This window comes from Podarcis melisellensis, assembly GCF_964234715.1.
Source record: "Podarcis melisellensis genome assembly, chromosome: 8".
In the NCBI taxonomy this organism is placed as follows: domain Eukaryota; kingdom Metazoa; phylum Chordata; class Lepidosauria; order Squamata; family Lacertidae; genus Podarcis; species Podarcis melisellensis.
Window position 1 is genome coordinate 16,830,725 of NC_138540.1, and position 60,948 is coordinate 16,891,672.

Consider the following 60,948-nt stretch of genomic DNA (forward strand, 5'->3'; position numbering starts at 1 on the left):
AACCCCGTAGGGTGAAACACAATGAAGAGCATCTGAGCGGAAGAGGTTGGTTTGGACTGGAAGATCCTGGGGGATGGAGCAAAAGGATGATGAGCTTTTTAGATAGTCTCTGTGCTTTGGCAGCTTTCCTTTCTCCTCCAATGAATTATTTAAAAGTCCTTCTTCACTGAGAAATGAGATCCGTACCATTTATGGTCTTGATCATAGTTCGCTAACATCTTGTTTTGAGGGCACATGGGAGAGCAGGGAAAGGTTTTTCAGGCATTACACATAAACTAAGGCCAACCACACACATCAATCCATTCCATGGGCTTCAGCAGAATTGTCCTTTCAAGTGTGATTTGGGCAGTGAGAGGGACACCTAGGCTGGCAACTTCCTGGTCAAGATGGCTTTCTGTTTTGGCTGTTCTGTCTATGCCAAATCCTCCTATTCCTTTAATTTTAGTGGACAAGAATTCAGCAGGTGTAACTTTGCTAACAAAGAAGTACCCATGATGGGAAGTTTCCGACCTGCTGAATTTCTGTCTTTTGCTCAGATATTCAACAAGGTGAATACTGCTCAAGGAAGATGAGAAGGCAATCAATAGAGGACTCGGGAGGAGGTTGTGGGAGGGCAATAAGGATGAGCAGAGACCCGAGAAGCATGTAGTCATATCCAACTGATTTATATTCTGAATAGAGGCACTGGAATTAATGTAAGCCATTTTCTTTCATTTCAATGGGCCTACTTGAACTGGCACTAACATTGTATACAGGTAAACAACACAGTTTAGCCTTGAGGAAGGAAGAGTGAAAGGGAGAGGAGAGCACGCTTTATATGCATGGAGGGCTGTCAGTTGGAAGATGGTAAAGAATCATGCTTTGCTGCCCCAGAGGAGAGGAGTGGATCTTACAGCTTAAGTTATAAGAGGGCAAATTTTGGTAGAACTTTAGGAGGCTATTTCTGATGGTGAAATTTGTGTTGTTTTTGGGAGTGAGAGAGCAAGTCTGCCCCTTCTTTTTAGCCCCTTCCACACATTGGAGATGCTTGTAATGAAAGGGACAAGACTAACTGACTTCCAAAGACCCTCTCAGCTCTCTAATTCTGTGATTCCTGTTTTCTTGAGGGCTGATCTTTCAGAGAAATGAATCACATGCCCTTTACTTTCTACTCACAGATGCAGAGGAGGCTAGAAGAAAACTGATAAACAGATTGCAATCAACCCAGATGCTCAGCAGGTTCACCAAAAGATCTCAAAGGCACACCTTCACTGCTTGATACCTCCACTCCATTCATGTCTTCCATTAGCCCTGAACCCTGATTTCATGGGCAGTCACCCCAGTTGCCTCAAGGAACCTGTCAAAATTCAGCAATTGGAAATAAATTGTGGTCTTCAAGCCAGTCATTTGGTGTCTTGAATGTGAACCTACAAGATGTTAATCCAGAGGTGCACCCACATACTGCACCTTCCAACATACTCTGAAAAGAGGAAAAAGCTCTGCAAAAGAATTGCATATGCTTCATGTCATGTTCAAAGTGGTGTCCCCTTTTTAGGTAAATTGTTGGGCCCAAAAATATACCCGTGTCTTTCCACGCAAGCGAAGCTTTTCTCCAGAATTTAATTTCCTAGGAGAAAAGGGTAACCTGTTGAATTTCTCCCAGACACACACATCAGTTAAAGTCACAAGAAACCTCCTTTTCCCCAGTTCCCAAGAAATCTTATGGCCTCTGACTTTCTGAGCATGCAAAGGGTGCATTTCCCTCACCACTGTACCAGGTGAGATCCCATGGTCAGAAATACTCAGTGTATTTGGAAACAATTGGAACTAGGACATATAAACTGGACATATAGGACTAGGACTAGGACATATAAACTGAAGGCATTTGCAGATGGTTTAGTTTTAACAGTAGAAAATCCTTTAACAGTAGAAAATCAGTAGAGAGACTGAATGATTTTGGCCAAGTGGAAGTTTTTAAGTTAAATAAAGGGAAAATCAAAATGCTGGTTAAAAATATGATAGAACAGGATCTTCCGGGTTGGTGCCTCCGGCAATGGCGGAGCTCCTCCGATCAGGAGGAACTTGCTCCGTGGAAATCAGGGTCTGACCGCCACGGCGAAGGTGGAGACCCACTGAAATCACAGGCGGGAGAAGCTTGTGAACCTGGGATTCGGCTGGCACCTTTTGCGCCTCCCCTACTCGCGGGGAAACCCTGTTTTGGGGAAACGGAGCGACATGGGGTGAGTGGCACGGTGCTTCAAATTGACTGCTTCTTTCACGGAGTGAAGCCGCATCACTGTTGCCGGAGAGCGCTGACTTTTTCCTGTGGACAATTGGACTTTAAACAACTACCCGTGAGTAGAACGGGAAATTGGATTTTTAAATACCTTAATTTGGCACCGAAACGGGAAGGTTTTAAACAGGAAGTCCACCTTCCTCTTTTGTAAATAGATTGAAGCAAAGACATTACAAGCTAAAGTCTCGGAAAGCCTTTGGTAAAGGATTAAATTTCCATCGGTTAAAATTATCAAACCCCCCTTGGGAGCAGGAGAAGAGAGGGAAAATTTTGGACCTAGCGAGCCTGCAGGAGAGAGTGAAAAATTAAATTACTACCGCTCTGAACCAGGAAACGGGCTGCCAGAGAGAGAGATGTTTTGGGAGAGTTCATTGACTGTGAACAGAACGAATTTGACAGCTAGCTAAACAAGAGAAATATACTGTTTCCATTGTCCTCTTCTGCGTTTAAAAAGGAGGAAAAGTAACTGAAAATTGAAACTATCTTTATTGCTTGAGTTGTGCTTGAAAGGATTGATACAAGTGGAGACTGTTTCCCTCTAGAGGGAGCTTTTGAAACTGTTACAGGAGTGGAACTGGGGAATCTCCAGCTGCAAGATAAGAAATTGTGAGAACTAGGGATTGACCTTGGACCATTTAAGAATGTTGACAGGAGAAGCCATAGTGACTGCATTGTGCAAGATAAGTTATTCGCTGGAACAGCTTCACAAGAAGACGGATGATATGACTAATAAAATTGATAACTTGGGACAAAAAGCGATTAATTTGAGACAAAAAGTGAGTACCAACACAGAAATAATTCAGGACTTGGTACTGGAATCTACTTTGGCAGGACAAATTGTGGAGGAGAAGGAGAAAGCTGTTGTTGTTGAACCTAAAGTAATACAAGCGGGATCCTCAGCCTAACAGAAGCAAATTGAGGACTATAAGTTGAGGCCTTTTATGATTGAATCTAGAAAAAGTCAGATTTTGAGGATCGGAGCCCGGCTTGGACTGGAGAAGGAAAGTTGGAAAGATCCCTCTATGCAGGGATTAATTGACTTTTGGAACATGGACTTGGGTCAGGAGGAGATTGAAGTTCTGGCAGCCTTTGGATTTGGAGGAATCTTGAAACATGTCCTGAAACACTTTATGGACCTTAACTTTAACTATGGAAATTTGGCTGACCTGTCGAGAAGGTATAAAAGCATTGATAGGTTGGAGTCTCCTCGAGATCTGCTCTTTAGCATTAAAGAATATGAAGAAGACCTGCAGAAGGGACTTGGAAAAGAGTTAAGAGCCTCAGACATAAGATCTCCAGGTTGATGGACTATATGGAATTGACGGAAAGGACTGGCAGAATCCGAGACCAGGGAGAAGAGATGGTAGAGGAAGATCGGAAAATTTAAAATTTATATATATAAATACTGTAAAATTAATGAGTGATAGAAAACTGATGGAATGAAATTTTATGGCCTTAGTAGAAATTGGGCCAGGAATGATTTTGTTCCCTGCCTTGTGGTGCTTGAACGAGCTGGACATTGTCTCCACTTTGCTGCACACAGGGAAATCCTGCAGAATTGAGAACACATTGTCTTCTTCCTTGTCACCAAGGAAGGGGCAGAGGCCCATGAAGAGAGCTGCTCAAACCTCCTAGCCATTACATGGACTCTCCTTGGTGCCTGCCAATCACAGGTTGAGGGGGGTCTCCTCCAGGTGATGCATTCAACTGAGGCTTCCTCCCATTTTCCTTCCACAAAGCTCACACACAGGATCACACAGAGGGTCAGAGGATATCTGGCATTTATTAAGCATACATACAGGGGGTGCTGTGTGGACAGTGCATGACAATTAGCATGCATCCCACATTCCTTCCTAGGTAAAAATGTACCCTCATTATCTTTACATTTCCAATACTTATTCAACATTTTTTGGTACATTTTTGCAAGTTTGACTGGAACTAAATACCATCTATGCATCACTTTCATATAATTTTCCTTTAATGCACAGCACGCTGTAAACTTTAAACCAACCTTCCATAACTTTTGCCATGCCTCAAATTGTATATTATGCCCCACATCTTTTGCCCAATGTATCATTATTGATTTCACTTCTTCATCTTTTGTCTCCCACTCCAACAGCAATTTAAATACTTTTGATAGAACCTTTTCATTATTCTCCAACAAATCTTTCTTGTATTCTTGAGATTTCTTTCCCAAAGCCTACCTTTTTATTTCTTTTAAATATATCATTTACTTGTTGATATTGGATCACGTCCGTAAACATATGCTTTATATTTTCATATTTCTCAAATTTCAACTGGTTTTCCTCCTCTGTAAACAACTCACTATAAGTCAACCATCTTCTTTCCATATTTAATTTTTTAACTGCTAATACTTCTAGCGGTGATATCCACCACAGGGTCTTGTTTTCCAATAAATTCTTACACTTTTCTCGTGTAAAATATAATGATTTTCTTACTATATGATTCAGAAACCATTTGTGTATTTTCACCTTCTCACACCACAGATAGGCGTGCCACCCAAACCTATTATCAGATCCTTCCAAATCCAATATATCTGGATTTTCCAAACCTATCTATTCTTTAAGCCAACAGATACAGGAAGCTTCATAATATAATTTTAAGTCTGACAGGGAAAGTCTTTCTCTTTCTTTTACATCTGTTAACAATTTATATTTAATCCTAGGTTTCTTGCCCTGCCATACAAATTTTGATATATCCCTTTGCCATTGTTTGAAGTGTCCTTTTCCATGAGCTATCGGAATTGTTTGAAACAAAAATAACATTCTTCGTAGCATGTTCATCTTTATCATTGAGATTATCCCCATCAGAGATAGTTTCATTCTTTGTGGTCTCTCCCACAACCGTGAGATGACTCTGGCTGTTAAGTATTTATATATATATTTTTAAAAAAATACTTATTAAAGTTTCAAAAACATTACAGAAGTGAAAAAGAAAAGAAAAAAACCAAATACAAAATACAGAAAAATAAAAACAATTTAAAACATTTCAATCTTTCCATGTCTTGTCTTTCATTTACTTGTTTCCCTGACCTCCTCACACCTCCCTTTTTTGTATTCTAATTCAATTAGCAATTTCAGAAAACCCTTTCCATTATTTCTTTCCATCTTTTTCAATTTTTACCTTATCTTACCGTAAAATACCTTAAAACTTAAAACTTAATGCTTATTTATACATAAATCCTTATATCATTTCTACTAAAGCCAGACAGTTCCATTCCAACATTTTCCCTAATATTCATTAATTTTACACTAGTTCCCAAAGTAAAAAATTTTCTTTATAAACTCTTCCAATTTTCATCCAACGTCCCTTCTTCCTGGTCTCGGGTTATGTCAGTCCCTACTGTCCATTCCATCTAGTCCATCAACCTGGTAGTCTTATGTCCGAGGCTCTTAAATCTCTTCCATGCCCCTTCTGCAGATCTTCTTCTTCTTGTTTATACCCATTGAGGAGTAGGTCTCTGGGGGATTTCAGCCCATAATTATCTCCATCTCCCCTCATCAGACCAGCCCATTCCCCACAGTCCCACTCCCCACAGTCATCAATATAATCCAAAAAATATTTAACAGCATATTTCAAAGTCCCTCCAAAGTTAAGAGCCTCCTCAGCTCCAGACTCCCTCTGGCCCATTCCAAATGGAATCTTCCAAAACAGCGGCTTATGCTCCTGCAGGGCCTCGGATCTCTCCATTTGTATTGCTTGAGGTACAATCTGTATTGCTTGAGGTACAATCGCAACCTCCTCCATTATCATCTGCCCTTGCATTTGCTCAGTCGAACCAGCTTCCTGAGTTGGTCCCTGTATGATTTCTGTGTCAGTATTCCCTGTTTGTCCACATTCCCTGACTACAACAGTCATCAAATCCAACTTCTCATTCATCAAATCCATCTTCTCATGCAGCTGCTCCAACAAAGCGCTTGTCTTGCAAAAAGCAAGCACCAAGACTTCTTCCAAACACATTTTTATTCAAGGTCGCAGTCTGTTTCCACGATCTTAATCTCGCAGCTGTGAAGTCCCCAAGTAAACTGCAGCAACAATTTGACAAGCTCCCTCTAGAGGAGACAATTTCTATTTGTGTCCTTCTTTTTAAAGCATGTCCAATAAAAGAAAGTTACTTTCAATTTTCAAATATTTTGTTTCTTTAAGATACAAAAGGCAACATTGGAATCAGTTTGTTTCTCTTTTTAAACTATCTGTCAAAATGTTCCATTCACAGTCAATGGACGTCTCCTACAATTTCTGTCTCTGACCCCCGTTCCCAGGTTTGAGACGGTGGAAACTTATTTTCCTTTACTCCCTCTCCTGCAGGCTTAAACAGTCAAATCCCCCCCCCCTTTCTCCTGCTTCTAAGGGGGTTTTAGTGGTTAAAAATGAAGAAAATTTTGACCTTTACAAAACAACTTTCCAGGCTATTAGCTTACAAGGTTTTTGCTTCAGTCTGTTTACAAAAAGCGGAAGGCGGACTTCCTGTTTTGAACCTTCCCGCTTCGGTGCCAAATTAGGATGTTTCTTGATCCAATTTTCCGTTTCTACTCCGAGAAGCAGCTGTTCCAAATGCTAAATCTTACCTGCCTCTTTTTACCTACAGGTCAGGAATAACTTGAAAAACGTTGATGCAGAAAGTCCCAATTTATTCAAGAATAATATAAAACCAATACGTTTCGTGCCAAAAGAGCGAAGAGCGTTGCCAGTGAAGTAAAGAAGTCCTCATGTCTGGACGGGTGTGGACATTCCTCCTTGGCCTCTCGACCTCTCAACCCAAATCACAGACTCCCAAATTGGAGGCCGAGCAGAGATCAACTTCCCCTTCACTGGATTGCCCACTGTCTAAACCATGGTTGCGGCACTCTATACCTCTCTCCTTCTCTCTTGGGATTCTTATGGGCCTTGCTCTTCTCCCTCAGTTTGATTACTTTTGCCTGACAAAATGTTTTCCTTGAATTGTGATCATGCCTCTTGCTCACCCAGTGGGTGGTTGTGGAAAATGTCAGAAATGTAGCAGCAGAGATCATTCAGTGTGTTATTTAAGGGTTAATTCTGTTATGAGTAAAGTCAGCTAACCAAAAAGGTGGTGGTGGAGGTGTTGCATTCCTTAGGCCAGCCTATCTAAACAAATAGATACTGATATGTTTGATTCTCTTTTAATGTTAATCTTAATTGTTTAAAAATGTTTTTAATTCTTTTAAACTGCTTTTTAATGATTATATAAATTTGTAACCCCCTTAAAGGTTTTACTACAATCAAGAGGGATATACATTTTGTTAAACTAAAAATGGAAACAAACCAGATATGATCTCCATGGAGGTAGCACATGGTCTGCTTGGCTGCATAGTTCTAAGGGAGGTTTTACACTGTATGTTTGGTTGCGTGTCTCGCTGCCCTGTGCAAGTCCTGTCTTAAATTATATGCTGCTTTTGTTCTGTTTGCTCAATAAATTAGGAAATGTTATTTCCTGTTTGCAGAGTTTTAATTAATGGTGTGCCAAAACCCACCATCTGATTTCTAGAACCTGTTTCTTCCACTGAGAAAGAGACCTCAGTTTTCCTGCACATGAGAAATTTTTTAGAATTAATTCATAAAGACTTCATTTTTATGAACAACAGCACACCAGGGGTGGGAAGATGTTCACTTTTGGAGAAGCCGCAAGATGCCTTCATAAGAAAACCCCACCTGGGTTTGTTTTAATAGCCAATAGATTGGTATCTGTCCTGAGGGTGGCAGGTAGTGCTGTGGTCTAAATCACTGAGCCTCTTTGGCTTGCTAAACAGAAGTTTGGCTGTTTGAATCTGTGTGACAGGGTGAACACCTGTTGCTCTGTCCCAACTTCTGCGAACCTAGCAGTTTGAAAGCATACCAGCAAGAGTAGATAAATAGGTACAGCTGTGGCAGGAAGGTAAATGACATTTCTGTGTGTTCTGACACTCGTCACGGTGTCCCATTGCACCAGAAGCTGGTTAGTCATGCTGGCCACAAGTGGTGTGTCTGCCCACCTGTCAATCAACTTATATCAGGAGGTCATGAACTGATGGTTGGAATGTCAAAGCCCTGCATTGGAGCTCTTTTACAGCCCCTTTCAAAGATCCCTTCATTGTGTGGGAATTTTGTGGATAGTAGGAGAGTATATATTGATTAAATATTATCCTTCCCAACTCACACTAGTGAGTCTCTCATATGTGTGTGAGTATATAGATAGGTAAAGGTAAAGGTAAAGGTCCAGACGTGGCCGACTCTGGGGTTGCGGCCATCATCTCGCTTTATTGGCCGAGGGAGCTGGCATACAGCTTCCGGGTCATGTGGCCAGCATGACTAAGCTGCTTCTGGCAAACCAGAGCAGCACACGGAAACACTGTTTACCTTCCCGCCGGAGCGGTACCTATTAATCTACTTGCACTTTGATGTGCTTTTGAACTGCTAGGTTGGCAGGAGCTGGGACTGAACAACAGGAGCTCACCCCGTCGCGGGGCTTTGAACCGCTGACCTTCTGATTGGCAAGTCCTAGGCTCTGTGGTTTAACCCACAGTGCCACCTGCGTCCCAGAGGTATAGCTAGATAGATACAGAGATAAATAGATTGATAGATAGACAGGCAGACAGCTAGATATGAGAGAGAGTTTATTCCCGCTTTACACAGCAAGAGTCTAGTTGCATATTCGTTTCAATCTCTTTAGTTAAAGAATCCTATCTGGCAGTTTATTCCTGGTAAGACCGCTTTGATTCCCTCGTAAAAGAATAAAGACACAAGAGTCTTCCGTATAAGTATTAAAGGTTTACTCACATTCAATTCTCAGATCCCTGAAAGCAAGCTTTAGCTTGTAAGGACAGAAACAGTGTGGCTTACATCCTTGTTAGGATGGGCTCATGGGCTGCTGGCAGAGAGCCAGCAGTGCAATACAAGAGGAGAAATGGCATCAAAAATGAGCAGCATCAAAAGAAGCTGACTACATGACTGGACCATTTGTGGGGTCTGCAAGGGTCATGTCCACCTACCTGGTCACATGCAGAGGGAGGATTCTTGAGACCAGGTGTAACAGGAAGTTCAACTAACTGGAGTAGCATCCCCTGCTTGTGTCCACTCTAGGCAAACAGGAAATGTAGTATTTGTCTGCTCCAATGGATTACATCCCACCCATTGCATGTGGAAGCTCAGCACTACCTGACACACCTGGCACCTAATGGGCTACAGGTGATTAATATGTCCCTTGTCTGCACTGGGCACTCCTCCCACTCAATTCCATGTTCATCTCCCTGATCACTCTGCAAGGAGCACAATCACCCCAGCTCCTGCAGGACTTTATACCGAGTTGTCCTCCTTGAAGCAGACATGGAGGATGGGGCGTTCCATGATGCCACCTGTCAATCAACTGACAGGAGGTTTTCAGCATGATGGTTGGAGCGTCAAAGCCCTGCATTTGCATGCTTTTCCAGCCCCTCCAAGGAAGGAGGCTTCATCATCACTTGAAGGAGTCCATTCCACTGTCAAACTGCTCTAACCATCACAACGTACTTCCTAATGTTGAGTCAGAATCTGCTTCCTTGTAACATGTTGCCATCGGTTCTGGACCTACCCTCCAGAGCTGGAGAGAACAAGCTTACACCATCCTCAATGTGACAGCCATTTAGATATTTAAAGATGGGGAAAAGGCAGGACTTCCGGAGGCGGCGCGAAAGGCAATGGCTGCCCTCTTCTAACCGGGAGAGGGTAGCTCCGTTGAGAACGGGTCGTCCGCTGCGGCGAAGCGGAGACCCATCTCGGAAAACCACAGGCGGCAGAAGCCTGTGGTCTTGGGACCCGGCGGGCGCCAGGAGCAGCCCCCGAAACGTTGAAGGAACCCCGTAAGGGGCTCCGGATCGTGGAGGGGGTAGCGGCGCTGTGGGTCGTTGCGCAATCAGCAGAGCGAAGCCGCGTTGCTGCTGCCGGTGAGCGCTGACCTTTCTTCCTGATACCTAAGATTTGGAATGCAACAACCCGTGAGTAAATAAGGACTTTACCAAATTTTGAGATCGAAAAACATTGAATTGGGCTGAAAGCGGAGCGCCGAAAAAAAAAGAAAGTCCGTCTTCCGCTGCCACTGAACTTCAAAGTAAAGAGCTGGAGGAGTGGAGGCAAAGAGTGAACTTTTAACAGAACCAATTGAGCACTCACAGAAATTACTTTTAATCAATTTAAGGACTTTAAGCAACTGATTTTAGGATTTCTATTAGGACTGTGATATTCTTCTTCTATGTGGATTACAATTTAAGCAAGAAACCCAGGTGTCAGAACTGCCTGAGCAGCTGAACACTCAGACTGCAAACTTGGATACTTTGAACTTAAACTTTGAAACAATTTGAGGGAGTTTGGAATTGCTACCTTGTAGCATTATGGAATTCCAGTAAGCACAGCTTGAAATATTGTGGCTTTTTTAAAACTAACTCTGCTAAAACCTATTTCAGTGAAGGTTCTTGGACATTGATTCAGACTTTATTATTTTTATTGGAATTGATCTCTTCCCTAAAGACATTTTATGCTCCCCCTAGAGGATTTGGGATTTACAACAGTGACATTTTCTTACTTTATGTTGCCCGGCCTCCTGTTTGACTGTTACCATCTGGGCCGTTGCTTTCTCATGGGAACAACTCAGCTTGACCTTGACTTTCAGATAACTTTGGAATGAGTGGCGCAAAAAGAAGGGGACCAAGAACCAGACAAACAACTCGGACTTCCGGGTCGGCGCCATCGCCGAATGGCGGGCTCCCTCCGAGCTCCGGAGGGAGCCTGCTCGGCAGGGGCTGGGTCCTACCGCACCGGCGATGCGGGGACCCTTAAAAACCACGGCCACGGAGGCCGTGGACATGGAGACTCGGCTGGCACCGTCAGCGCCCTCTCGATTCGTGAAGGAGCCTTTTTAAAGGCTACGGATCGGGTGCCGGGGAGGAGCGTGGTGCTTTGAGTCCTCTGCTATCCCTGCCGAGCGCAGCCGCATGCCATCCGGCGGAGAGCGCTGACTTCTTCTATTGAAAATTTGGACCCAAAAGAAGAACCCGTGAGTAATTGGAATATGGACTAAAAAGAGGGATAAATTTTTAGAATTTGGAGCGAACGGGGGAGGTGGAAAAAAGGAAGTCAGCCCCCCCCCAAATTGTAGAAGAGCCAAAACAAAGGACTGGATAACTAAGATCGAGAGGAACCTTATCTTGCCGAACTAGCAACTTCGCGAGGGAAATTTATAAGATTGAGCTGGAGGAGAAAAGTGGAATTCGTATTAAAAAGCAACCCCCCCGGAATCCCTGGAGCGATTCGTGAAAATGCCTGGAGAAGAATAACGGAGGTTTTGACAGCTGTCAAAGAGCTGTCAAAACGGAAGAATGAAATTGAGACTTTGTTATGAGGACTTTGCCGGTTACATTTGTTATAAATTGGAGATAAATTGTTTCAAATAAGGATTTATAAGTTATTTGGACTGGCGGATGTGATCTGGAAGGGAACTTTGTTATTGTAATCCACCTAGAGGAGCTGAGGGACATTGCATGTGTTTTCGACGGGAAACTTGAACAGTTGGATAGAACTTTTAATCTCCTGGGAAACTGCAGAAATGGAACATTATTTTGTCTACAGAGGCCTACACTTTACTGGAAACAATGGATTAATCTGTTGAAAAATGAAAGGAACATGATGTAATGTTTTGCTCCTGAATAACAAGCCTCTGTAGAGACACTAGAAGCCTTTGGAAAAAGAACATTTCTGTGAGGGAACAGGGAAGTAAAAAGGAGGAGAGTGATTGACAAGAACAAGGGAACAACAAGAACTGGACAGAACTGGAGTGGGAACATTTGGGATATCCAGATTTGACAAGCTTATGGATATAAAATTGGAGTTTATACTCCTGGATATAAAAATCTGGATAGAAGAAATGGGCCCCCTTTGATAGACTCCTTCTATGATTGGACATCTGTAATTTAAAAAAAAAAGACCGGTAAAGAACCAGAGGGATGTGGGTTTAGTGAAATGTGGGTTCATCAGGAAGACATTAGAAGTGGAGGGATAGGAGGAACGCAACAGGGAAAGAGGGGAGGGAAATTTGGAATCCAAAGGTTGTAAAATTATTGCTTGTTTTTATTTTATTTTCATCTGTACTATATTTGAAAGGGGGGAACTCGTGGAAGGGAATAGGTCGACCTTAGGGGATGGAAATTTGGATAAATTGAGTTATTGATGATGAGTGTATTTTGGGAATAAGAATTTGTTGAATATTATTGCTTTTTTGGAAGATTTGGAACACAAGAGGGGGTGGGGAGGGGAAGTCCTGGATATTGGAAAAAGTTTATGAATTGGATTTTATTTGTTTTAATTTGGAAAACCTTAATAAAAATTATTTAAAAAAAAAAGAACCAGACAAACAACTCTAACAACTTTAACTGCAGCCTCACAGGCACGCAGGTTATCTGTGCCTACTTTGCCTTCTGAGGAAAAAGCTGCCTCTCTGCCACGGGCAGGGGAGGGAGAAACTGAGGAATTACAATTGGAAGATATGGCCTCAGGAGCATCTGGCTCTATTTTAGAGAGAATCCTTGAGAAATTGGAGTCTTTGGACAGGAAAGTTGATCAGCAAACAGCTAAAATTGATCAAAACACAGAAACTTTAAATAAACTAACTGGACAAGTTGCACAGAATACACAAGCAATTGGAGAATTGAAGGAGGATGCAGGGGAAAATCAGAAATTGGCTGAAGATACCAGCCAAAGACTGGGAGAGTTAGAAAAAGAGGTAAGGCCACTCAGTATACAAGTAGGTGAACACCAGACCTATCTCTCCATGATAGAACGTCGGAACAGGGAGACCAATTTAAGGATAAGATCGGTACCAGAAGTGGATGAAGGTAACTTAGCTGAGTTTCTGACTAAAGAATTTTCCAAGTTTTGGAATCTAGAGGAAAAAGACTTTAAAATTGTGTCAGCCTTCAGGCTTGGAAGACTTATAAAGAAAGAGAAGCCCAGAGACTGTTTGATAACATTGAGATCAAAGGAGGAAAGGGACAAGATTTTAGGCCTGCACTACGGAAAGTCACTGGACATTTTGGATAAAAGAATTGAAATTTACAAGGATATTCCTAAACAGCTGTTGGACCTTAGATCTGACTACTTGGAACTAGTAAGACTGTTGAGGAGCAATTCAATCATCTTCAGGTGGGATTTTCCCCAAGGATTATCTTTTACTTTTAGAGGGAAGAAGATCAAAATTAGAACGTTGGAAGACAGAGATAAGTTCTTGACTGCCTACGGAGAGGACCTTCACAAAGGACTTGAACTACCCTCAGGGCCCGAACCACCAGGGGTACCTGCACCCTCGGATCCTGAAGACCCGCAGAACAAAGCACCACCCCAAGGAAAATAATAAGATTTATCCAGGATGTCTCTGCAACTCTTGAGTTGGAATATAAATGGCTGTAACATTCCGGAAAAAGGAGGAAAATTTTCCACATATTAAAAAAGGAACAATTAGACATTATTTGTTTACAAGAAACACATGTGACTAGGCTCCATAGAAAAGTATTAATAAACAAAAGGCTTGGCCAGGAATTTATATCTTCGGACATAGTTAAGAAGAGAGGAGTGGTGATATATGCAAGAGAGAGCCTCTCACCTAAATTTTTATTCAAAGATGAACATGGAAGAATTTTGGCAATTGAAATACAACATCAAGGAGAGAAAATTTTGATATTAGGAATTTATGCCCCAAACGAAGGGAAATCAGAATTTTATAAGAAGTTGCATGAGATCATGCTGGACTATCTGGACTATAACAACATCATCATGATGGGAGATATGAATGGGGTCGCATCAACTAACATGGATACGTCACAAAGCCAAAACGTCACAAAAGATGGAAGACTACCAAAGACCTTTTTTGAAATTATAACAGCAAAAAATCTGAGTCTATTTAAGGATAATTATGAAAAATGCTGGTCTGAAATTAAGAGAGACTTGGATTGCTGGACAAGACTGAAACTTTCTTTGTTAGGCCGAATTGCTGCTATTAAGATGAATGTATTGCCAAAGATGTTGTTTTTATTTCAAACATTACAGATTGTGGACAAAACGGAGTGCTTCCGGAAGTGGCAGAGAGATATCTCTAAATTTGTCTGGCAGGGCAAAAAGCCCAGAATTAAGTTTAAGATATTAACAGATGCGAAAGAAAGAGGGGGCTTTGCCCTGCCGGACTTAAAGTTGTACTATGAAGCCGCAGCTTTCTGCTGGCTAAAAGAATGGCTACTTCTCGAAGACACTGACGTACTGGACTTGGAAGGTTTTAACAATGCTTTTGGCTGGCATGCATACTTATGGTATGACAAGGTTAAGATCAATAAGGCCTTTAAGAACCATATTGTCAGAAAAGCAGTATTTAATGTCTGGACAAAATACAAAGACTTATTGGAAAACAAAACTCCGAGGTGGCTTTCACCTCTGGAAGCTAAGGCCCGAAAAAGACCCAATATGGAGGCCAAATGGCAAAATATTGGGAAATATTAGAAAAAGATGGTGACAATTGGAAATTGCAGAGTTTGGAGAAAATGAAGGATAAAGTGCGAGACTGGTTACACTATGCTCAGATTAAAGAAGTTTTCAAAAATGACAGAAAGTTAGGGTTCCAGGTGGAGAAATCGAAGTTGGAAACAGAACTGTTATAATCTAAGACTAAGGTACTTTCAAGAATGTATAACTTGCTGTTGAAATGGAACACACAAGACGAAATGGTTAAATCGGCTATGATAAAATGGGCACAGGACATCGGGCATAACATTATGTTTGAGGACTGGGAAAGGTTGTGGACCACCGGGCTGAACTTCACTGCATGTAATGCTCTGAAGGAAAATGTAATGAAAATGATATATAGATGGTACATGACCCCAGTTAAACTTGCCAAAATATACCATTCGTCTGATAATAAATGTTGGAAATGTAAAGAAAATGAAGGAACATTCTTTCACCTCTGGTGGACTTGCCCTAAAGTTTAAGTATACCTTCACTAAGAAACCAGAGGCCTTCCTTCTGGGTATTGTCGGCCAGAAGGTGCTAAAGAAGGACCGAACATTTTTTATGTATGCAACAACGGCAGCAAGGATACTCATTGCTAAGAACTGGAAAACTCAAGATCTACCCACACTGGAAGAGTGGCAGATGCAGCTGATGGACTACATGGAACTGGCCGAGATGACTGGCAGAATCCGAGACCTGGGGGAAGAGAGGGTTGAAGAAGACTGGAAGAAATTTAAGATTTATTTACAAAAACATTGTAATCTGGTTGAATGTTAAGAAGGATGCTTGATCATAAATAACTGCCTACCACTGAATTAGATTTGAACTTGATGATAAGTGAGACTAATGAAAATATGAATTTTCTGGAGAACTGCTAGATTCTATTTAAATGAGCGGATATAAGGTTGTAAACAAGATGATAATTTGCTTGAAAAATTTTATAACGATGTAAGTGGGAGCGGGAGACGTGAGGGAGTTCAAAGAAGTGATGAAACTATGTCAGGATATAATGTTGTTTATTATTTATGCATTGTATTCAAAAAATCTCAATAAATATTTATTAAAAAAAATAGATATTTAAAGATGGCTAGCATATCTCCTGTCATTCTCTTATCAAGGCTAAACATACCCAACTCCCTCAACAGTTCCTCATAAGGCCTGGTTTCCAGACCCTTGATTATTTTGGTCACCCTCCTCTGCACACATTCCAGCTCATCAATATTCTTCTTAAACTGTGGCACCCATAACAAGACACAATACTTCAGGTGTGGTCTGACCGAGGCGAAATAAAATGGTACTACTACTTCCCTTAAACTGCACACTATACTTCTGTTGATGCAGCCTAGAATAGCATTAGCTTTTTTTGCCATTACATCACACTCTTGGCTCATGTTTAGCTTGTTGTCTACCAAGACCCCTGGATCCTTTTCACATGTAGTACTGGCAAGCAAAGTCCTGCCCCCACCAAATTTTACGTATGTGCAACTGCTTGTCCCATTAAACTTTAATTAGTTTAATGTAAATGCCCAGTGCACTTCCTTCTTTAAAAGTCTCACCACGGCAGAGGATTTCGCGCAGCAGCTAAGAAGGGCAGGAGAGGCAGCATCTTCCCAAAAAGGAGTCCTGGAGCATGCGGTTTGTAAATCAAAAATAAGGTTTATTTACAAAACACCAAAAACAACCCTGGCGACGAACCACACATCTCAGCAAAACACACACCCAAAAAGGGAGAAGGGGGAAGAACAAACAAACAGGGGGACTATTTATACAGACTCATGTTCCTGGAAGCCTAATGACCTCCAGCTGCTCAGTGATTAGAGCGTTTCTGCTACTCTTTTAACCCTTTGATAGCAACACCCCCTCTCGCTCGTAACACTGAGCTGTACCAACCTTAATACAAATTTAAACCTGAACAGAAACATTTATGAGATTGCGGACTCAAAGCTTTTGTAAAACCGTCTGCGAGATTTTCTTGGCTTGGACAATACTTTAGTTCAATTAAACCTTGTTTTACACTTTGGCATACATTTTGATAACGGATATCCAAGTGTTTTGTGTGCGCCTTGAATTGACCTGATTTAGCTAGTTTAATACAAGGTTGATTGTCTTCCCACACTCTGATAGGTAGGGAACATTCTCCAAACAATTCTTGTACCAGTTGCTTATAAAATTCCAGTTCTCTACATATATCTGATAACGCATTGAACTCAGATTCAGTTGAACTTAAAGCTATAAGTGATTGTTTTCTTGATCTCCAACCAATTAGTGCATTTCCAAATTTTATCGCCATTCCTGACACTGATTTTCTATCTGGTCCAGCATCTGCCCAACTGCTGTCGGCCCAACATTCAAGTTGTGTGCTGCCCTCTGCTGATAGTTTTAAGCGAAAGCTTTTGGTAGTTTGGAGATACCTTAAAACTCTTTTTACTCCTTGCCAAGCATGCATTGATGGTTTTTCAGCTTGTCTACACAGCATGTTGACAGCATATGTTATATCGGGCCGAGTCCACTGTGCAATGTGGAGTAGACTGCCTATCGCTGACTGGTAAACCCCGGGATTACAGAACTCTGCCTTTTGCTCAGTTTGAGCATCCTTTGTGTAACTTAACTCCATTGGGGTTTTAACACCAGCACAGTTGTTCATTTTAAACCTTTCCAGCAACTGCTGGATTTTAGCTTCTTGGCTAAGCCAATAGTTACCATTTTCATCTTGCTGAATTTTAACTCCTAGATAAACAGATACATTGCCTAGTGATTTTATCTGAAACCTTTCTCCAAGCTTTGTGGCAAATTGTTGTGCAAGTTTATCATCCTTTCCACTGTATAATAAATCGTCAACAAATATCAAAACTGCTTCTTGTTCACATCCCGAGCCTTTTAGATAAAGACACGCATCTGCTGCGCTCTTTCTGAACCCCATGCTCTCTAGAGCATCGTTTAAGCAGGAATTCCAATTACGGGCGGACTGTTTCAACCCATAAATGGATTTGTGTAGGCGCCAGACCTGGTTTGGCTTGTCTCCTTCAAAACCTGGTGGTGGTGTCATATAGACTTCCTCCTGTAAGTCTGCATTTAAATAAGCCACATTGACATCAAAATGAAACAGCTTATTTCCCTTCTTAGCTGAAGAGGCTAGAAGCATTCTTAATGACTCCGATCTTGAAGTAGGGGCATAGATTTGAGAATAGTGAACACCTTTGCGCTGCGAAAACCCTTTTGCAACTAGTCGGGCTTTATATTGCAACTCTTCAGTAGTTGTGGGCTTTAAACGATATACCCATCGACAACCTACAGCTTGTTGCCCTTTCGGAAGCTCTGTACTTGTAAACACACCGAGAGACTTCATTGAAGCCATCTCTTTTTCCATTGCTTCCTGCCACTTTACGGCTTCTGAGCTTGGAAGCTGTTGTACTTCCATATAGCTTTCTGGCTCACACTGTGCCATATTTACGTATACACTTGTCACCTTAAACCGCTCTGGCGGCTTGCCCTTCGTGGCGCGTTTTGACCTGCGCAATTGCTCCTCTTGTGCCCCCTCTGACCGTTGGCTGTCAGAATCTGTCTCAGACTTTATGTCTGGACGTGCCTCTAGGGATAAAGACCTCCGTTTAGATACCTCCCTTGGGCTTGGTGTTGCAGGTGACCTGCTTTGCTTTTGCTGTCTGCTAGGCCTACTGACTGGCGAAGTTGGAGCACTCCTAGATTCTGGCTTTTCTACCTTAGGAGAAGAACCTCGTGCCTGATCAGAATCTGCATCTGAACCATGTGCACCATCCCCTTCTGGCTCATCACTCTCTGGACTTTCTTTCTCAGCATGAATGCCTAAATCATCTCTCAAAATGTCAGGGTTAGCGTGTAAGTGAGTCCATCCGGACTGCTCACAAAAATCAGCGCTCCTACTGAGGACCACTCTTGTAGTATCCCCACCTGGGTCCACAAACCTCCAAGATTTGGCATGTGGTTCGTACCCGCAAAAGATGAGTTTCCTAGCCCTTGGACTTCCCTTTTTCCTTAACGCTTTTGGGATAAGTACATAGGCTTGAGATCCAAACACCCGAAAGTAATTAACTTTGGGCTTCTTCCCATATAAAGCAAAATAAGGCGTAGTATCAATTACCGAATTATATACTCGGTTCAGAATATGAGTAGCCGCCTGCCAGGCTTCCGCCCAGTAACTCTGAGGAAGTTTAGCATCAAACAACATAGAGTTTGCCAACTCTTGCAGAACCCTATTTTTACGTTCGGCCACGCCTCCTTCTTGGGGGGAATAAGGTGTAGACAGACGATGCTTAATTCCCTTTTTCTTAAAGAAATTCTGCAACACAGACCCGGTAAATTCTGACCCTCTGTCTGTCTGAAAAGCAAGTACTCTAGTACCGAATTCAAGTTCTACCGCATGAACCCAATTTTTAACTGTTTCTGCAGTATCTGCTTTTGTTTTGAGAGGAAAAAACCATGTAACCTTTGTTTTGTCATCCGAGAGACACAGTGCATACTTTGAACCTCCCATGCTAGCAACAGGCATTGGGCCACACAGGTCCATATGCACAAGTTGGAATACTTTGTCAGATTTCCTATCTGAACTGGGATAGCTGCATCTATGAACCTTCGCACTTTTGCATGCAGTACAATCCAAATACTTAGTACATTTGTTCAATTTGCACCCTTCTGATAATTCAGGTTGCCTTTTAACATACTGAAAATTAATATGCCCTAAACGGCGGTGCCATAAATGAACACAAGAATTATGGGTAGGCGTGTTCACACAACCAGCATGAACCTGTTCAACTTCATCTGGACTTGTCTCAAAATAATATAACCCATTTCTGCATTCCACCTGCAAAAGAGATACGTTATTCTTTGAAATAGTGCAAACCCCATTTTCAAACACAGTTTTAAACCCATTTCTATCAAGTTCTGACACAGACAAAATACACCCCTTCAGTCCCTTTAGCACGTAGGCATCAATTTCTGTTTGCAAACAATTCAAGAACACTGTGCCTACAGTCTCTAAGGAACGTTTAGTTGAATCTGCCATTGTCACAACTTTAGGGGTTAGCAAATGTCTGCAATTCTGCAAACGTACACTAGATGGCGCCACCAGGTGGTGAGATGCACCACTGTCGATCAACCAGCGTAGATTGCTGCCTTGGCCACGCCCTTGCATCAACGCCATTGCTGAAGCCATGTGCTGTGTGCTGTGGGAGTAGCCACGACCTCCTCCTCTTCTTCGACGTCCCCTGGAACTCCTTGTCTGGTAACTAGGGGTAACGGCCTTGTTGCTGTCTTGACCAGGTTCACGTGTGCAATTCCTAATTAGATGGGAAGGGGAACCACAGCGAAAACAGTGTCTAGCTGCAAAAGCATTTACTGTGTGCTCAAACTCAGCATCAACACTCTTAGGCACAGCATAACTCCCCTTTAAAGACAAACCTCTTTCTCTTTGCCTTTTATCCTGTTCATCCGCAAGCCGAGAAGAAATGTATTCAAGGGTTAATTCAGTTGAAGGCATAGCTTCCAAAGTTAGAGCTAGAGTCTCATAGCTTTTATCAAGAGAAGACAACAATATGTATGACTGCTGCTCCATAGAGAAAGGAATGCCCAGCTGCCTTAGTTGATTAAAGGCAGACACCATTTTGGCAATATGTTCTTTCACACACGCTCCCGGTTGGAGACGTAAATCAAACAAACATCTTGTAGCATGGATCTTGGCCCCCGCAGTGTTTCTGGAATTTAACCGCTGCAGAACCGTCCAGACCTCATGCGTGTTCTTTAACTCAGAAACATAAGGCATTTGCTCTGGTCCCACTGCCAAAACTAGTAGACCTTGGGCTTTCCTGTCGCGTTTCTGTGAAGCTGCTGCTGCTGCTTTGGCTTCTGCAGACGCGTCTGCAGCTGCCTGTAAAGGCGGTGCTTCAGTACAGCTCCACAACTCTTTTGCTTGCAACCAAACCCTTACTCTAGCCTTCCAATCTTGCCAATTTTTCCCATTGAGTCGCGTAAACGGGACAGTAAAACTTTCCTGGGACTCTGCCATCCTCCCTGGGGCTTAGGAACGATACTCACACACCTGTAGACCGTCTCCCAGCTGCTGAGGTGGCTCCTTGAGGAATCAGACGTCTTCCAGCGAGTACAAACTGCGCAGTGCCTCTTTAAAACTTTTCTAGGCACGTTGCAGGACTCAAGCTGCTTTGGAGGCTTTCGTTGTCGGCAACCGCTTCTGTCTTCACTCCAGTCCTTGCATAAATCACTCTGAACTGCTCTCCTTATCTCCTTCTTGACGTACAAACAACCATAACCTGTCCCATTAAACTTTAATTAGTTTAATGTAAATGCCCAGTGCACTTCCTTCTTTAAAAGTCTCACCACGGCAGAGGATTTCGCGCAGCAGCTAAGAAGGGCAGGAGAGGCAGCATCTTCCCAAAAAGGAGTCCTGGAGCATGCGGTTTGTAAATCAAAAATAAGGTTTATTTACAAAACACCAAAAACAACCCTGGCGACGAACCACACATCTCAGCAAAACACACACCCAAAAAGGGAGAAGGGGGAAGAACAAACAAACAGGGGGACTATTTATACAGACTCATGTTCCTGGAAGCCTAATGACCTCCAGCTGCTCAGTGATTAGAGCGTTTCTGCTACTCTTTTAACCCTTTGATAGCAACACTGCTTATTTCTACCTACAGTAAGTGCAGAACCTTGTATTTGTTTATATTGAAACTCATTTTGTTAGTTTTGGCCCATTTCTTCAAACTATTACGATCATACTGAATCCCAATTCTGTCATCTGTGGTGTTAGTTACCACACCCAGGTTGGTGTCACCTGCAAATTTGATTAGCATCCTCTCAATTCCTTCCTGAAAGTTATTTCTAAGGAAATTGAACAAGGTGCCTAGGACAGAATCCTGCAGAACCCCACTTATCCCCTTTTCCCAGGATAATGAGGAAGCATTAGTGAGCTCTCTTTGGGTTTAGTCAGTCAATTAGCTCATCTGGAAGATCCTTAGGCAGCCACCCGGGTTTCATTAGATGCCTTCCACTTTCTTTTCTTGTTGGAATTGTTTGCATGGGTGCCAACTATGCGGGGTCCTGAGTGCCTGAGCACCCACAAATTTTAAATGAAGGGGACATCCCCCAAGGTTCTATTACATAGTGCATACATGGCCCACAGGATGTGTGATTGACATCAGCATACTGTGGGACATGCTGACAACACACGTGCACACACGCATGCCATGGAAACGTCAGAATGTTGCAGGCACCCACAGTTGTGGGGTCAAAGCGACGCGCCTGATTGTGTCTATTTGTGCCTTCAATAGTTCACCTTTAAGAAACTCCCATCCATCATGGGCTCCCTTCTCTTTTAGTATTTCTGACTATTTGATCTCGTCCAGAACACAGCTGAGACAAGCCTAGTTAGCTCAGTTGTCTAGAGCGTGGTGCTGGTAATGCCAAGGTTGCAGGCTTGATTCCCGTTATATGGGAAAGCTGCTTTGCAGGGGCTTGAACTAGTTGATCCTCAGGGATCCTTCCAGCTCAACAATTCTGTGATTCTACTCAAGAATGCATGGATAGAAATGCACTCTGTATGTGCTCAGAAGGGCTCTTTTAAAGCATGCAAAAGACATGGTGCCTGCAATCAGATACTCCCTGGAAGTGATCTGCTGCAATAAGTGTGAGTGGGTGTAAGAGGATTCCCTGACGCCAAACAGCAAATGCAAAATTTAACAACAGTTCAATGAGGCTTAGGCAAGTCCCCTGCTGTTCAGAAACTAAAGACTGGGGGGGCCACTAGGGGCACATTGGAAGATGGCTGACAATACCATATCTCTGACACACACGGGATAATTAAGAGGCTGTTATGGGAGTAGGCAGCCTCCCTTGTTGGCCCAAGGAAATGGGGAACACTGCCCTTGCCTGCTGTGCCCATAAATCACCCCCTAATTCGAAAGAAGGGGGTGAGGGCCCTAGGCAGAATGCCCCCATGTGGACCTCGGCTCTCCTGGGCACTGTCTCTGATCGCACACTAGCTGCAGCAATTTGGAATAATTAATTGCAAAAGAAGCAAATGCACATATTTCAAGTGAAGAAGGGGAGTGGAGTCTGCTAATTTAAGTCACCTCTGTGAAAGAAGACGACAGGTTGGAGAAACAGGAATATTTTACGATGAAGATACACCAAAGGCTGGGTATGTTGACAACAACGGGACTGAATGGGGGGGGGACCTTTTTTACTTTCCTTTTATGTGATTTACAAGAACCCCTCCTCATTAGAATCGTCAGTTAAACTGACCCAAGCAGGATGATTAAGGTCTGTGTGGAGATAAACTTTAACCAAAAGTATGCTTTATGGAGATCGAGAAGCAATAAGAGCTTTTGGAATGGCGCAGCAATTAATTCGGAGTCGCCATCTTGCCAAAGGATTTATAGCTAGGAGGAAGAACGGACTTGTTTTAAGACTGCATTCCTGGTGAATCTTCTCAGAGGTTTTGAGAAAGGAGGCAGATTGGTGAAGATTAATGACGGTAAGACTGTTTTGATGTATGGAAGTGATGTTATATGGAAAACGTCTGGATATGGCTACTGGATAATAAAAAAAAAATATCCATGCAGGATTACAAACTGTTCTAACCAGCTTGTGGAGACTATCAGAGGTCACAAAGAGAAAGGAAACATATATGAAAATAACAACAAGAGATGTGGAAAAACAATAAGAAAGGACTGGATAGTACTGTGAACAACATAAGGTTAGATTTGTGGCCATTAAAACAGCAGTAAGAAGCAAGAAGTTGATTGGATCCCCTTCGGAACTTGAAATATGGGTACCCCCAACAAAAATTTAAAATTCGGCTGTGTAATTTGGAATTTATGTAATTTGGTTTGATTTGATGTGATTGGTCGGTTAATAAAAAATTATTCTTAAAAAAACACGAGTCCACCGCTTTTAATCACTATACCAGAAGCTAAAGACTGGGCACTCAGTGAGAACTCACAGTATATTTAGATTAATGTAAAACTGTATACATGTCTAGTTGGGATCTCTTGGTGATTTTAACAGATGTGTGTGTCTGGGAGAAATTCAACAGGTTACCCTCTTCTCCTAGGAGATTCAATTCTGGAGAAATGTTTCACTTGCGTGGACAGACACGGGTAAATTTTTGGGCCCAACAATTTAACTAAAAAGGGGAGGCCACTTTGAATATGACATGAAGCATATGCAAATGTTTTGCAGAGCTGTTTCTTCTTTTCAGAGTAGGTTGGAGGGCCCAGTATGTGGGGGCACCTCTGTGTAAACATCTTGTAGGTTCACATTCAAGACACCAAACAGGCTTGAAGCCCACAATTTATTTGCAATTGCTGAATTTTGACAGGTTCCTTGAGGCAACTGGGGTGACTGCCCATGAAATCAGGGTTCAGGGCTAATGGAAGACAGGAATGGAGTGGAGGTATCATGCAGTGAAGGTGTGCCTTTGAGATCTTTTGGTGAACCTGCTGAGCATCTGGGTTGATTGCAATCTGCTTCTCAGTTGTCTTCAGCCATAGCCTCCTCTGCATCTGTGAGTAGAAAGTAGAGGGCAAAGGAGAAAGTAGGAATCACAGAATTAGAGAGCTGAGAGGGTCTTTAAGTCAGTTACTCCAGTCCCTTTCATTACGAGCATCCCCAACATGTGGTTTCTCAAAAAGGGGGGGCAGACTTGCTCTCTCACTCCCAAAAACAACACAAATTTCACCATCAGAAATACCCTCCTAAAGTTCTACCAAAATTTGCCCTCTTATAACTTAAGCTGTAAGATCCACTTCTCTCCTCTGGGGCAGCAAAGCATGATTCTTTACCATCTTCCAACTGACAGCCCTCCATGCATATAAAGAGTGCTCTCCTCTCCCTTTCATTCTTCCTTTCTCAAGGCTAAACTGTGTTGTTTACCTGTATACAATGTTAGTGCCAGTTCAAGTAGGCCCATTGAAATGAAAGAAAATGGCTTACATTAATTCCAGTGCCTCTATTCAGAATATAAATCAGTTGGATATGACTATAACCTTTCCTCTGAGGGCATGCTTCTTGGGTCTCTGCTCATCCTTATTGCCCTCCCACAACCTCCTCCCGAGGCTTCTATTGTTTGCGTTCTCATCTTCCTAGAGCAGTATTCACCTTCTTGAATATCTGAGCAAAAGACAGAAATTCAGCAGGTCGGAAACTTCCCATCATGGATACTTCTTTCTTAGCAAAGTTACACCTGCTGAATTCTTGTCCACTAAAATTAAAGGAATAGGAGGACTTGGCATGGACAGAACAGCCAAAACAGAAAGCCATCTTGACCAGGAAGTTGCCAGCCTAGGTGTCCCTCTCACTGCCCAAATCATACTCGAAAGGACAATTCTGCTGAAGCCCATGGAATGGATTGAAGTGTGTCCTTGGCCTTGGTTTATGTGTAATGCCTGAAAAACCCTTCCCTGCTCTCTCATGTGCCCTCAAGACAAGATGTTAGCGAACTATGATCAAGACCATAAATGGTACGGATCTCATTTCTCAGTGAAGAAGGACTTTTAAATAATTCATCGGAGGAGAAAGGAAAGCTGCCAAAGCACAGAGACTATCTAAAAAGCTCATCATCCTTTTGCTCCATCCCCAAGAATCTTCCAGTCCAAACCAACCTCTTCCGCTCAGATGCTCTTCATTGTGTCTCACCCTACGGGGTTTACCACAAGAACATATTGGATTCCTAGAAGTAAAAAGAGATGTAGCTTAAGTCTGAGTATGAATCTCCATGTCATGAATGAACCAGCACCCAGGGAAGATTTACAGTCAGCTAGAGAAAGCAGGCAGGAAGACATAGAGTCAATTGCAAGTCAGGGGATTATAGTGTGCCAGCGAAGTACAAAATACAGAGACTAGAAATGAAAGCAGTTCAGAGGGAGGAAATGACAACGGAAGAGCATTGTCAGAGAAGGGGAGGAGCTGACCCCCTGTTCCCCAAGATCTCGGCAGCTGTAGGAAACACCCACCCACCCTTAGAAGGGAGATATTTGGTTTAGAGATGGACGGCTGTGATTGCTGCTCAGATGGAATCTGGTTTTTTTTGCAATTAATCTTATTTTTAATTAACTACGCTCGTTGTTATCAAGACTCCTTGACACGCCAGTACATATTTAAAATGATTGAACAGCTATTCAGCTTCCTCCACCGCAACAACCATGCCTCTGATTCCTGGAATGTTTGTTTGGATATCAACAGAAACAACTATCCTTAAAAATTATCCAGGGGAATTCATGACACTTAGTAAACAAGAATGCACTGTATCCGATCTTCGCTGTCCTCAGAGTAGTCTGGATTTGCATCAATGGACATGACTAAATAGATTTCATGAATCTAAGCTATTGATTGATTGATTGATTGATTGATTGATTGATTGATTGAGTGTCCTTTGAGGTGGACGTAGGCTTACAGTGAAATTGACATCCATCAAATTAGTAGGTTTGCAGGTGGATTAGCCACAATCTTTCATTGATGCAGAGTGGTTGATTGTGCAATGACACCAGCCTTCCTCAACGCACAAAGTGCCCTCCAGATGTTTCACACTACAGGTCTAGCCAACCTGGCCAACAGTCAGAGGTGTTGTAGCATCCAAAGAATCTGAAGGGTACCAGGTTAGGGAGCATGGAGCACACTAATAACAGTAATCATAACAATAATAATAGAGAATGGAGAATAGCTTCCTGCTTTGAGCACACCTACGTCATAAACAAGGAATGTTCCTGGGACCTCACAAATCCCCACTACAGTGGTGCCTCACATGACGAAATTAATCCGTTCCGTGAGGCTCTTCGTATAGCGGTTTTTTCGTCTTGCGAAGCAAGCCCATTGACAGCTTAGCGGATTAGCGCTATTAGCGGTTTAGCAGCTTTTAGCGATCAGCTGTTATGCGGCTTATCAGCGGATCAGCTGATAAGCGGCTTAGCGGCTTAGGGAAAGGGGGGAAAGGGGGGAACCGCAGGAACTCGCAAGACATTTTCGTCTTGCAAAGCAAGCCTATAGGGAAATTCGTTTTGCGAAGCGCCTCCAAAACGGAAAACCCTTTTGTCTAGCGGATTTTCCGTCTTGCGAGGTGTTCGTCTTGTGGGGCACCACTGTATCTCCCTTTCCTTAGCTTTAAAACCAGGAGAGCCTCTCTACCCTTTTCCCTGCTGAGGAATTTCCAGAAGGTCAACTGGGTGCCCATTTATGTGTTCCCGAGACTCCACTCTCTTTGAAGTGCTCCTTGTGGGACTCTGGTCTTCCTTTGTTTCGGATTTTATGATCTGCTACACACCAGTCTGCCATGCCTCTCCAGGTACAAGGATGTCCTCACCAAGCATCTGAAACAATTTCCTTTCCCTTTCATACTTACCCACTCAATCTACATCCGCAACTTTGGGCCCCTGCACAGCTCATGAGTGCCAGAACAGACAGCAAGATCACCAGATGCTTCATGATGGATGGAGAGGGCACTGGCTTTGAATCAACTGAAAGGTGAAGCAGGAGGAACTTGCAATTATATATTTACTGAACTCCCGAAAACACAGCAAGCGCAGAGCACTGGAGGCCACAAGAGCAATATCTACAACAATGTGGTACTACAAAGGAAAATAACACAAAACATCCAAGGGATGCCCTCTACTGTGCAGCCTGACTCATTGGATGTTGTAGTCCATGTCCATTCTTGTTCACGTAAGATGGCCAACAGGCTGTGTCATATTTGTCTTTAGAAACTTACTCCTCAATCCACCCTATTCCGGTAAACTAATACAGTGGTACCTTGGGTTGCATACGCTTCAGGTTACAGATGCTTCAGGTTACAGACTCCGCTAACCCAGAAATAGTACCTCAGGTTAAGAACTTTGCTTCAGGATGAGAACAGAAATCGTGCTCCGGGAGGCCCCATTAGCTAAAGTGGTCTTCAGGTTAAGAACAGTTTCATGTTAAGAATAGACCTCCAAAATGAATTATTATTTTTTTCCTCCAAAAAAAGGATTAGTTTTCTCTTATAACACATAGACAAAAACAAAAATAGGAAAAAAATACATTTGACACAACATAAAAACTTAACAACAATAGAAACACACAAGATAAAAGAATTTTTTCTTCTTATTATTCCCTGGTGTATTTACATTGCTGAAAGACTTCCTCAACACCCTCCAATCTGGAATTCATCATATAACATATTTAGCAGTTCCCAATTTCATATTTATAACATCAGTATCTTCTTTCATTACTAACTTCTTAACCTTACTTCCAATTGCAATCGATAATAATCTTTGTTATCAATCTTTTTCTATCCCTTAGCCTAATCTGTTACTTCTAGGGATTTCTTAATTATCTTAACTTACAATATCTCGCTATATCTTCTTTAAATTTCTTCCAATCTTCTTGTGTTTCCTCCTCTTTCTGGTCGCGGATTCTTCCAGTCCGGTCAGCCAGCTCCGAAAAGTCCATCATCTTCATCTGCCATTCTTCTTTTGCCGGTATAACTTGCAATTTCCATTTTTTGGCTAATAAAAGTCTTGCTGTTGTAGTGGCATACAAAAACAGTCTAACATCCTTCTTGTGCAATTCCGGTCCTGTTATTCCAAGTAGGAAGGCTTCTGGCTTCTTAATAAATGTATTTTTCAACATTTTTTAAAATTCATTATAAATCTTTTCCCAGAAGTCTTTCACCTTGGAACACGTCCACCACATAATTAAAAAGTGCCTTCTTTCTCTTTACATTTCCAACATAAGTTATCATTAGTGTGAGAGATTTTTGCTAGTTTCACCAGGGTTAAGTACCATCTATACATCATTTTCATATTTTCTTTTAATACAGTACATGCCGTGAACTTAACCCCTTTCTTCCATAAACTCTCCCAATATTCCATCATTCTTTTGTGAGCCACATCTCTTGCCCAATCAATCATAGCAAATTTAACTTGTTCATCTCACTGATTCCAATTCTAAAAGTCTTATTTCATGTTCTGAGACCTGTTGTTTCACTTCTTGTTGATTTTTTCCTAGTTCATCACAACCTTTTTGAAGTTCCTTCAAAGTCTGCTTATTTGAATAATGTGATGTGACTGGCCTGTTAATAAAAATTATTTTAACAAAAAATATTTGACCTGATGCTGTGCAAGGGTCCCCAACTAACCTTAAAAGACCTGGCCTGGGTTGCCCTTCTGCTTACCTAAACTCCAGGGAGCGTGAAAGTAACGTCTTGTCTGCAGAACAAGACACACCAAGGGGTTGGCAAAGATGAGATCCCATGTTGCTAGAGAGAATCTCAATTCCAATTGCTGCTGAAAACAGGAACCATAAGGAAACCTCACACCCCCTTTTGGAATGTTTTTATTAAATACTGACCCTCTTCTGGTGAATTCTCAGACAGGCATGTAGACAGAAATTGACTTGTTGCTTCCCTAAGCAAAAGGAACCATCTAAAACTATTCATTAAAGACTATCAATAAATAGAAGCATACATAAATAGAAGCATACCTAACATATTTAAATAGAAAGATGTTTAAATAATAGATTGTTAATCACTCCTTTAAACACAGCTATACATAATGTTGCATGATAAAATCATGTTCAGTATAGAAGAAAGGTCACTAAAAAACACATTGGGCATTTGAAAAGTGCTGCAAAATCCAGCACTCCCCCCAAGAGATTCTGGCCCAAATTTCCTCATCTCTCAGAGCATTTCCATCTGCAGTTTCTTTTTTCCAGATATTTCTGGGGAACAGCCAGGACAGCACTGGGTTGTATCTAACTGCTGCAGGCATAGAGAAAATGCGGTCCTTACCAAGCTAGTGGTCTTTCACTCTTTCTCCAGGGATGGAAAGAAGTTTGCTTTCAGAGAAGTCCAGAGATGTCTTGAGCAGAAGAACCCACCTTTGGCTGGTTTAAATAGCCAAATGATTAGTATTTTAATCTTAATCAAGATTAAGATGCTCATTGATGTTTGGAACTCACAAACTCGTTCCACCAGGGACAAGTCGTTACAGAGCACAGGGAGTTAATTCCCTGAAACACTTCACACTTCTCCTCACCTCATTGGTTCTCCAATGAGAAGAGACGTTAAGTCATGCAACTCAGTCCTTAAGTACAAGGTGGGGGTTAATATTCTCCCACCAATTTATGAGAGTTGAAATGCAGCATGAAGCACCCCTAATCTGAAGTGGGAGATTAGTGGGGAATGAGTTCATTGGATAATCCCCATGCACCTGTATATCTGTTTTCGCCTCCCATGATTTAAATTGAAGTCAAAAATTGTTCCTTGCAATCCTAAAGGGCAGGAGTGGATCACATGGGGTTAAGTTATCGGGGGGGGGTGATTATGATGGAATGCTAGGGGGCAGTGAGACAATAGATCCAATTCCCTAAGGATGGATGGATGGGGATGAGAGGGCGAGTCTAATGCATGCCACCTCTGCTCCATTATTCCTTTAACCCAGAACCCAGATTCCATGGGCACCCCAAACAATACCCGCCATTGCCTCAGCGGACCTGCCAGAACCCTGAAGTTGAAAATAAATCATGGCCTTCAAACCTGCCATTTGGTGTATTGAATGTAAACCTACAATATGTCTGTCCAGAAGTGCCAACAGGTTTTTCTGGTCCCAATATGTGGCTTGGGCCCTGGAACCCACTCCCAAATCAGGACACAGATTTTCCTCAAATGTCCTTGTCCTTCATGTCATATGGAGCAGGTCAAGGGAGGTGAACCACAAGTTCCTAATTCGGCCCATTTGACATCCCCTCTGGGCCAGTCAGGCCATTCTGAGCAAGTCACACCCAGCTGCCAATCAATTGATATCACATATGCATTTTATTCTGCCTGACCTCCCCAAGGAGCCCAGGGAGAGCAATTTTGACTTCAGGCACTGTCACTGGAACTTAACCCCACCATACGTTGAGAGTCACCTGCACCTACAAATGAGACATGTCATCTGCTGAGGAGGTCTCATTCCAAACAGCAATGCAATTTAACAGACGAACCATAACATAGGTTGAATCAATAGCCAGGACAACCTTGGCAAGATGGGGTGATATAGGGCATCTGTTACAGAAAGTGTTTACAGCTTCATTGGGCCAGGAATGGTTTTGTCCCTGCCTTGTGGTGCTTGAATGAGCTGGGCATTGTCTCCACTTTGCTACACACAGGGAAATCCAGCAGAATTGAGAACACATTGTCTTCTTCCTTGTCACCAAACAGAGGAGCAGAGGCTGTATTGATAGATGCCACATGGACTGCAGGTGGGGGAGGACCTTGGGGTGAAGGAAGACTCCATCCCTGGATCCTATCCATTGCCCCTCTGCCTGCCTTAAGTGCCCATGAAGAGAGATGCCACTACATGGACTCTCCTTGGTGCCTGCCAATCACAGGTTGAGGGGGGTCTCCTCCAGGTGATGCATTCACCTGAGGCTTCCTCCCATTTTCCTTCCACAAAGCTCACACACAGGATCACACAGAGGGTCAGAGGATATCTGGCATTTATTAAGCATCCCTACTGGGGATGCTGTGTGGACAGTGCATGACAATTAGCATTCATCCCACGTTCCTTCCTGATTATTTGCAGGGTATTTCTACAACTTCCATTTCATTATTTGTCACTTTGCAGGGCATTTTCATATTGCAGTTCTAGCCCCTAAAACTGCATTTCTTTTCTAAAAGTTTTGTGTGAGAGAGGGCAAGGGAACATACATTCCAACTTATCAATATTCTTCTTTAACTGTGTTGCCCAGAACTGCACACCGTACTGGAGATCATCTTGGTCACCCTCCTCTGAGTACATTCCAGCTTATCAATACGTTTCTTGAACTTCATGAGCTAGACACATCACTCTTAGTGTGGGCTGATCAAGGAAACATAGAGCAGTACTATTACTTCCCTTGCTCGGGACACTATACTTTAGCAGATGCACACTAGGATGTCATTCACTTTTTCTACTGCAGCATCACATTGTTGACTCATGTTAAGCTTGTTGTTTACTAAGACCCTGAGATCCTTTTCACCTGCACTACTTGACAAGTCAGGTGCCCCCCACATCTCATGTTTGGGCAGCTGGTTATTCTTCCCTAAGTGTGCCAACAGGTTTTTCTGGCCCCAATATGTGAAGAAGAAGAAGAAGAAGAAGAAGAAGAAGAAGAAGAAGAAGAAGAAGAAGAAGAGTAGTAGTTTGGATTTAATATCCCGCCTTTCACTCCCTTTAAGGAGTCTCAAAGTGGCTAACATTCTCCTTTCCCTTCCTCCCCCACAACAAACACTGTGAGGTGAGTGGGGCTGTTAGACTTCAAAGAAGTGTGACTGGCCCAAGGTCACCCAGCAGCTGCATGTGGAGGAGCGGAGACGTGAACCCGGTTTCCCAGATTACAAGACTACCGCTCTTAACCACTACACCACACTGGCTCCCAGTTGGGTTGGGCCCTGGAACCCACTCCCAAATCAGAACAAAGATTTTCCTCAAACTTGCTTGTCCTTCATGTCATATGGAGCAGGTCAAGGGAGGTGAACCACATGGTCCCAATTTGGCCCATTCGGCATCCCCTCTGGGCCAGTCAGGCCATTCTGAGCAACGATCGGTATCTGTACTTTAAATCAAGATTAAGATGCTCATTGACGTTTGGAACTCACCCACTCGTTCTGCCAGGGACAAGACGTTACAGGCTACAGGGAGTTACTTCCCCAATGCACTTAACATTTCTCATCACCTCATTGGTTCTCCAATGTCAAGAGACGTTAGTCATGCAATTCAGTCCTTAAGTACAAGGTGGGGGGTTGATATCCCCCCACCGATTTGTTATATTTCAAATGCACCATGAGGCACCCCGGTCAGAAGTGGGACATTAGTGGGGAATTGTGAAGATGATGTTGGGAGGTTACACACTGGTTTTGGGGGCTTCCAAGTCCTGCATTCGGGAGTTTCCCCTGCCCCTTTCCAAAAACCATTTGCTTCATGCTGGAGCTCAGCACTTGGGGCTTCCAAAGGGACACAGAGCAGCTAATAGTTGGTGCTCCAGAGACCCCTTTTGCCCCCGCCCAGCCACCTTTACGCCTGTCCATACCTGACCTTAGATAAGATGTGAGGTGATTGGGAAGCCTGCCCAGAATTGTCTGATGGGTAAAATGGGGTGGGCCTCCTTGGGGCTGAAGGTTCACCATCCTTGCCCTGGCACAATCATGTTTAGAAAAGAAACACATGTTTTGCAGCATGAAAATAAATGTCAAAGTATCCTGCAAAGTTTAGCCTGAAGAAGTGCGGAATAGGAAGATGCAGGAACACGCTGCAAAAAAAATATTCTTTTTTTAAAAAAACAACAACTGATTTTTATTAAATTTTCCACGTTTATCATGTTCACATTTTGTTACATAATTCTTTAACTTAATACATTACTCTATAAGAGCATAGACCTCCTTTCCTCCCTCTTCTGACTTCAACACATCTTTCTATATTTTTCACATTTCTATAATCACTTGTTTACCTTCTGTCTTATTATTATAATATTTCACCTTGTTATCTGTAAAGCAGTTCCTTATATTTGCGTTACAAAACATTTCAGTTCAAGCCTACAAACATGTTTACAATTTTATTTCATGTAAATTATAAATTTGTTCCAGTCCTTTTAAAACAGTTTGTTACACTGATTCTGGATCTTCCCCGTCAACTTGGCCATCTCTACGTACTCCACCATCTTGACCTGCCAGTCTTCCAATGTTGGGAGTTCCTGCTGCTTCCATTTCTGAGTCAGAAGTATCCTTGCAGCCTTTGTGGCATACATAAACATATTTACATCTCTTTTATGTATTTCTTCTCTAATTAAAGCTAATAAAATGCCTCTGGCTTTTTATTAAAGTTATATTTTAAAACCTTTTTCAGTTTGTTAGATATTGTGTCCCAAATTGCTTTCACTTTAGAACAGGTCCACCACATATGGAGGAAATTCCCCTCCTTCTCCTTACACTTCCAACAACTTTTATCTTGATTTCTATACATTTTAGTGAGTTTGGCAGGTGTAATGTACCATCGGTACACCATCTTAAATATATTTTCTTTGAGTGACACACATGCTGTAAATTTAATGGTTTAAGTCCACAGTTTTTCCCACCTTTCAAAATCAATATTGTGCCCCAAATCCTGGGCCCACCTAATCATAACACTTTTTACCTCTTCATCCTTTGTGTGCCACTCTAGTAATAACCTGTACATTCTCGACAGTATTTTCATTTTACTACTCAGCAATTCTCTCTCTAATTTAGATTTGTTACTTCCAAATCCATTTCTTTTATTATCCTCTCTAAACACGTAACTGATGGTATTGCAACCAATCAGTTACCTGTCCTCTCAACTCTTCAAATGACTTTAGCTTTATTTTGTTATCTACTTCCACCAACAAGTCTTTGTATGTCGCCCATTCCATTCCCACATTTTTCTTTTTTACTGCAAAGGCCTCCAAAGGTGAGAGCCACCTCAGAGTTTTGCGTTCCAATAATGTTTTATGTCTGCTCCACACCTTGTATAATGATTTCCTAACAGTATGATTCAAAAACCCTCTGTGCATTGTAACCTTATCATACCACAGGTAGGCGTGCCACCTGAATCTGTTGTCAAATCCCTCCAAATCCAGTATATCTGAGTTATCCAAGGTTATCCATTCTTTCAACCAGCAAAAACACGCCGCCTCGGAATAAATCTTAAGATCTGGCAGGGGTAAACCGCCTCTCTCTTTTGCATCTGTCAATATTTTATACTTAATTCTTGGCTTCTTTCCCTGCCAGATAAATTTAGACAATCTTCTTTGCCATACATTGAATTGTTTTGTTCCACTGATAACCGGAATTGTCTGAAATAAAAACAGCAGTCTCGGCAACACGTTCATTTTGATAGCTGAGATTCTACCCATCAATTATAATTTCTTTTTTTTTTTTTTATAAATATTTTATTAGGTTTTTAATAAACAAATTTCCACTTTCAAATACATACTTCCATAGATCCAATAGACTCCCCCCATCTCCCGGGCACTGCATTCCCTGTGTAACCAAAACCTCAGCAATTTGTTAACTTATTTTATACATAACAATATATCTTCCATTTTATCGTGTTATCTGATGTAAACATTTCAGTACAATTGCATTAATTTTTAATTTCCACACAATAAAAATATTTCATTATCTCACTTCTGTCTTCTAGTGTCTTATTTATCAATTCAGAAATTTGCCGATACTGAAGCTATACCTTCCTAGAAAGGAGCATTTTTTAACATTCATACAACTTATAATGCTTTTTCAAATAGTCCTTAAAATTTTTCCAAACTTCCTCCGTTTCTTCTTCTCCCGAGTCTCGAATTCTGCCAGTCATTTCAGCCAACTCCATATAGTCCATCAGCTGCGTCTGCCATTCTTCCAATGTGGGTAGATTTTGTGTCTTCCAGTGCTTTGCCAACAAAATCCTCGCTGCTGTAGTAGCGTACATAAAGAAAGTTCTATCTTTCTTGACCATCCTCTGGTCTACCATGCCCAGAAGGAAGGCCTCCGGTTTCTTAGGTAAGGTGAATCTCAGCACCTTTTTTAGTTCATTATGTATCATTTCCCAGAAGGCCTTCACTTTCGGGCAGGTCCACCAGAGGTGTAAAAATGTCCCTTCCTCTTCCTTACATTTCCAACATTTATTATCGGACAGGTGATATATCTTTGCAAGCTTGACTGGGGTCATGTACCACCGGTATATCATTTTCATAATGTTTTCCTTCAAGGCAGTACATGCCGTGAATTTCATTCCGGTGTTCCATAACCTTTCCCAGTCTTCAAACATAATGTTATGCCCCAAGTCCTGTGCCCACTTTATCATAGAGGATTTTACAATCTCATCCTGTGTGTTCCATTTAAGCAGCAAGTTATACATTCTCGAAATTAGCTTAGATTTTGGCTCAAGCAACTCTGTTTCTAGTTTCGATTTTTCCTCCTGAAAACCCACTTTTTTGTCTGCTTTAAAAACTTCCTGGATTTGAGCATAATGCAACCAATCTCGCACCTTGTTTTTTAACTTTTCCATACTCTGTAACCTCCATTTATCTCCAATTTTTTCAATTATTTCCCAATATTTAGGCCAGTGGGCCTCCATATTGAGTCTTTTACGTGCTTTGGCCTCCATCGGTGAGAGCCACCTCGGAGTTTTACTCTCCAATAAGTCTTTATATTTTGACCAGACCATAAAAATTGCCCTTCTGACAATATGGTTTTTGAACAATTTATGAACTTTAACCTTGTCATACCACAAATATGCATGCCACCCAAAAGCATTATCAAATCCCTCCAGGTCAAGGACCCCATCAATTATAATTTCATTCTGGTCCATATCTCCAAATCTCTCTTCACTTCCTTCCACACCTTCTCATAATTATATTTAATGAGGTTTATATTCTTGGATGTGAGCCAGACTCCTAAATATTTTACCTTTTTTTCTATTGTCATTCCTGTCTTTTGTTGTAATTCACCTATTTCTTTACTGTCCACATTTTGGGTTAATATTTTTGTATTATTTTTGTTCAGCTTAAAACCTGCTAATTGCACATACTCTTCTATCTTTTTCAAAGCTTCTACTACACCGGACATTGGTTTTTCTAGTGTCAAAACAACATCATCGGCAAAGGCCTTAAGCTTATATTCATTTGATCCAACACCAATCCCCTTTATTTCTTTTGTTGCTTCTATTTTCTTCAACAGGACATCCATATTGTTATAAATAACAATGGTGATAATGGACACCCCTGTTTGGTTCCCTTTGTTATCTCAATTTTATCTGTAAGGCTATTATTAATTATCAGTTTAGCATATTGTTCCCGAATAAATAGCCCAAATCTCATTTAAGAATTTTTTACCTATATCTATAATTTCTAAATTTCTTTTCATAAAATGCCAAGACACACTATCAAATGCCTTTTCAGCATCCAGAAACATTAAAATGGCTTGCTTGTCTCTCCTGGAATCCAGATATTCAGTTATATCAATTATATTTCTAACGTTCTCTTTCATCTGTCTACCAGGTAAAGATCCAGTTTGGTTCTTTCCAATCTCCTCTCCCAATACCTCTTAAGCCTATTGCCCAAAATACGAGCAAATAATTTGTAGTCATTGTTTAGGTGCGAGATTGGCCTATAGCTTTTCACTTGCCTCAAATCCTTGTCTTGTTTGAGAATCAATGTGATATGGGCTTCTTTCCAAGTCTCCAGAATTTTGTTCCCCATTAGAATGTTATTCATTGCCTCCATTAAAGGAGCTGACAGTTGTTTCGTACATTTCTTATAATATTTGGCTGTCAAGCCATCAGGTCCTGGTGCCTTTCCGATTATTGCTTGTTTTATTGCTACTTTTACTTCATCCACTGTAATAATGGAATTGAATTGGTTCCTTTTGTCAGTGGGAATTTTCTGCAACCTATTCTTTTCTAGAAATTCTTCTATTTTTTCCTCATCTTCTCTTTCTTTTTTATATAATTGTTTACAGAATCTTTGAAAATTCTTCCTTATTTCTCCTGGGTTTTCTATTATTTTCCCTTCCACTATTAGTTTTGTTATCGTATTCTGCTTTTGTCTCTTCTTTAGTTGCCAGGCTAACAATTTTCCTGGTTTATTTGCGAACTCAAAACTTCTTTGGTTTAAGAATTTAATTTTCCATTCAATCTCTGGGTTTATCAGTATTGAAAATTGTGTCTGCAACATTTTTATATTTTGTTTATCTTGATTATCTTTTGGATTAGTTGCTAATTTCTTTTCATTGCATACTATTTGTTTTAATAACTCTTCTTTCTTCTCTCTCAATCTGTTTTGGATTGAGTTCTGCTGTATCCAAAATCCTCTTATTACAGCCTTTGAGGCGTCCCATACCACATTAATGTCCACTCCTTAGTTTATCTAATAACCCATCATTCAATCGCCAATTAATAAGGTCTCCTCCTTAGCTTTCATCTCCAATGTTATTGCATTATGATCTGACATAGTTTTCAGAAGAATTTCGGATTTTATTACTCTCATTGACAAATCTCAAGAAGTCCAAATATAGTCAGTCTGTCCAGCACTCTGATTTGGTTCTGAGAAGTAGCTAAATTGTTTCTCTAATGGGTGTTTTAATCTCCATATATCTATTAGATGATTGTTTTCCACCAGTGTGAAAAAAATTTGGGGCAGTTTCCCTTGATTCGTTACCTATTTCCTTTCCGTTCTATCCATCTGTAGGGAAACTACCCCATTGAAATCTCCCATTAGTATTATTTTTTGGTCCATAAATTCAAACTGCTTCTCCTCTAACTCTTTGTAAAAGTCCGCTTTTTTATCATTTGGTGCATAGATTCCCACCATAATTAATTTTTCACCTTGTGCTAGCATTTCTACTGCTATTATCCTTCCATTGTCATCTATAAAAATCTGACTTGATTCGTATTTTTCAATTATATACAAAGCCACCCCTCTTTTCTTACTGTCATCTGCTGATATATATTCCTTCCCTAATCTTTTATTTTTAAGAATTCTTTCTTGGTGTTTTTTTTTTTTTGCCAAATGTGTTTCCTGTATACAAATTATGTCTGCATTCTGTTTTGATAATATATGTTCAATTTTATGCCTCTTAACTCTATGATCTAAACCATTCACATTCCATGATATTATTTTCAAACCCATCTTTATTGATAATTAAATACAAAAACTTTATTCCTCAAATCTCAGATCTCTTCTTCTTCTTCCAGTGGCACATCCTCTTCCTTCTTGCCCAACTCTTTACCGTATCTTCTCATAAATTTCCCTATCTCCTGGGTAGATTTGATCGTAAATTTCTTGTCCTTGTAAAAAAAGGAAATCCCTTCCAGGAATTCCCACTTATACCAAATTTCATTTTTTCCTCAACATCAGAGCAATATTTTTATATTCTTCTCTTCGTTTCAAAAATCTTTTAGGCTTTTATTTATAAATTATAATGAATTTTTCATTTCTGCATAATTTCCTGTCTCGATTGGTTCGTAAAATCAAATCTTTCATTTTATTTGAGTTGAAGAAGACAAAGCAATCTCCTGGTAATTGTTTCGCTCCTTTCTGACTTACATTTGATCCTGAAGGCCTTATTAACTGCCTTTCCTACTTCTTCTTCCATCCCAAGCCAATTTGCTATTTCCGTAATTAATCTTTCCTTTATATTCACAAAGGTCCGTATAGTTAAAGCTCTCCTCTTTCACACTCGTTAAAAAGTTCTTTAATTCCTCCTCACTTTCTGCCATTGAGGTTGTGTCATCTGCATATCTGAGGTTGTTGATATTTCTTCCAGCAATCTTAATTTCAGCTTCAGATTCATCCAGCCCAGCCTTACACATGATGAATTCTGCATATAAGTTAAATAAACAGGGAGACAATATACAGCCTTGTTGTACTCCTTTCCCAATTTTGAACCAATCAGTTATTTCATATCCAGTTCTATGCATCCATAAATCTGCTTTTGCCTCCCATGATTAAAATTGAGGCCAAAATTGTTCCTTGCAATCCTAAAGGGCAAGAGTGGATCTCATGGGGTTAAGTTATCGGGGGGGGTGATTTTGATGGAATGCTAGGGGGCAATTTGTGGTGGTAAAAGCATTGAGACAATGGATCCAATTCCCTAAGGATGGATGTTTGGGGATGAGAGGGCGAGTCTGCACCTAGTCTGGTTGACCAGCTGTGAGTGAGAATATCATGCTACAGATTTCTGCCATGTCAAGGCATTAGACTAAAAGTCCCATCCAGATCTCAAATTCTGTGATTGCTGCCTGCTTGGTAGAGAAAGTTTCAGCTGATCTCTCGAAGGTATGCTTCCCCTCCCCTCTTCTTTCTCCTCACAGGTGAGCTGCCAATCAACTGATATCACATATGCACTTTTATTCTGCCTAACTTCCCCAAGGAGCCCAGGGAGAGCAATTTGAAAAGCAGGGCAATGCAAATACATTCAAAAACAGTGAAATATCATCCAGTCCACCAAAGTCCTGGTATGCCCTGTGCCCCATGCTGGTGGGTGGGGCAGTTCCCTTTCTCTCTGTTTATGCCATCTCCTTCTCTCCCTTGCTCTCCTACTCCCTCTCCCACTCCCTAAGACATCCCCTGGCCCTTCTTTCCTCTTTCATTGATAGCCCTGTGAAATTAGGCTAAGGGCTGCAGGAGATTAGGCTGATTGCTGGCAGTTGTGCACCCTTCTTTTCTTGAGGTCTCCTTCTGCTCTGGCTGGTCTCCTGCACTCCTGCTTGGTTGGCTGTGTGCTAATTCAGAAGGACAGGACCATATGCTGGTGATGTGACTTGAAGCAGGGTGGTGATGTGGGGATAGGACTGGGGAGGAGCAGATCTGAAGCAAATTCCGTATCCCTCTAACACCACAGCTACACCACAGAACTTTACATCTGCTCCACAGACTCTCCTTAACATTGATTGCCTACTTCAGGTACCCATGAAAGAGTTCTAGAACAGGCAACTTGAAACTTACGTTGTAAACTGGGCAGAATGGGTGTGGGCATCAGGTGGGTTGGAAACTTTTGCAATCCCAATTACCATTGAACCCAACATGTTTTGACTACCTCCCATTTTGACTTTAGGCACTGTCACTGGAACTCAACCCCACCATAAGTGGAGAGTCACCTTTACCTACAAATGAGACACGTCATCTGCTGAGGAGGTCTCATTCCAAACAGCAATGCAATTTAACAGACGAACCATAACACAGGTAGAATCAATAGCCAGGACAACCTTGGCAAGATGGGGTGATATGGGCGTCTGTTACAGAAAGTGTTTGCAGCTTCATTGGGCCAGGAATGGTTTTGTTCCCTGCCTTGTGGTGCTTGAATGAGCTCGACATTGTCTCCACTTTGCTGCACACAGGGAAATCCTGCAGAATTGAGAACACATTGTCTTCTTCCTTGTCACCAAACAGAGGAGCAGAGGCTGTATTGATAGATGCCACATGGACTGCAGTTGGGGGAGGATCTTGGGATGAAGGAAGACTCCAGCCCTGGATCCTATCCGTTGCCCCTCTGCCTGCCTTAAGTGCCCATGAAGAGAGCTGCTCAACAGCTCCTGGCCACTACATGGGCTCTCCTTGGTGCCTGCGAATCAAAGGTTGAGGGGGTCTCCTCCAGGTGATGCATTCAGCTGAGGCTTCCTCACAATTTCCTTCCACAAAGCTCACACAGAGGATCACACAGAGGGTCAGAGGATATCTGGCATTTATTAAGCATCCCTACAGGGGACGCTGTGTGGACAGTGCATGACAATTTGCATTCATCCCACATTCCTTCCTGATTATTTGCAGGGTATTTCTACACCTTCCATTTCATTATTTGTCCGTGTCACACTTTGCAGGGCATTTTCAAATTGCAGTTCCAGCCCCTAAAAGTGCATTTCTTTTCTAAATGTTGTGTGTGAGAGAGGGCAAGGGCAAGGGAACATACATTCCAACTTATCAATATTCTTCTTTAACTGTGTTGCCCAGAACTGGACACCGTACTGGAGATCATCTTGGTCACCATCCTCTGCGCACATTCCAGCTTATCAATACGTTTCTTGAACTTCATGAGCTAGACACAGTACTCTTAGTGTGGTCTGATCAAGGAAACATAGAGCAGTACTGTTACTTCCCTTGATCGGGACACTATACTTTTGCAGATGCACACTAGGATGTCATTCACTTTTTCTACTGCAGCATCACATTGTTGACTCATGTTAAGCTTGTTGTTTACTAAGACCCTGAGATCCTCTTCACTACTCGATAAATCAGGCGCCCCCCACATCTCATGTTTGTGCAGCTGGTTATTCCTCCCTAAGTGTACAACTTTGCATTTGTCCCTATTTTAATTCATTTTGTTAGTGTTTGACTCAGTTCCACAAACTGTTGAGATCATTTTGAATCCTGATTCTGTCTTCCTTGGCATTCTACCCCCCTGTTTGGTGTCATCAGCAAATCTGATGAGCATCCCCTAAGTTCCTTCCCTTTTATAAATATATTTATATTTATATATTTATGTTAATATAATATATTTATAAATATAAATATATTGAACAACAACATGCATTTGTACTTTCAATAGTTCATCTTTAAGAATTTCCTGTCCAGCTTGAACTCCCTTCTCTTCAAGTATTTCCAGTGGGTTTTTTTCCCTGCGCGGACGCAGGGGTTCGCATGCCCCTAAACATTTTGTGAATCTAAGTTTCTAACGTCAATAACACCAGTGCTACTCTAAGCCTGCCAGTTTTTTTAAGTGTTTACAATGCTCCTTCAAATGTGCTATAAAATTCCTCCATTCTTTTTTGAATTTATTGTCCTCTTGGTGTCTGATCTTCCCAGTCATTTTCACCCTTACAGCCTAGTCCATTGATTTCATTATCCATTCTTCTTTCGATGGGGTCATTTCTACCTTCCAGCTCTGGGCATATAACATTCTTGTCGCTATCGTTGCATTCTTCTTTGGAATTTATTCTCCTATCACACCTAATAAAAAAGCTTCTGGTTTTTTAATAAAAGTTATTTTAAACATTTTCTTTAGCTCATTATATATCATTTCCCAATAAGCTTTTGCCAATTTACAGGTCCACCACATAGGTAAAAATGTACCCTCATTATCTTTACATTTCCAATACTTATTCAACATTTTTTGCTACATTTTTGCAAGTTTGACTGGAATTAAATACCATCTATGCATCACTTTCATATAATTTTCCTTTAACGCACAGCATGCTGTAAACTTTAAATCAACCTTCCATAACTTTTCTCATGCCTCAAATTGTATATTATGCCCTACATCTTTTGCCAAATGTATCATTACTGATTTCACTTCTTCATCTTTTGTCTCCCACTCCAACAGCAATTTATATACTTTTGATAGAACCTTTTCATTATTCTCCAACAAATCTTTTTGTAGTCTTGCGATTTCTTTCCCAAAGCCTGCTTTTTTATCTCTTTTAAATACAGTATATCGTTTACTTGTTGATATTGGATCACGTCCGTAAACATATGCTTTATATTTTCATATTTCTCAAATTTCAACTGGTTTTCCTCCTCTATCAACAACTCACTATAAGTCAACCATCTTCTTTCCATATTTAATTTTTTAACTGCTAATACTTCTAGCAGTGATATCCACCACAGGGTCTTATTTTCCAATAAATTCTTATACTTTTCTCATGTAAAATATAATGATTTTCTTACTATATGATTCAGAAACCATTTGTGTATTTTCACCTTCTCACACCACAGATAGGCGTGCCACCCAAACGTATTATCAGATCCTTCCAAATCCAATATATCTGGATTTTCCAAACCTATCTATTCTTTAAGCCAACAGATACAGGATGCTTCATAATATAATTTTAGGTCTGGCAGGGAAAGTCTTCCTCTTTCTTTTACATCTGTTAACAATTTATATTTAATCCTAGGTTTCTTGCCCTGCCATACAAATTTTGATATATCCCTTTGCCATTGTTTGAAGTGTCCTTTTCCATAAGCTATTGGAATTGTTTGAAACAAAAATAATATTCTTGGTAGCATGTTCATCTTTATCGTTGAGATTCTCCCCATCAGAGATAGTTTCATTCTTTGTGGTCTCTCCCACAAACGCAAGATGACTTGCTGTTAATTATTTATTGCCAAAAGAACAAACTAGGACAGAGCTCCTCTACTCATCATTCTCCCCAGAAAATGGAGTTGCCCAGACTGAGCTGCTCCCCCTTCCCCAGCATAGAAGCCCCCACCTTCTCTTTGGTATCTTTCACGCATTTCTGCCACTTTTGAGATCCTTCAATATTCGGGAGAGAATGTTTCCTGCATTCCAAAGTCTAGCTCAATATCGGAGCTCTCACACAGCTGTCTGTCCCTTTGGTCAGAGCTCAGATTACAGCTGCTCTCCCCTTCCTCTGCTTTCTACTGCTAGCTGTAGAAGAAGCTGAACCAGTCAAACCATCTATAAATATGTGACTCACAGGCATTAAGTGATATATATCCCTACTTAAAGGAGGCTTCTTCACCACTTGAAGGAGTCCATTCTGTTGGCTATTTGCAGTTTAGTAGCGCTGCAGAGAGCTTGCTGGGGAGACCATGCATTAAAAAGGGACTCAAAAATAACTTAAACAAGGTTTAACCATGACCCAACCATCAACCCATATCCCAGGGAAATGAGAGAGCTAGGTGCTGCTCCTTATATACTACACCCAAATGCTGACACAGCTTAATCAATACAACTCAGCAGCACCTGCTATGTTTCACAGCTGTAAAGCTGGATCTTGTTATTTTGCTCTGGCCCTTGCTCTGGCCCCTGAAAAACATACACATCGGGTGGAACAATGATGAACCTTTACATTTAAAGAAACCATTCAACACATTCCACTGTCAAACAGCTCTTTCCATCACAATCTACTTCCTAATGTTGAGTCAGAATCTGCTTCCTTGTAACATGAAGCCATCGGTTCTGGACCTACCCTCCAGAGCTGGAGAGAACAAGCTTACACCATCCTCCATGTGACAGCCATTTAGATATTTAAAGATGGCTAGCATATCTCCTGTCATTCTCTTATGCAAGCTAAACATACCCAACTCCCTCAACACTTCCTCATAAGGCCTGGTTTCCAGATCCTTGATTATCTTGGACACCCTCCTCTGCACACATTCCAGCTCATCAATATTCTTCTTCAACTGTGGCACCCATAACAAAACACAATACGTCAGGTGTGGTCTGACCAAGGCAAAATAAAATGGTACTATTACTTCCCTTAAAGTGCACACTATACTTCTGTTGCAGTTACAGATAGGTAGCCGTGTTGGTCTGCCATAGTCAAAACAAAAAAAATTTCCTTCCAGTAGCACCTTAAAGACCAACTAAGTCAGTTCTTGGTATGAGCTTTCGTGTGCAAGCACACTTCTTCAGATACACGTATTCTTCAGATACACGTATCTGAAGAAGTGTGCATGCACACAAAAGCTCATACCAAGAACTGACTTAGTTGGTCTTTAAGGTGCTACTGGAAGGAAATTTTTTTTGTTTATACTTCTGTTGATGCAGCCTAAAATAGCATTAGCTTTTTTTGCCATTACATCACACTTTTGGCTCATGTTTAGCTTGTTGTCTACCAAGACCCCTAGATCTTTTTCACCTGTAGTACTAGCAAACAAAGTCCTGCCCCCACCAAATATTATGTATCTGCAGCTGGTTATTTCTATCTACATGAAGGGGACATCCCTCAAGGTTCTATTACATGGTGCATACATGGCCCACAGGGTGTGTGATTGACATCAGCATGCTGTGGGACATGCCGACAACACGCATATCCATCTTGGGCTCCCTTCTCTTTTAGTATTTCTGACTATTTGATCTCATCCAGAACACAGCTGACATAAGCCTAGTTAGCTCAGTTGGCTACAGCGTGGTGCTGGTAATGCCAAGGTTGCAGGTTTGATTCCCGTTATATGGGAAAGCTGCTTTGCAGGGGCTTGAACTAAATGATCCTCAGGGATCCTTCCAGCTCAACAATTCTGTGATTCTACTCAAGAATACATGGATAGAAATGCACCCTGCATGTGCTCAGAAGGGCTCTTTGAAAGCATGCAAAAGACATGGTGCCTCCAAGAGGTAGGTACAGGGGGACTGATGTCCAGGGCCCAAAGCCAGAAGGGTACCCAGACTTGGAGCTTTCATGTTCTTTCTTTCAGAAGCCGATCTGTGTTCCCACTGGAAACAAAGTTATGAAGCAGAACCCCCACCCCTCTAGTGCCTTGTTCTCATCCTCAAGTTGCAACCCTTTGAATAACCACAATTTGTCCTTATGTTTTTTACTAGCAAGAAGTACACGTCTTTCCTGGGGTGGGTTTCTCTGCAATCAGATACTCCCTGGAAGTGATCTGCTGCAATAAGTGTGAGTGGGTGTAAGAGGATTCCCTGACGCCAAATAGCAAATGCAAAATGTAACAACAGTTCAATGAGGCTTAGGCAAGTCCCCTGCTGTTCAGAAACTAAAGACTGGGGGGCACTAGGGGCGCATTGGAAGATGGCCGACAATACCATCTCTCCGACCCACACGGGGTAATTAAGAGGCTGTTATGGGAGTAGACATTCTCCCTTGTTGCCCCAAGGAAATGGGGAACACTGCCCTTGCCTCCTGTGCCCATAAATGACTCCCTAATTTGAAAGAATGGTGTGAGGGCCCTAGGCAGAATGCCCCCGTGTGGACCTCGGCTCTCCTGGACGCTGTCTCTGATTGCGCACTTGCTGCAGCAATTTGGAATAACAATTTGGGTTGGAGAAACAGGAATATTTTACGATGAAGATACACCAAAGGCTGGGTATGTTGACAACAATGGGACTGAATGGGGGGGGACCTTTTTTACTTTCCTTCTATGTGATTTACAAGAACCCCTCCTCATTAGAATCGTCGGTTAAACTGACCCAAGCAGGATGATTAAGGTCTGTGTGGAGATAAACTTTAACCAAAAGTATGCTTTATGGAGATCGAGAAGCAATAAGAGCTTTTGGAATGGCGCAGGAATTAATTCGGAGTCGCCATCTTGCCAAAGGATTTATAGCTGGGAGGAAGAACGGACTTGTTTTAAGACTGCATTCCTGGTGAATCTTCTCAGAGGTTTTGAGAAAGGAGGCAGATTGGTGAAGATTAATGACGCTAAGACTGTTTGATGTATGGAAGTGATGTTATATGGAAAACGTCTGGATATGGCTACTGGATAATTAAAAAAAATATCCACGGAGGATTACAAACTGTTCTAACCAGCTTGTGGAGACTATCAGAGGTCACAAAGAGAAAGGAAACATATATGAAAATAACAACAAGAGATGTGGAAAAACAATAAGAAAGGACTGGATAGTACTGTGAACATCATAAGGTTAGATTTGTGGCCATTAAAACAGCAGTAAGAAGCAAGAAGTTGATTGGATCCCCTTCGGAACTTGAAATATGGGTACCCCCAACAAAAATTTAAAATTCGGCTGTGTAATTTGGAATTTATGTAATTTGGTTTGATTTGATGTGATTGGTCGGTTAATAAAAAATTATTCTTAAAAAAAACAGAAACTAAAGACTGGGTACTCAGTGAAAACTCACAGTATATTTAGATTAATGTAAAACTGTATACATGTCTAGTTGGGATCTCTTGGTGATTTTAACAGATGTGTGTGTGTGGGAGAAATTCAACAGGTTACCCTCTTCTCCTAGGAGATTCAATTCTGGAGAAAAGTTTCACTTGCATGGACAGACATGGGTAAATTTTTGGGCCCAACAATTTAACTAAAAAGGGGACACCACTTTGAATATGACATGAAGCATATGCAAATGTTTTGCAGAGCTGTTTCTTCTTTTCAGAGTAGGTTGGAGGGCCCAGTATGTGGGGGCACCTCTGTGTAAACATCTTGTAGGTTCACATTCAGGACACCAAACAGGCTTGAAGCCCACAATTTATTTGCAATTGCTGAATTTTGACAGGTTCCTTGAGGCAACTGGGGTGACTGCCCATGAAATCAGGGTTCAGGGCTAATGGAAGACAGGAATGGAGTGGAGGTATCATGCAGTGAAGGTGTGCCTTTGAGATCTTTTGGTGAACCTGCTGAGCATCTGGGTTGATAGCAATCTGCTTCTCAGTTGTCTTCAGCAATAGCCTCCTCTGCATCTGTGAGTAGAAAGTAGAGGGCATGTGATTCATTTCTCTGAAAGATCAGCCTTCAAGAAAGCAGGAATCACAGAATTAGAGAGCTGAGAGGGTCTTTGGAAGTCAGTTAGTCCAGTCCCTTTCATTACAAGCATCCCCAACGTGTGGCTTTCTAAAAAAAGAAGGGGCAGACTTGCTCTCTCACTCCCCAAAACAACACAAATTACACCATCAGAAATAGCCTCCTAAAGTTCTACCAAAATTTGCCATCTTATAACTTAACCTGTAAGATCCACTCCTCTCCTCTGGGGCAGCAAAGCATGATTCTTTACGATCTTCCAACTGACAGCCCTCCATGGATATAAAGAGAGCTCTCCTCTCCCTTTCACTCTTCCTTTCTCAAGGCTAAACTGTGTTGTTTACCTGTATACAATGTTAGTGCCAGTTCAAGTAGGCCCATTGAAATGAATGAAAATGGCTTACATTAATTCCAGTGGCTCTATTCAGAATATAAATCAGTTGGATATGACTATAACCTTTCCTCCGAGGGCATGCTTCTTGGGTCTCTGCTCATCCTTATTGCCCTCCCACAACCTCCTCCTGAGTCCTCTATTGATTGCCTTCTCATCTTCTTTGAGCAGTATTCACCTTGTTGAATATCTGAGCAAAAGACAGACATTCACCAGGTCGGAAACTTCCCATCATGGATACTTCTTTGTTAGCAAAGTTACACCTGCTGAATTCTTGTCCACTAAAATTAAAGGAATAGGAGGACTTGGCATGGACAGAACAGCCAAAACAGAAAGCCATCTTGACCACGAAGTTGCCATCCTAGGTGTCCCTCTCACTGCCCAAATCACACTCGAAAGGACAATTCTGCTGAAGCCCATGGAATGGAGTGATGTGTGTGGTTGGCCTTAGTTTATGTGTAATGCCTGGAAAACCCTTCCCTGCTCTCCCATGTGCCCTCAAGACAAGATGTTAGCGAACTATGATCAAGACAATAAATGGTGCGGATCTCATTTCTCAGTGAAGAAGGACTTTTAAATAATTCATTGGAGGAGAAAGGAAAGCTGCCAAAGCACAGAGACTATCTAAAAAGCTCATCATCCTTTTGCTCCATCCCCCAGGATCTTCCAGTTCAAACCAACCTCCTCTGCTCAGATGCTCTTCATTGTCTTCCACGCTAGGGGAGTCATCACAAGAACATATAGGATGCCTAGAAGTAAAAAGATATGTAGCTTAAGATCTGAGTATGAATCTCCATGTCATGAATGAACCAGCACCCAGGGAAGATTTACAGTCAGCTAGAGAAAGCAGGCAGGAAGAGATAGAGTTAACTGCAAGTCAGGGGATTATAGTGTGCCAGCGAAGTACAAAATACAGAGACTAGAAATGAAAGCAGTTCAGAGGGAGGAAATGACAACGGAAGAGCATTGTCAGAGAAGGGGAGGAGCTGACCCCCTGTTCCCCAAGATCTCGGCAGCTGTAGGAAACACCCACCCACCCTTAGAAGGGAGATATTTGGTTTATAGATGGACGGCTGTGATTGCTGCTCGGATGGAATCTGGGGTTTTTTGCAATTAATCTTCTTTTTAGTTAACTACGCTCATTGTTATCAAGACTCCTTGACATGCCAGTACATATTTAAAATGATTGAACAGCTATTCAGCTTCCTCCACCGCAACAACCATGCCTCTGATTCCTGGAATGTTTGTTTGGATATCAGCAGAAACAACTATCCTTAAAAATTATTCAGGGGAATTCATGACACTTAGTAAAGAAGAATGCACTGTATCCCATCTTCGCCGTCCTCAGAGTAGTCTGGATTTGCATCAATGGACATGACGAAATAGATTCCATGAATCTAAGCCCCCTATTTATTTATTTATTTATTTATTTATTTATTTATTTATTTATTTTTATTGAGTGTCCTTTGAGGTGGACGTAGGCTTACAGTGAAATTGACATCCATCAAATTAGTAGGTTTGCAGGTGGATTAGCCACAATCTTTCATTGATGCAGAGTGGTTGATTGTGCAATGACACCAGCCTTCCTGAACGCACAAAGTGCCCTCCAGGTGTTTCACACTACAGCTCCAGGCAACTTGGCCAACAGTCAGAGGTGTTGTAGCAGCCAAAGAATCTGAAGGGTACGAGGTTAGGGAGCATGGAGCACACTAATAACAGTAACCATAATGATAATAATAGAAATGGTGAATAGCTTCCTGCTTTGAGCACACTTACGTCAAAAACAAGGAATGTTCCTGGGACTTCACAAATCCCCACTATTTCCCTTTCCTTAGCTTTAAAACCAGGAGAGCCTCTCTACCCTTTCCCTGCTGAGGAATTTCCAGAAGGCCAACTGGGTGCCCATTCTTGTGTTCCTGAGACTCCACCCTCTTTGAAGTACTCCTTGTGGGACTGTGGCCTTCCTTTGTTTCGGATTTTATGATCTGCTACACATCAGTCTGCCATGCCTCTCCAGGTACAAGGATGTCCTCACCAGGCATCTGAAACAATTTCCTTTCCCTTTCATACTTACATACTGTTTGTACATATCGGTATGCAACCTTGGGCCCTTCCACAGCTCATGAGTGCCAGAACAGACAGCAAGATCACAAGATGCTTCATGATGGATGGAGAGCGCACTGGCTTTAAATCAACTGAAAAGAGAAGCAGGAGGAACACAGCAAGCGCAGACCAGTGGAGGCCATGAGAGCAATATCTACAACAATGTGGTACTACCAAGGAAAATATCACAAAACATCCGAGGGATGCCCTCTACTGTGCAGCCTGACTCATTGGATGTTGTAGTCCATGTCCATTCTTGTTCACGTAAGATGGCCAACATGCTGTATCAGATTTGTCTTTAGAAACTTACTCCTCAATCCACCCTATTCCGGTAAACTAATACAGTGGTACCTCGGGTTACATATGCTTCAGGTTACAGATGCTTCAGATTACAGACTCCGCTAACCCAGAAATAGTACCTCAGGTTAAGAACTTTGCTTCAGGATAAGAACAGAAATCGTGCTCCGGTGGCGCGGCAACAGCGGGAGGCCCCATTAACTAAAGTGGTGCTTCAGGTTAAGAACAGTTTCATGTTAAGAATGGACCTCCTAAACGAATTATTATTTTTTTCCTCCAAAAAAATTATTAGTTTTCTCTTATAACACATAGACAAAAACAAAAAAGAAAAAAGAAAAAATACATTTGACACAACATAAAAACTTAACAACAATAAAAACACACAAAATAAAAGAATTTTTTCTTCTTATTATTCCCTGGTGTATATACATTGCTAAAAGACTTCCTCAACACCCTCCAATCTGGAATTCATCATATTACATATTTAGCAGTTCCCAATTTCATATTTATAACATCAGTATCTTCTTTCATTACTAACTTCTTAACCTTACTTCCAATTGTAATCGATAATAATCTTTGTTATCAATCTTTTTCTGTCCCTTAGCCTAATCTGTTACTTCTAGGGATTTCTTAATTATCTTAACTTACAATATCTCACTATATCTTCTTTAAATTTCTTCCAATCTTCTTGTGTTTCCTCCTCTTTCTGGTCGCGGATTCTTCCAGTCAGGTCAGCCAGCTCCGAAAAGTCCATCATCCTCATCTGCCATTCTTCTATTGTCGGTATTTCTTGCAATTTCCAATTTTTGGCTAATAAAAGTCTTGCTTCTGTAGTGGCATACAAAAACAGTCTAACATCCTTCTTCGGCAATTCCAGTCCTGTTATTCCAAGTAGGAAGGCTTCTGGCTTCTTAATAAATGTATTTTTCAACATTTTAAAAAATTCATTATAAATCTTTTCCCAGAAGTCTTTCGCCTTGGAACACGTTCACCACATATTTTAAAAAATGCCTTCTTTCTCTTTACATTTGAAACGTAAGTTATCATTAGTGTGGGAGATTTTTGCTAGTTTCACCAGGGTTAAGTACCATCTATACATCATTTTCATAATATTTTCTTTTAATACAGTACATGCCGTGAACTTAACCCCTTTCTTCCATAACCTCTCCTAATATTCCATCATTCTATTGTGAGCCACATCTCTTGCCCAATCAATCATAACAGATTTAACTTGTTCATCTCACTGATTCCAATTCTAGAAGTCTTGTTTCATGTTCCGAGACCTGTTGTTTCACTTCTTGTTGATTTTTTCCTAGTTCATCACAACCTTTTTGAAGTTCCTTCAATGTCTGCTTATTTGAATAATGTGATGTGACTGGCCTGTTAATAAAAAATATTTTTTTAAAAGACCTGGCCTGGGTTGCCCTTCTGCTTACCTAAACTCCAGGGAGCGTGAAAGTAACGTCTTTCTTGCAATCCTAAAGGGCAGGAGTGGATCACATGGGGTTAAGTTATTGGGGCTGTGTGATTATGATGGAATGCTAGGGGGCAGTGAGACAATAGATCCAATTCCCTAAGGATGGATGTTTGGGGATGAGAGGGCGAGTCTGCACATATTCTGGTTGACCAGCTGTGAGTGAGGGTATCGTGCTACAGATTTTGCCTCAGCGGACCTGCCAGAACCCTGAAGTTGAAAATAAATCATGGCCTTCAAACCTGCCATTTGGTGTATTGAATGTAAACCTACAATATGTCTGTCCAGAAGTGCCAACAGGTTTTTCTGGTCCCAATATGTGGGTTGGGACCTGGAAACCACTCCCAAGTCAGGACACAGATTTCCCTCAAATTTCCTTGTCCTTCATGTCATATGGAGCAGGTCAAGGGAGGTGAACCACAAGTTCCTAATTCGGCCCATTTGGCATCCCCTCTGGGCCAGTCAGGCCATTCTTAGCAAGTCACACCCAGCTGTCAATCAATTGATATCACATATGCACTTTTATTCTGCCTAACTTCCCCAAGGAGCCCAGGGAGAGCAATTTGAAAAGCAGGGCAATGCAAATACATTCAAAAACAGTGAAATATCATCCAGTCCACCAAAGTCCTGGTATGCTATGTGCCCCATGCTGGTGGGTGGGGCAGTTCCCTTTCTCTCTGTTTATGCCATCTCCTTCTCTCCCTTGCTCTCCAACTCCCTCTCCCACTCCCTAAGCCATCCCCTGGCCCTTCTTTCCTCTTTCATTGATACCCCTGTGAATTGAGGCTAAGGGCTGCAGGAGATTAGGCTGATTGCTGGCAGTTGTGCACCCTTCTTTTCTTGAGGTCTCCTTCTGCTCTGGCTGGTCTCCTGCACTCCTGCTTGGTTGGCTGTGTGCTAATTCAGAAGGACACTCTGCATCAATGAAAGATTGTGGCTAATCCACCTGCAAACCTACTAATTTGATGGCTGTCAATTTCACTGTAAGCCTACGTCCACCTCAAAGGACACTCAATAAATAAATAAATAAATAAATAAATAAATAGTGGGCTTAGATTCATGGAATCCATTTAGTCCATTGATGTAATTCTACACTACTCAGAGGATAGCGAAGACGGGATACAGTGCATTCTTGTTTACTAAGTGTCATGAATTCCCCTGAATAATTTTTAAGGATAGTTGTTTCTGCTGATATCCAAACAAACATTCCAGGAATCAGAGGCATGGTTGTTGTGGTGGAGGAAGCTGAATAGCTGTTCAATCATTTTAAATATGTACTGGCGTGTCAAGGAGTCTTGATAACAACGAGCGTAGTTAATTAAAAAGAAGATTAATTGCAAAAAAAAACCAGATTCCATCTGAGCAGCAATCACAGCCGTCCATCTCTAAACCAAATATCTCCCTTCTAAGGGTGGGTGGGTGCTTCCTACAGCTGCTGAGATCTTGGGGAACAGGGGGTCAGCTCCCTCCCCTTCTTAATACTCTGACAATGCTCTTCCGTCGTCATTTCTTCCCTCTGAACTGCTTTCATTTCTAGTCTCTGTATTTTGTACTTCGCTGGCACACTATAATCCCCTGACTTGCAATTGATGGGAAGTTTCCGACCTGCTGAATGTCTGTCTTTTGCTCAGATATTCAAGAAGGTGAATACTGCTCAAGGAAGATGAGAAGGCAATCAATAGAGGACTCGGGAGGAGGTTGTGGGATGGCAATAAGGATGAGCAGAGACCCGAGAAGCATGTAGTCATATCCAACTGATTTATATTCCGAATAGAGGCACTGGAATTAATGTAAGCCATTTTCTTTCATTTCAATGGGCCTACTTGAACTGGCACTAACATTGTATACAGGTAAACAACACAGTTTAGCCTTGAGGAAGGAAGAGTGAAAGGGAGAGGAGAGCACTCTTTATATGCATGGAGGGCTGTCAGTTGGAAGATGGTAAAGAATCATGCTTTGCTGCCCCAGAGGAGAGGAGTGGATCTTACAGCTTAAGTTATAAGAGGGCAAATTTTGGTAGAACTTTAGGAGGGTATTTCTGATGGTGAAATTTGTGTTGTTTTTGGGAGTGAGAGAGCAAGTCTGCCCCTTCTTTTTTAGCCCCTTCCACACGTTGGAGATGCTTGTAATGAAAGGAACAAGACTAACTGACTTCCAAAGACCCTCTCAGCTCTCTAATTCTGTGATTCCTGTTTTCTTGAGGGCTGATCTTTCAGAGAAATGAATCACATGCCCTTTACTTTCTACTCACAGATGCAGAGGAGGCTAGAAGAAAACTGATAAACAGATTGCAATCAACCCAGATGCTCAGCAGGTTCACCAAAAGATCTCAAAGGCACACCTTCACTGCTTGATACCTCCACTCCATTCATGTCTTCCATTAGCCCTGAACCCTGATTTCATGGGCAGTCACCCCAGTTGCCTCAAGGAACCTGTCAAAATTCAGCAATTGCAAATAAATTGTGGTCTTCAAGCCAGTCATTTGGTGTCTTGAATGTGAACCTACAAGATGTTAATCCAGAGGTGCACCCACATACTGCACCTTCCAACATACTCTGAAAAGAGGAAAAAGCTCTGCAAAAGAATTGCATATACTTCATGTCATGTTCAAAGTGGTGTCCCCTTTTTAGGTAAATTGTTGGGCCCAAAAATATACCCGTGTCTTTCCACGCAAGCGAAGCTTTTCTCCAGAATTTAATTTCCTAGGAGAAAAGAGTAACCTGTTGAATTTCTCCCAGACACACACATCAGTTAAAGTCACAAGAAACCTCCTTTTCCCCAGTTCCCAAGAAATCTTATGGCCTCTGACTTTCTGAGCATGCAAAGGGTGCATTTCCCTCACCACTGTACCAGGTGAGATCCCATGGTCAGAAATACTCAGTGTATTTGGAAACAATTGGAACTAGGACATATAAACTGGACATATAGGACTAGGACATATAAACTGAAGGCATTTGCAGATGGTTTAGTTTTAACAGTAGAAAATCCTTTAACAGTAGAAAATCAGTAGAGAGACTGAATGATTTGGCCAAGTGGAAGTTTTTAAGTTAAATAAAGGGAAAATCAAAATGCTGGTTAAAAATATGATAGAACAGGAACTTCCGGGTTGGTGCCTCCGGCAATGGCGGAGCTCCTCCGATCAGGAGGAACTTGCTCCGTGGAAATCAGGGTCTGACCGCCACGGCGAAGGTGGAGACCCACTGAAATCACAGGCGGGAGAAGCTTGTGAACCTGGGATTCGGCTGGCACCTTTTGCGCCTCCCCTACTCGCGGGGAAACCCTGTTTTGGGGAAACGGAGCGACATGGGGTGAGTGGCACGGTGCTTCAAATTGACTGCTTCTTTCACGGAGTGAAGCCGCATCACTGTTGCCGGAGAGCGCTGACTTTTTCCTGTGGACAATTGGACTTTAAACAACTACCCGTGAGTAGAACGAGAAATTGGATTTTTAAATACCTTAATTTGGCACCGAAACGGGAAGGTTTTAAACAGGAAGTCCACCTTCCTCTTTTGTAAATAGATTGAAGCAAAGACATTACAAGCTAAAGTCTCGGAAAGCCTTTGGTAAAGGATTAAATTTCCATCGGTTAAAATTATCAAACCCCCCTTGGAAGCAGGAGAAGAGAGGGAAAATTTTGGACCTAGCGAGCCTGCAGGAGAGAGTGAAAAATTAAATTACTACCGCTCTGAACCAGGAAACGGGCTGCCAGAAAGAGAGATGTTTTGGGAGAGTTCATTGACTGTGAACAGAACGAATTTGACAGCTAGCTAAACAAGAGAAATATACTGTTTCCATTGTCCTCTTCTGCGTTTAAAAAGGAGGAAAAGTAACTGAAAATTGAAACTATCTTTATTGCTTGAGTTGTGCTTGAAAGGATTGATACAAGTGGAGACTGTTTCCGTCTAGAGGGAGCTTTTGAAACTGTTACAGGAGTGGAACTGGGGAATCTCCAGCTGCAAGATAAGAAATTGTGAGAACTAGGGATTGACCTTGGACCATTTAAGAATGTTGACAGGAGAAGCCATAATGACTGCATTGTGCAAGATAAGTTATTCGCTGGAACAGCTTCACAAGAAGACGGATGATATGACTAATAAAATTGCTAACTTCGGACAAAAAGCTATTAATTTGAGACAAAAAGTGAGTACCAACACAGAAATAATTCAGGACTTGGTACTGGAATCTACTTTGGCAGGACAAATTGTGGAGGAGAAGGAGAAAGCTGTTGTTGTTGAACCTAAAGTAATACAAGCGGGATCCTCAGCCTAACAGAAGCAAATTGAGGACTATAAGTTGAGGCCTTTTATGATTGAATCTAGAAAAAGTCAGATTTTGAGGATCGGAGCCCGGCTTGGACTGGAGAGGGAAAGTTGGAAAGATCCCTCTATGCAGGGATTAATTGACTTTTGGAACATGGACTTGGGTCAGGAGGAGATTGAAGTTCTGGCAGCCTTTGGATTTGGAGGAATCTTGAAACATGTCCTGAAACACTTTATGGACCTTAACTTTAACTATGGAAATTTGGCTGACCTGTCGAGAAGGTATAAAAGCATTGATAGGTTGGAGTCTCCTCGAGATCTGCTCTTTAGCATTAAAGAATATGAAGAAGACCTGCAGAAGGGACTTGGAAAAGAGTTAAGAGCCTCGGACATAAGATCTCCAGGTTGATGGACTATATGGAATTGACGGAAAGGACTGGCAGAATCCGAGACCAGGGAGAAGAGATGGTAGAGGAAGATCGGAAAATTTAAAATTTATATATATAAATACTGTAAAATTAATGAGTGATAGAAAAATGATGGAATGAAATTTTATGGCCTTAGTAGAAATTGGGCCAGGAATGATTTTGTTCCCTGCCTTGTGGTGCTTGAACGAGCTGGACATTGTCTCCACTTTGCTGCACACAGGGAAATCCTGCAGAATTGAGAACACATTATCTTCTTCCTTGTCACCAAACAGAGGGGCAGAGGCCCATGAAGAGAGCTGCTCAACAGCTCCTAGCCACTACATGGACTCTCCTTGGTGCCTGCCAATCACAGGTTGAGGGGGGTCTCCTCCAGGTGATGCATTCAACTGAGGCTTCCTCCCATTTTCCTTCCACAAAGCTCACACACAAGATCACACAGAGGGTCAGAGGATATCTGGCATTTATTAAGCATACATACAGGGGGTGCTGTGTGGACAGTGCATGACAATTAGCATTCATCCCACATTCCTTCCTAGGTAAAAACGTACCCTCATTATCTTTACATTTCCAATACTTATTCAACATTTTTTGCTACATTTTTGCAAGTTTGACTGGAATTAAATACCATCTATGCATCACTTTCATATAATTTTCCTTTAACGCACAGCACGCTGTAAACTTTAAACCAACCTTCCATAACTTTTGCCATGCCTCAAATTGTATATTATGCCCCACATCTTTTGCCCAATGTATCATTATTGATTTCACTTCTTCATCTTTTGTCTCCCACTCCAACAGCAATTTAAATACTTTTGATAGAACCTTTTCATTATTCTCCAACAAATCTTTTTTGTATTCTGGAGATTTCTTTCCCAAAGCCTACCTTTTTATCTCTTTTAAATATATCATTTACTTGTTGATATTGGATCACGTCCGTAAACATATGCTTTATATTTTCATATTTCTCAAATTTCAACTGGTTTTCCTCCTCTATAAACAACTCACTATAAGTCAACCATCTTCTTTCCATATTTAATTTTTTAACTGCTAATACTTCTAGCGGTGATATCCACCACAGGGTCTTGTTTTCCAATAAATTCTTACACTTTTCTTATGTAAAATATAATGATTTTCTTACTATATGATTCAGAAACCATTTGTGTATTTTCACCTTCTCACACCACAGATAGGCGTGCCACCCAAACCTATTATCAGATCCTTCCAAATCCAATATATCTGGATTTTCCAAACCTATCTATTCTTTAAGCCAACAGATACAGGAAGCTTCATAATATAATTTTATGTCTGACAGGGAAAGTCTTCCTCTTTCTTTTACATCTGTTAACAATTTATATTTAATCCTAGGTTTCTTGCCCTGCCATACAAATTTTAATATATCCCTTTGCCATTGTTTGAAGTGTCCTTTTCCATGAGCTATCGGAATTGTTTGAAACAGAAATAACATTCTTTGTAGCACGTTCATCTTTATCATTGAGATTATCCCCATCAGAGATAGTTTCATTCTTTGTGGTCTCTCCCACAACCGTGAGATGACTCTGGCTGTTAATTATTTATATATTTTTTAAAAAAATAATACTTATTAAAGTTTCAAAAACATTACAGAAGTGAAAAAGAAAAGAAAAAACAAAATACAAAATACAAAGTACAAAGTACAGAAAAATAAAAACAATTTAAAACATTTCAATCTTTCCATGTCTTGTCTTTCATTTACTTATTTCCCTGACCTCCTCACACCTCCCTTTTTTGTATTCTAATTCAATTAGCAATTTCAGAAAACCCTTTCCATTATTTCTTTCCATCTTTTTCAATTTTTACCTTATCTTACCGTAAAATACCTTAAAACCTAAAACTTAATGCTTATTTATACATAAATCCTTATATCATTTCTACTAAAGCCAGACAGTTTCATTCCAACATTTTCCCTAATATTCATTAATTTTACACTAGTTCCCAAAGTAAAAAATTTTCTTTATAAACTCTTCCAATTTTCATCCAACGTCCCTTCTTCCTGGTCTCGGGTTATGTCAGTCCCTACTGTCCATTCCATCTAGTCCATCAACCTGGTAGTCTTATGTCCGAGGCTCTTAAATCTCTTCCATGCCCCTTCTGCAGATCTTCTTCTTCTTGTTTATACCCATTGAGGAGTAGGTCTCTGAGGGATTTCAGCCCATAATTATCTCCATCTCCCCTCATCAGACCAGCCCATTCCCCACAGTCCCACTCCCCACAGTCATCAATATAATCCAAAAAATATTTAACAGCATATTTCAAAGTCCCTCGAAAGTTAAGAGCCTCCTCAGCTCCAGACTCCCTCTGGCCCATTCCAAATTCAATCTTCCAAAACAGCGGCTTATGCTCCTGCAGGGCCTCGGATCTCTCCATTTGTATTGCTTGAGGTACAATCGCAACCTCCTCCATTATCATCTGCCCTTGCATTTGCTCAGTCGAACCAGTTTCCTGAGTTGGTCCCTGTATGATTTCTGTGTCAGTATTCCCTGTTTGTCCACATTCCCTGACTACAACAGTCATCAAATCCAACTTCTCATTCATCAAATCCATCTTCTCATGCAGCTGCTCCAACAAAGCGCTTGTCTTGCAAAAAGCAAGCACCAAGACTTCTTCCACACACATTTTTATTCAAGGTCGCAGTCTGTTTCCACGATCTTAATCTCGCAGCTGTGAAGTCCCCAAGTAAACTGCAGCAACAATTTGACAAGCTCCCTCTAGAGGAGACAATTTCTATTTGTGTCCTTCTTTTTAAAGCATGTCCAATAAAAGAAAGTTACTTTCAATTTTCAAATATTTTGTTTCTTTAAGATACAAAAGGCAACATTGGAATCAGTTTGTTTCTCTTTTTAAACTATCTGTCAAAATGTTCCATTCACAGTCAATGGACGTCTCCTACAATTTCTGTCTCTGACCCCCGTTCCCAGGTTTGAGACGGTGGAAACTTATTTTCCTTTACTCCCTCTCCTGCAGGCTTAAACAGTCAAAATTTTCCCCCCTTTCTCCTGCTTCTAAGGGGGTTTTAGTGGTTATAAATGAAGGAAATTTCGACCTTTACAAAACAACTTTCCAGGCTATTAGCTTACAAGGTTTTTGCTTCAGTCTGTTTACAAAAAGCGGAAGGCGGACTTCCTGTTTTGAAATTTCCCGCTTCGGTGCCAAATTAGGATGTTTCTTGATCCAATTTTCCGTTTCTACTCCGAGAAGCAGCTGTTCCAAATGCTAAATCTTACCTGCCTCTTTTTACCTACAGGTCAGGAATAACTTGAAAAACGTTGATGCAGAAAGTCCCAATTTATTCAAGAATAATATAAAACCAATACGTTTTGTGTCAAAAGAGCGAAGAGCGTTGCCAGTGAAGTAAAGAAGTCCTCATGTCTGGACGGGTGTGGACATTCCTCCTTGGCCTCTCGACCTCTCAACCCAAATCGCAGACTCCCAAATTGGAGGTCGACCAGAGATCAACTTCCCCTTCACTGGATTGCCCACTGTCTAAACCATGGTTGCGGCACTCTATATACCTCTCTCCTTCTCTCTTGGGATTCTTATGGGCCTTGCTCTTCCCCCGCAGTTTGATTGCTTTTGCCTGACAAAATGTTTTCCTTGAATTGTGATCATGCCTCTTGCTCACCCAGTGGGTGGTTGTGGAAACTGTCAGAAATGTAGCAGCAGAGATCATTCAGTGTGTTATTTAAGGGTTAATTTTGTTATGAGTAAAGTCAGCTAACCAAAAAGGTGGTGGTGGAGGTATTGCATTCCTTAGGCCAGCCTATCTAGACAAATAGATACTGATATGTTTGATTCTCTTTTAATGTTAATCTTAATTGTTTAAAAATGTTTTTAATTCTTTTAAACTGCTTTTTAATGATTATATAAATTTGTAACCCCCTTAAAGGTTTTACTACAATCAAGAGGGATATACATTTTGTTGAACTAAAAATGGAAACAAACCAGATATGATCTCCATGGAGGTAGCACGTGGTCTGCTTGGCTGCATAGTTCTAAGGGAGGTTTTCCACTGTATGTTTGCTTGCGTGTCTCGCTGCCCTGTGCAAGTCCTGTCTTAAATTATATGCTGCTTTTGTTCTGTTTGCTCAGTAAATTAGGAAATGTTATTTCCTGTTTGCAGAGTTTTAATTAATGGTGTGCCAAAACCCACCATCTGATTTCTAGAACCTGTTTCTTCCACTGAGAAAGAGACCTCAGTTTTCCTGCACATGAGAAATTCTTTAGAATTAATTCATAAAGACTTCATTTTTATGAACAACAGCACACCAGGGGTGGGAAGATGTTCACTTTTGGAGAAGCCGCAAGATGCCTTCATAAGAAAACCCCACCTGGGTTTGTTTTAATAGCCAATAGATTGGTATCTGTCCTGAGGGTGGCAGGTAGTGCTGTGGTCTAAATCACTGAGCCTCTTTGGCTTGCTAAACAG

General features: G+C 41.4%; 1 long non-coding RNA gene across 2 annotated transcripts; it reads right to left on the reverse strand.

Moving 5' to 3' along the window:
• Positions 1-24,133: 24,133 nt before the first annotated feature.
• LOC309376996 lies at positions 24,134-50,119 on the reverse strand. Of its 2 annotated transcripts, none has more exons than XR_014171340.1 (3): positions 50,000-50,119; positions 48,607-48,674; positions 24,134-24,363 (listed from the first exon to the last, which is right to left on the reverse strand). It is a non-coding gene; the product is annotated as an uncharacterized lncRNA (long non-coding RNA). The 2 variants fall into 2 exon arrangements; XR_014171341.1 differs by lacking the exon at positions 24,134-24,363 and adding an exon at positions 47,252-47,476.
• Positions 50,120-60,948: the final 10,829 nt, after the last annotated feature.